This window comes from Camelus bactrianus, chromosome 7 (genome assembly GCF_048773025.1).
Source record: "Camelus bactrianus isolate YW-2024 breed Bactrian camel chromosome 7, ASM4877302v1, whole genome shotgun sequence".
NCBI lineage: Eukaryota > Metazoa > Chordata > Mammalia > Artiodactyla > Camelidae > Camelus > Camelus bactrianus.
This window is the reverse complement of record NC_133545.1, coordinates 29,736,193-29,808,281: the sequence shown is the minus strand read 5'-3', so window position 1 is coordinate 29,808,281 and position 72,089 is coordinate 29,736,193. Positions and strand designations below refer to the sequence as shown.

Here is a 72,089-nt window from a genome sequence, read left to right as displayed (position 1 = left end):
TAAGATACTTTTCCTCAGTTATGCTCACAAATCCCTTTTACATGTATATCGGAGATTATTACTTTTATTTTCACCTCACAGTTGAGAAACTGAACACTTATTATGTGTTGGGTTGTACTCTAGGTACTGGGGATGGGACATTGAATAAAATAGATAAAAATTCCTGCCCTCATGGATCCTGAATTCCGTGTGGTGCTCACATAATCAGATTATTTGAGCTGGGACTCAAACACAGCTCTTCTTATAACAACAAGGGTAACTCTCCAAACATTACATTAAGCAAAAGAAACCATACAAAAAGAGTACATGCTAATAGGATTCCATTTATATAAGGTTCAGGAGTTGGTTAAATCAATCTATGATAACAGAAATTGGACCTGTCATTTCCTCAGCAGAGGGGATTGGATGAAGATTGACTGGAAAAAAGCATAAGGGAACACTATGAAATAATAGTAAAGTTTTTAATTTTGATTGGGTAATGGTTACCTAGGTTACATTTATCAGAATCCATCAGACTTCACTCTTGAGATCTGTGCATTTTACCAATTAAAATTATAACAAAAAAAAAAAGAGAATAAACAATTTCATAAACTCCTGCCTTTACCAGTATACTTTCTCTTAATTTATTAAGGCTGCAACAGCTTCTCAGTATTTTTTTGTATTTCTCCTTGACAGATAAGACAGAAGTAGAACAGAACCTGATTGTTCAGCCTTCTCTCCAACATTGGTTAACTTGCTTATATTCCCCCAATCTAGAAGGCAGATGATTTCACTTTTGTTGGTCATCTTGCACCAAATTCAACTTTAAACCACCCCTACCCTTCACTACTTTTTGTCTCTAAACATTTTCTCAAGCTTCTTTCATTTCTCTTTAATTACATCTTTTTTGTTCCATTTAATGCAGACATGCTTGCTTAGCATCATACTTCAATGTGCAATAAACATTGGTTTATTTAGGTTCTTACTCTTTCCCCCTCCAATTGTGATATTTCATTGTGTCTAGATGTTTCCAGTCAGTTGGTCATCTCAACTTCTCCTTCCTATAATCTGCTTTCCAAGTAAACAATTTCTTTGCTTTTATGATTCCAAGATGTGCTGTTAAGGTCCCCACTACTTCCAGATTATAAGTTCTTTTTTATTAGGTCAAAATAAGACCAGAATGGTATTTTCCTCAATATGTACAATTTCTTCTCATAAATGAAAATTTCTACACATTCTGCTTCTAACAGAATAACTCTTACCAACTATCCAAACTGTTGATGCCCCTGCTTCTCAACTGTATTTTTCCTCAATGCCACTATTATTCACACCTTCCCACTGCACAAGACAGAATATACATCCTCACAAATTCACCTGCAAATTCTCTCCAAGTAGCTTCAAATAATACTCTTTAGTCTTCCCCGCCATGCTCTGTGAGAGAGCTGGCCTAATGGACTGAACTTAAGGCTCCCCTGCCTTCTGTCTTCTAGCAGGTTTGGCCAATTGGAAGCACCTGCAGTAGATCAAAGGATGGGAGAATTAATCCGGTCTTTATCAGCTCAAAACCCACCAATAGCTGTATTTATCTTCCAGAGGTCACACTGTAAGGTGGCTTCAGCTTTGTGGCCACCAGCACCTCTCCCTGCCTGTCAGACCTGTGTAGGCAATGGCCTCCACTGCTGGTGGCATCTCCTTACCTGTCTCACACCCTTGGAAATTGTCTGCCATCACGCTTTCCTTAACGACCCTACCCATTTCCTTCCAGAATTCTAACTGCAAATAGATCTTCTGTCTCCTTTCTCCATCTTGACAAATAGCTCTTCTTAACAGCTTAATTTTTCAAGAGACTGGTCCCCAGAGGGAGCAGAGCAGGGCAAGTGCCAAACCACAAGAAAGGGTCAAAGGCAGGAAAACCCCATTTTGCCACATGGAGAACCGAGTTGTATGAATGATAATCCACGTCAAACTATAAACAGAGAACTATATATGGATGGACATTGTCAGGAGTTTAAAACTGAACAAATTTGGCTTGAAAAGATGAAAATCCTACCCTCATTTAAAGGGTAAATCAAACATTATACTTACTAACTTGCAAAACTCTCATGTTTAAAGATAATCACTTTTCTGAAATTTTACCTGCTATAATTTAAACATAATTAGAGTTTTATTTTACTTAAAAATATTTTAAATGGTTTCAATATTTTGACAAAAAAAACCCTTTAAGAAATGATAAAAATCACTCTGAGGGGAAAGATCAAGGGCCTTCTCAGAAGGTCTTGAAAGCAGGCTTGGTTCAGATCACACTGGAATCACTGAGGAGCATCTTCTGGGATGACTTCCAGAAACAGAATGTACTCAGACTGGACAGCTGCTGTTATGTTTGCTCCCCTACCCTCCTCCAACACCAGATTTTTCAGATAAAAACAGGACCAAAGTTAATATAATGTAGAAAGTAAGTTACACAAAGAAGCCAGTGCAATTGGAAAGTATCCTACCTTGAATAATAGCAATGATCTTCACTTTTTTAATTTTTTGCACAATACTCCATGACCCAATGAAAAAGTGTGGAAAATGTATGCACTCCTTTATAAACTTCTAAATTGACACATAAAATATCTTTTTCACAACAGTTTAAATAGCTGCAAAGAATGTAATTTCCATAATATTATGAATACTAACATTACTGTTTTAACTATAGTCAGTGAAATGTAAGTATCATCAACTTGATGTCATCATCTATTTTATTAATAAATGAACAAATATATGACAGGTTTTTCTTTAATTGTAAAAAATCTGACTTAGTTCTTTTTCTTTTTGAAACCATTATTCCATGTGACTTCCCCTACAGCATGTACAGAATATGATTTTAAAGTAATATTTTTTATGCCCAAAAGTAATTTTGACCACCTTAGCACACTTCTTTGCTGCCAAAAAAACCCTATAAATTGAAATTAATTTTTATTGCCTGTGATTGTAAACATAACATCTAAGAATTATGTTTCCTTCTGGACTGAGATTCTGTTACAATTATTAGGAGTACATAATAATGATAAATAATAATTACTATTAAAAGTATTACTAGAAAATAACTGACCAAAACAATATAAGCATTTCATAGATTTTGGTGAGTAATTACTAAACACAAAAAGAAAAATGTATTGGAAATGTTTATCTTCATGAGATGAATTAGGGGTAGTGTTTATAGCTCCTTGATTGAAGACTTTGCTAACACCACTACTTTGAATTTGTCCCTTCCCTACTCTCTTCCCCAGAAGATTTTACAGCACTGAGCACAGCAACATTGTAAGATCAAGATGGATGAGAGGTCTGCATCTCTTTGGTATAAAATGGAGAAGGAGCAGCTTTAATAGGGGAAGTAGGAAAGGAAAATGACATATGAGTTATCAAGCAAATCAATTCTGTTTGAGTACATACAGAAGTCAAACAAATGAAAACTGACACTCTTAAAATCACTTTTGCTCACATACCCTTTGTTAAGCCTCCAAATGCCCTCCAGGAGATTCTATGGATGTGGTTTTATTTGTCCTACTGATAGTGTTGAGGAAAACTCTCCACATAACTCTATGAAACAGCAGCACAGGGCCTCTGTGCAACAACCTCACCTTCACAGGGAATCACCCCAACCCCCTCATCTTAGGGGTGATGCTTTACTTAATCATGAAATGCTGTTAAGCTATGAATTAAAAAATTAATTTGGCAAAATCCTAATTACCCAATACTTGATGAAGTTTATATTTTGTCGATATTGATCCATTTTTTTTCCTTTTTAGCTTTAAGATTTCATTTAAACTAGTAAAAATGAGCTATCAACTGAACTAGTCAATAAACAAACATTTAGTGAGCCCAAACCTCATGTTCTACCTTATATTAGGTCCAGAACAGGTCTCAAAATAAACAAGAGGCATGGACCTTAACCTCTGAGAGTTGCAGTCTTCCTAAAGAAAATGATATATTGCCCTCAGAAAAGATGTAACTAATACAATGATGCACTATAACTTAATACATCAAAATATAATTCAATTTAATGCAATATAATAAACACAGTATAATTTAATTGCCACATGACAAGTCCAAGGGAAAGACATAACTATGGAATATGAATTATATGAAATTAACAAAGAACTTTTCACAATGGAGAGAAATAAAATAAATTTTGAATAAAATTATTCAAATTTGCAACTTAAAAGTCCAATATCATCACTGAAGTGCATATATATTGGCTAAATTATGGACAAAAATTAAATCTATAATTAGCTATCAGAATATTGAAAATCACTGAATGCTATGGCTAAATATTCCCAGCCCCCTACCCAAATTAATATGTTGAAATCCTAATGCCCAATGTGATGGTATTAAGTGCAGCTTTGATAGGTGCTTAGGTCATGAGGGTGGAGCTCTCATGAACAAGAGTGCTCTTATAAAAGAGACTCCAGAGAGCTCCCTAACAAATTCCACCACACGAGGACAAAGCAAAGAGACAGCTGTCTCTGAACCAGGAAGCCCTCAATAAAACCAAGTCTGATGACACCATGATCCAGGACTTCCCAACTTCCAGAAATATAAGAAATAAATGTTTGTTGTTTATAAGCCACCCAGTCTATGATATTTCATTATAGCAACCCAATATTCCCTTATAGCAAGCAGTGAGATACTACTCATCATCCACTAGAATGACTATATTCAAAAAGATAAATAACAAGTGTTGATGAGGATGGAGAGAAACTTGGAACACTCATACACTGCTGGTGAGAATGTAAAATGGTGCAACCATTTTGGAAAACTTTGGCAGCTCCTCAAAACACCAAACATGGAGTTTCAATATGACCCAGCAATTCCACCCCCTAGGTATATATGCAAAAGAAATGAAAACCTGTTTCTACAAAAATATGTACCCAAATATTCATATCAACATTGTTCATTATTATCTAAGTTCATTATAATCTAAAAGTGGAAACAACCCAAATGTCCATCAATTGTTAAACAGATAATATTACTAAAAAGGAATATTATTCAGCAATAAAAAGAAATGAAGTACTGCTGCATGATGCAAAGTGGATAACCTTGGAAATATGCTAAATGAAGGAAGCCAGTCACAAAAGACCACACATTGTATAAATTATTTTATGTGAAATGCCCAGAATATGCAAATATACAGAGATAAAAAGGAGATAATGGTTGCCTAGGGCTAGGGAGATGGAGGGATAGGAGAATAATGGCTAATGTGTAAAGAGTTTTTGGGGGGTGATGAAAATGTTCTAAAATTGTGGTGATGGTTGCACAACTCTGTGAACATACCAAAAAACACTGAATTTTACACTTTAAATTTGTAAATTGATTGGTATGTAAATTATAGCTCAATAAAGCTATTATTTTTTCAAAGGAAACCATATGGATTCCATCTTTATTTGCACCATTCCCCCAAATCATGCAAAGTACATGTACTTCTTTCTACTCTTTTAGTTCATTGTTTTCTGAGGCACGTCAGAACTATTTGCGCTGAACCTGCAGCCATGTGGGTGGCCCCTTCCCTTGCTGTACTCCGGGTCAGCCCACCTCCCTTGGAGAAGCATGAGCCACTCCTCAGTTGGAACGTTGTCCACCTGTTTCCCCATCTTTCCTTTGTTGTTGAAGAATTACCAAAGTCTTGACTATTAAGCGCCAAAGGTTTTAGGATTAACTCTAGCTTTCTCATGCCATCAGCTGAAGAAAGTACTGGAAAATAATCCTAAACAATAGTTGGCCTATGATTTACTTTTCACTTGCCTTTGAAATAATTTATGTGCTCTATATCACAGATTGAAATTATTAATTTCATTTTAGATGTAATATGAGCACTCCCAGAGCATAACACCCTCAGTGAATAAACGGTTGATGGAAAAATATCTGAGATGTTTCTAGTATTCAGGGAAAAGCAACGGCATAATTGAACACTGTTTTAAAATAACCATAAAATGTGTAAAACGTATGCAGGTAATGAAAGGTTAGTGATCTTATCCTTTAGTTGCTTCCAGAACTATAACTAACATTTGTCTCAAGCCTGGGGACCAAAGTTAATTAATTCCTCATCTATGTACCTGAAAAAGGCAGGAAGAACCTGATATGTTAAAAAATTTTTTTAAAAAGACCTAAACCAAGATACAAGAGATTTGGGTTTATATCCTGGACCTAACATTTAATAACCATGAAAACTTTGTCTATGAGCTTCTCTGAGCCTCTGTTTCTTTGTCTCCAATGTGAGTGTAATAAAAATTGCCCTGCCTTTCTCACAGGATAGTTCTTAGGAGCAAATGTGAAAGTGTTTGGAGGAAAATATAAAAGATATATACAATATTAAGAATTATAAGTTGAGTGAGAGAATTGGACCCTCTTCAGCATGAGGTTACCTCCTCTCTCTTTGATTACCTTCTTATCTGCAAGCATTGACCCTCTTAGGAGAGTAATATGTACTGAGTTTCTTTTCTTGAAATGGCAGAGTTAAACACTTTCTCTGGCATTTTGTTTCATTCTTATGTCATTACCATTTTTCAATGAAGGATCCAAGAATAAAAGAGATTGAGTAACAAAGTTACACAGATAGTGATTTTTAGAACAAGAATTAAAACTTAACTCTAAAATTAGTTTTTTCTACTACATGACACTTTGGAGGGGGAGAACACTCCTTTACTCGGTCTCCTGAATGACCCCCATTCCTTAAGGGAACCAAATTACAATGTCCACCATACATAGCCCAGGAAATGGGAAGATAAGATGGTCTGAAGACTATTGTTAAGCTTGGATGGCAACCCCATCCAGTTTGCCCAATTTGCCCAAGATAGTCTGTCTACACTAGTTGTCCTAATGTAATTATCAATAGTATCCCTCCTTTCACTTTAAAAAATGTTTTGGTTTGGACCCCTGAAATGCTAACAGTCTTTATACCACGAAGGTTAATCAGAATCATCAATTAGATCAGAACTTCTCAACTGTCATCACTAGACATCAAAATTATGGATTTGTAAATGTGCTACAGATTTATATATTTTTAAAAGTTGTCAGAAAGAGAAAGAAAAATACCACATGATATCACTCATATGTGGAATCTAAAAAAAAAAAAAAAAAAAGACACAAATGAACTTATTTGCTGATTGAAACAGACTCACAGACATAGAAAACAAACTTACGGTTACCAGTGGGGAAAAGGAGTAGGAAGGGATAAACTGGAAGTTTGAGATTTGCAGATACGAACTACTATATATAAAAAAGATAAGCAACAAGTTTATTCTGTATAGCACAGGGAATTATATTCAATATATTGTGGTAACCTATAATGAAAAAGAATATGAAAATGAATATATGTATGTATACGTATGACTGAAACATTATGCTGTACACCAGAAACAGACATGTAAACTGACTATATTTAAATTAAAAAATAAATTAAAAAAAATTTTTTTAAAACTTGCGTGAAGCTTAGTTTCAGGGAATATATATGTCTGGGGAATATAAAAAACACATGAGCAACTAGACTGAAGAGACAATAAAAACAAGAGAAACACAGAATTCATAGACATGTAAATCAAGAATTATGACACTGTATGCATCAATATATTCAGAGAAAAATAATTCACTCACTCATAGTATTTTAAAAGACAGATTGTAATAGCAAGATATCTCCCTAATGCTTGATATTATCCCTTCCTAGGAAGCAAGTGCAGTGAGTAAGAATGTATTTCCCACTTCCCAAAGGGACATTTTAGCTAGGTTGATTATTTTGGCCCCTGTGTGTTCCTATTAGTGTATATTTTCCAGTGATCCACCCCTTGGAAAGAATATCAGCCTCAATTCAGTACTTGGTTTCCTTTCATCTACCTCCTGACTTTAAAAATAACCACAGGGATCTGTCACTTTTTACTCTTGATGTTGCCAATTTTAATATTTTCTTCTATTCTTATTGAATTATCTAATTCTTATATTGTTTTTGCTATTTAAATTCAAAGTTGTAGGTGCACATGGTGAACCTATGGAGTAACTAGAACTCTCATTTACTGCTGATGGGAGTATAAATTAGTATAATAACTTAATAAAATGGGGACGTTTCTACTATAATTGAACATACATTTATCCTCTAACTCTGTGAATCTTCCCCTAGATATAAACCCAACAGAAATTTGGTTATATCTGCAACAAAAGACATATACAGAAATGTTCATGGCAGTATTATTTATAGCACTTCCTAACAGGAAACAACCCAAATATCCATTAACATTAGAATGGATAAATAAATGTGATTTATTCATACAATGAAACAGCACACAGCAATGAAATGAGATGAATGAAAATGAAAGAACTAGTATTCCTCAATACAACATGGGTGTACTATTTCACAGTCATATTTAATGAAGTGAATTGAACTAAAAAAAGTATTATGTTTGAGTCCTTTATGCAAAATTTAAAACAGGCAAGTCTAATGCATCATGTTCAAGTTCGGTTACTTTGAGAAGACAAGGTTGGTGAGAGACACAGCAAGAGACAGATTTCTGAGGTCTGATAATGTTCTATTTCTTGATCTGGCTGGATGTTACAGGGTATGTTTTCCTTGTGATAACTCATTGAGCTGTTTATTTATGAGATATATATATATAGTTTGTAATATGTAAGTAAAATATTGCTATATACATAACATGTATATATTACACTTTTATATATATATAACACTTTAATAAGAATGTTCATTTAATTATGCATTTTTCATAATAAGTCTAATTAACATCCATTACCACACACAGCTACAAATTTTTTTTCCTGTGATGAGAACTTTTTTTTTTTGAGAAATTTTAAGATCTATTCTCTTAACAACTTTCAAATACAGTATTACTGACTATAGTCACCATGCTGTATTATATCTCTAGGACTTACTTATTTTATTACTGCAAATTTGTACCTTTTGACCCTCTTTATCCATTTCACCCACTCCCCGCCCCCTACTTCTGGCAACCACCAATCTGTTTTCTGTATCTATGAGTTCTGTTTATTTTTTTCAGATTCCACATATAGGTGAGATCATACAGTATTCATCTTTCTCTATCTAACATATTTCTCTTATAGCATAATGTCCTCAAGGCTCATCCCTGTTTTGCTAATGGCAGGATTTTCTTCTTTTTATGGTTGAATAATGTTCCATGGTATGTATTTACCACATTTTTTAATCCACTCATCTGCTGATGGGTGTTTAGGTTGTTTTCATGTCATGGCTACTAATGCTTCGGTGAACATTGAGGTGGGGTATTGATATCTCTTCGAGTTAGTGTTTTTGTTTCCTTCAAATAAATAAGTGCAATTTCTGGATCCTACAGTAGTTCTAAATTAAAAGATCCCTTGGCTGTTGTATGGAGAAAGTAATTTTGGGGAGAAGAGTGGATTCAGGCTCAAACATGAAGCTTATTAAAATGGTTCATGTGAGGTGGTTCAGGGAAGGGAAGTGAAAATGTGAAAGCATTGATTTTGAAGATGGAACTAACAGGCTTGATGAGGAAAGAAGAAGTGAGGGAAGAGAAAATAAAGCTGACTCCCAAGTTTTGAGTCTGATTAACTGTGTGATGAGAATGACCAGTGAGCTATATCTGAGGATAAACATCAAGAGCTAAATTTTTGGATATATAAAGTTTGAGATGTCAAAATTGTCAAATATTTGAAGCTTGGAAATAGGCACAGCTAGGGCAATAAATTCAGAAATTGTCAGCATATGGATGGTATTTATAGCCATTAAATTGCAATGCTTCATAATTCAGTTCTCAACCCTGCCTTATTCAACATTTTATCAGTGACTATGGATAAAAGCAAAAGCCAAATGGCAGATGAACAGTAAAGTAATATGCTGAAAGCAGTGTCAAAAATAAGAAAACAGCTTAAAACATGACACTGTTTAATAGGAATAATATAGTCATCCCCTTAGATTCAAATCATCAATTACTTCATGCTAGCACAGTGTGGCCTAACCAAAACACAAATGAATACAAAAGACTTGGAGATTTTAATATCCAATCTGATTAATTTAAATCAGCACTAGGATAGAGCAGTAAAAAATCAAACAGTCTAGAAGTCAATATAAAGAAGGTAATACAGTATTCTTGCTTCACCCTGTACTGCTAAGACCCCAGACCAAGTGCTATACTTCAAGTGTGATTTCTGAGATACAAAACAGATTCAGAGAATTTTAAAAATTGTAAGAAGCATTTAAAAACAATAACACATGAAAGCAACTGAGGGAAATAAATCTGTTTAGCTAGAAAAGGAATTCAGTAGGGAAAGATGCTGGTGTTTAGAAACTACTTTCAAACACTTCAAGGGCTGACATTTAATACTTTTTTTAACTATAAAAGGCAGAAGATGATAGAGACAGGTGGGTGAGGGGAGAGGAAAAAGAAGAAAAGAAAAAAAAGAAAGGAAGGAAGGGAGAATTTCAGGTAGATAGATGGCCTTGGCACATATAAGTAGGAATTTTATAACCATATTTGGGTTACTTTACAAAGTAATTCCCCATTACTAATTATTCCTTCCAATAGAGCCTGTAGGGCTACTTATGAAGATTTGTTGATGGGTGATCATTAGTCTAGAACCTCTAAAGTTCTTCCCAACCCTGAGTATTAATGAGTAAGACTGTGACTGACTAGGAAAAACAACATTTCGGAAAGGAAGAGAGTAAGAAAGCACAATAGAGAGAGGAAGGAAGAAGAAGAAAGGGCAGAAAAAGGGAAACAGTTCTATCATGGAAGCACTTTCTCTGGCAAGAAAAAACAAACCAGTAAGAAACACTGAAGAAACTTTGGGGAAAATAAGATCCATGGCAAGAGTGTAGGCTTCTAAAGTCAGTTTTATATCCCCAAACATCCCCCTACACCTAAAAATATTTTAATTTTTTCTAAAAGGCACTCCAACTCTGATAGATAATTAGCATCCTATAGTCATAAATAACTTAAGCCTGACAATCATTCACTTGCCACCTCTTGTTTCTTGCATTATGTTATTTTTTTTAAATGAAAAAGACTTTCAATACATACATGGTGAAATTGGATAAGCTTTTCTAAAATGGTAAAAGAATAACTCTATTTTTTGGCCCAAACATTTAGCTATTTGTGTTCTACTCCTTCAGAAAATACTTTGCTTTCATAGTAAAAGTCTTCAGAACCAAGTAATTTGAGTAGCACGCCCTTTACAACAACATTCTGCAAATTCTACTATTTCCAAATAAAGTAGTGTGCAGTTTTTCAGGACCCAGTGTTTTACTATCTAAGTTTATTTTCAGTGAATTGTTTATCCAAGAGCTTCCAATGACCATAATATTTTTTAAAGGAAAAAAGCATACTTGTTAGTAAAATGCATTATTATGTGAATGTATACACACTGATAATAAGTGACTAGCAGGATTTTATATTCATTTACTACTGTTAAGGAGGAAATAGTCATTCCACCTATTTGGTAAATAACTGTTATCATTTCTCAAAAGTGAGATGGTGACATAAATACAGATGTTAAAGGAAACTGCATGTTTCAATAAAAAGTTTGCTGTTTCTCTTGAGGTTAGCATGATGAGAAAGTTCTGAATGCTTCAAAGGATTCCTCTTTTTTAAGAAAATGGAACTGTCTACCAAGGTTGCTTTTGAAATAATACATTTAATCATTTAGCAATTATTTAACTAGAGAAGAATTACCTTATCCAGACACACAACAATATCAATAGTCCTGTTTGTAATGTACTTGACAGAGTAACATCTTAAACATCTACTTTTGATCTAATCCTCTCACTATTTTGAACAAGAAATCTAGACATAAATAAGCAGTTGGCAAACAGTAAGGGCCTAACGGGGCTTCAGTGGCCCAGAAAGAATGGATATATTCACCTAAATTGCCTAATTTATTTCATGTCTTTATGTATGTAGAAATCTTCCTTTAAGTTTCATACAACCATGGAACAGAAATAGAAAAACATTCTTTTAGTAAACTCCCTGGAGACAAAATTCTTCCCAGATATTTATTGATAGGAAAATGTAATCTAAAAATTCTTCTGCCCAGCCCCTTGGCAGCCTCCCAGCCTTCCATCTGCTCCACGCAATTGGATTCCCTTTGCTCTTAACTCCCAGATGATTCTCTCAAGCATTAAAGGTCACCTAACAGACACCAAAACAGTAATTTACAAGAACCAGGTGGAAGGCATTCTGTGTTTTTGTCCTTTATTCTTCTATTAGAAATATGCAGTAAGACTAAAATTTGTTTAAAAAAAAACTAACAAAACAAACAAAAAAACTTCCCATCCTTTTTTCTCTTGAATAATGCAGCTATATTATTTTTAAAATTGGCATTTACTCTAAATAAAAGTGGAATAACACTCATAAAAACAAGAATTACTAGAGAAAATAAAGGCTTCAAATTGAACTATAATAATTTTTTGTCCAAAATAAAACCCAAATTAAGAAAACTACCTCTAGGTCTTTTGTTTTGGTAACCAGTAATCTTACTGTGCACATTTCAGTCAGCATTTGAAAAACAGGTAACTATGCAGCTTTGCAGAAATATGTTCCCATTTGAATGCAGAGGAAGTTGTACTTATGAAGAGTTTAATTTGAAAGTTAGTGCTCATCAACATTTAATTAGTGCCTATTTCATGTTCTGGAAAGATAAAATTTAAAGTCCTGGGGAGATGTCTTATTTATACATACAGTATTCCAGAAATCAATGGGATACTCAAAAGATTAAACAGGAACATCCTTTACTTATGGAAAACAGGATAAAATAAATCTAAAATTAATTGTCATGCATTGTTTTGAATGAGAATGGAATGACCTATCCTCTCAGCTCTAATCATAAATATAGACTTTTCAGGAGTGTACTTTCTTCCTATTCTATTTCTAATAGCCAAGTATTCCCAAACAAAAGTTAATTCTGGAAATTCCTGTGTATGAAAAGAGGATTTTAGCCAGAGGAGGTGCTATTTGAAACAGCCAGAAGGTTAGGCTGGCACCAATTACAAACAAGCTACTGTGTCTGTCTTAATATTAATGAAAATTTCCTGGTTCATTGGCACAAGGTTAATTTTGCCCAAAACATGGACAAAAAGAAAGTGATAGATAAGAAAAAAATGAACACACTTTCATTAAATGCCATGTAACCCTGGCACCAGTCCACAAAAGTTGACTACTGAATAACTTCAATAACAGACGTTTTTATCTAATCTTTTAAACTATTTTGTAGGAGGCTGTCCTATGCATTGGGAAGGAGATAATTGGGGGTGGGGGGGACAGGAAAAGATACACAGTTGAAGACCTGAGTAGGGAACAGGAAGTTATGCAAGAAACAATTTATGCAAAGCCCACTATCCACAAAAAGAATGACTCGTGAAAGACATGGCAAGTGTTTCCAAATTTCTCAGGCTTTTACCTTGCTGACAGCAAGCAAGTTTGGGAAGGGATGCTTAAAGGACTAGGTAAGCAACCGCCTAGCTGTTCCACTAACAAATTCATGGACTTCTCAGCTAAGGCCACCTAAAACTTGCAAAAGCTATACAGTTGCTGAAGACTGTCAAAAATTACTAAATTTTACATTTCTAAGACGGAATCAAGAAGTCCCCAATTCTCATTTTTCCAGCTATAATTATTCAAACAGTCCTAGACTTTGTAAGGAAAATGTAGGAGGCTGCAAGGTGGACAGGGCCTAGTAGTTGCTTCTTTTTGGGGTATATGTGCATCCCTCAAATAATACCAGCTTTGTATTGAAAATCTGCAGTTTAATTGATGATAATGACTTCTGAAAAATTTACAGGGAAAACAAATACCCTTAAGTTTAATTTTTAAAAGCCGCTGGAGTTTCTAATAAATTGGTTTTACAATTCTGAGAATTGCACATGAGTGTGTAAATGGACAGCTAGAGCTTAACTTTTCCCATTCACATGAAAAACTGTTTCAAGAATATCTTACCCAATGGTTCTCAGCCCAATAAAGGAGGGAAAAGGCAATTTTGTCCCAGGAGACATTTGACAATGTCTGAAAACATCTTTGGTTGTCACAACTGGGGAGCACCATTGGTATCTAATGGGTAGAAGCCAAGGATGATATGAAACATCTTGCAGCACACAAAACAGCTCCCCACAACAAAAAAAAATGATCTAGTTCAAAATGTAAATAGTCTTGAGGTTGAGAAACTCTCATCTAATCCAAATGCTTTAAATATTTTAAACCATAATGGTAAAAAACAAAAAGTCATTATTTTCATTAATAACCAATTTGCAAAAGGTCATTTGAACAGACCTTGCCTAAAGTTGTATGCAAACTACACAGGGGGAATAAACGACACATTTGTAATTTGGAAAAAAATTAAAAACTGAAGGGAAAACAGATTTTTTATTCATAAAAGCATTCACATACAATTTTCAAGGAAATAGAAAAACAACCTTCTTTCTCTATGCTGAGAAAGGTGAAGAACCAAATAGGTATAAACTATGCTACCAATATATAATAATCTATTATCATGTTGTTATTCTTCATATATATTAATAACCATCAGAAAATCAACCTTCTTATCATGTCTTCTATGATAATAGAAAATAAACGCCACCAGTCTGGGATTTATTATGAAATTTTTTAGTTCCCTGGGTTATAGGGCAATTAAAAAAATCGAGTGTGCTCAGTCACTTAGCTCCCACCTGCCTCCTCTCTTCTCCCTTTTCTGGTAGATCTCCCCCAGTTAGTGGAGACAGGATAGTATTTGCTATGGTAATCACTCTGGTTTAAACTCCTTGAGAACAACGGTAGCTAACATTTTCTAAGCATTTAGTAATAGGATAAACAAATTCATTTTTATAGCTCATCTCAAAAAAATCTTATGTATTAAAATGGTGAAATAGACAAGAATTTCATCAAAACAGGAACCCTGAACAGACCCAGTTCATGGGGGAGGTACTCAATAAAAATTTGTAAGTGAATTGTCCTCCTTTAAGCTCCATGCTAAATACAACAAATCTAGATGGGTCTCTAGAGTTTTTTTTAACTTAGGCTTTAGAGACAGTTCTTCACAGATACCTATCACTTTACAAATGAATCTATAATCTAAGCTAGCCTGCTAAAACCATGTTAATTTCACTTTCCTTTCGGCCTCCTATCTCCACTGCCTGAAAAAATGAGCAAACTACTTGTGATAATTGCAAATGTCTTCCTAATCCCACTGGAAATGTAAATATGACCAGAGGACAAAGAATGATAAGGAAAGAAGCCCTAATGCCAGATGTTCAGTCACTGCTTAAGCCCACTGTAGCACTATGGGAATGACTTTCCTGATAATCAATATTAAGAATTTCCATAAGGATTAATGTCTTCTATTTACTTTGATAAACAGTTGTTGTGCAAAACAATTCTAGAAAAGTCCCAACTCTCAGAGTCAAGCCTGCTTTGGTGAATGGAGGAGGTAGAGAAATACAGAAAAAGCAATAAGCAGAACATCCAAGTCATCACTTTGGAATTAATTGAACATAAATAAAATTGGCAAAGAAAAGTAAGAAATGAGGGAATGGGCAAGCAGAACCAACTCTTGGAGAGCGAGGCACATGAGATTCAACCATGTAACACTACAATGTTACAATACTGCCATTCGTATGCAGCAGCAGCAGTAGGTAAACTTTCTATTTAATTATTGGAATATTGAATTTTGGCTCCAAAATATTTTTCCAGTTCAGATTCTGCTTTTTTTTTTTTTTTTTGTAATTTTTATTGTTTCAAAAATAGTATTTTCCTTTCAGAAAAAGTGATTCTTCAAATCCAGTTCACACAAGGGGATATGATATGTGTAGTGAGTTCCAGGTGCACTGTATTCAGCAATACCTACGCGAGCCTACTATGTTTCACGTTCTGAACAAGCTGCAGGCACCCCTTCAAGTCTAGGACCCATTATTTTGCTTCTGACAGATTTTCACTGAGTCCTTCCTCCTCCAAGCACATGTCTAAGTCCACCAGATCTTAACACTTTATGAATCTGCAAGCTCCTCCCTTCTGAAAGCATTTGAGTGAGTAGTCCACAGACTGGTTCATCTACTGCAGTGTGGCTTTATGAAAGGGGTTTGTTTACATGGTTCCTATAAGGCAGTTGCAGATACAACCGCATCTTAGAGATACCTAAAATCTTTTAAGAGAAACTGATTCCAAGGAAAAATAAGTTATCACTTAGAGAGAGAGAAATTAGACGTTCCCTCATAGTTTTAAGATGCAAACCCCTATGGGCAGGAGGCTCACATACACAATTCCATATCCCTCACAGTGCCTCCAGCAGACTCACATACTCTGAGGGCACTGGGATAGCTGATGGACTTGTGGGGTTCCCCTGGCCCTTGTAGGATCGCCTGGCAATCAAGTATGTTATGGCTCCTTATCTCATAGTGCAGCAGTAACAACGCTGATGGGAAACAGGACTGTGTGTAGGGACCACGGAAGAGTTTTACTTGAATTAACTTATTTAATTCTCAAGCGACAGCGCTGTGAAGCAGGTACAATTGCTCCCATTTTATAAGGAGGCAGCTGAGGTTCTGAAAGGCTCCGTACCTTGGCCCAGGGCACACAAGGGAGAGCCAGCCGGTGATGACAGACCTTCTTACTCTATACCCCACACTGTTAAGCTGACTGCCTCCAGTAAGTCCATCATCCTTGGGTCACCCCTCTCACTCTTAGGCATCCAGTTCCGGCTGTCTTGCATGTGACCCCAGAAGCCTTCCGGCCCCTCTGTGGGCGGAATGAGGGTCCTCATAACCAAGACACACTTCACCCACCTAGGCAGAGCCGAGATCTGCCTAATTGGGACATCCATGCCTCACCCGGCTCCCGGCCCGGGGCCCGACTGGGACCCGACCAGGGAGGGGAGGCGGGAGGTGCGGGGCGGGAGCCACCTCGCCGGCTGTGTCCGGACCCCGCCCCCTGGCCGGGCCGCGGGGCGGGACTCGGGTTGCGCTGGGCCCGGGAACAGGAGTCGGCAGCGGAAAGCGGCCGCCGCCCGGGCCGCGCGGGGCGAGGCGGGGCGGGGCCCGGCACGACGTGAAGGGGAAGCCGCGCGGGCCCGGAGCCGCGCCTCGCCGCGCCAGCCCGGCTGCAGCCACCGCGCACCAAACGCCGCGATGGGGCTGGAGACCGAGAAAGCGGACGTCCAGCTCTTCATGGACGACGACTCTTACAGCCACCACAGTGGCATCGATTACGCAGACCCCGAGAAGTTCGCGGACCTGGGCACCGACCGAGATCCCCATCGGCTCAACTCGCATCTCAAGGTGAAGTCCGGGACGGGTACTACCCTGGGCCTGATGAAGGCTCAAGCCCCTGCCACGGCCTGGGGGAAGGGGTCCCCTTCTACCCCTGCCCCAACCCCAACACCTTGCCGGTGGGTCAGACCCGCGGGGTCCAGAACCCGGATTCTACCCGTCGCAGAGTTCCCCTGAGCAGCCAGGAATTCTTAGCCAAATTCCTGTGCACCCACTGTGATCCTAAGAGAAGGTGGGGCACTTCAGCCAAGTCTTTCTTGCTTGCGTCTTCCACCCGGAGCTCTCCTGGTTCCTGGGGCGGCAGGTTGGGTGACAGTTCGGGATCCCTGTGTCTTGTCTCCGCAGGTGGGATTCGATGATGTGATTGCAGAGCCGGTGTCTACGCACTCCTTTGACAAAGTGTGGATCTGCAGCCATGCCCTCTTTGAAATCAGCAAATACGTGATCTACAAGTTCCTGACGGTGTTCCTGGCTATCCCCCTGGCCTTCGCTGCGGGAATTCTCTTTGCCACCCTCAGCTGTTTGCACATCTGGTGAGAATGGGGCACAGTAGGGTGAACAGGCTTTCTGAAACGTAGGAATGTTCTTTGCCACCTGCCCGCTGCCCTCCTCTTCTCCCAGGCTGGCTTGTAGGGGGAAGAATTCGCATCATCTCCGGATGCAGTAGCAGGAACTGGGAGGCCTTGAAAGGCACTGTGCTTTCTTAAGAATTGTAGATTGGGTTAGGAGTTTAAACAAAAGAAAGAATGTCCCTTTGTCCTCCAGCAGGATTTTCCTTCGAATGCTAAGGCCCAGCTGACTGTGGAGGTGGAGACCTGGAGGCCCTGCTTCCAGCAACAGACTGCTCTCTGATACGGCCCTGTTTTGACTTGTGCCTTGGTTTTGGGCAGGGCTCTTATTTCTCTCATCACCTTTAATTCAGTCACCACCTGTGCTCGAGGTAAAACAAAAGCGATCTCTGAGCAGAATGCCATTGACAGTATCATTGGGAAGGGATATCAGACCAGGCTAAGCAATGCTATGGAGGAGCTGCTCTAATCCTGCCACTGGCAAATGGCAAGGATAAGACCAGAGAAGATGAGCAGTGTATGCAATTAAGGCAAAGGGGCTTCCAGCACAAATGAATGAAAACTTAAACAGCAGGTTAATGAAATCAGAAAGCATCCAAGTTATTTTTTCACCTATGAGGCACAATTCGGAGTGGCATCTAGTTGAATGGAAAATAAATATAGAAACCTACTGAACATCAATACAATGTTTTGAGTAATTTTATTCACACACAAAATGCATCATAAAGCTTTAAAGAACATTTTTAAGCATTAAAATTTTTTAAGGAAATGTCATATTTTACCTGGAAGTTTTGTTATTGTTTTAAAAAAATATTCACTTTACTCTGAGAGGAAGAACATTCAGATCATCCCCCAAATGGCAACAACTGCCAAGCTTGTCTTTTAGGACAGTCCTGGAGAAATGTATAACCCAAGATGCCTCTATGTCTTTTTAACCACTTTATATGATATTGCCACACCCTAATACATGCTGTGTTCTGTGTTAGAAATTATGAAATCGTTCTCCATTCCCCTTTACCATCTGAATCAGTTTCTTTAGTTGGTTAGCTAGCTATTTAGTTCAACCAAGAAAATTTATTGAGTGCTTAGTGTGTGCTGGGCACTGGGCCCAGAATGAAAAAGATGCAAGACCTGCCTTCAGCTTACTCACAGCACATCATGGCAGCTGGCTAGGTACAGAGATGGTAAACTCAGTTAAATCTGTGGAGGAGGAAAGAACTGGGAAGGATCTGTAAAGAAAAAAGAGTCTACAAAGGCTTTTAAAGGAAAAATTAAAACCCATCCAATAATCAAAGGATAAACAATAGACATCAATTTAATTTGATCACTAAAAACTGTATTGAAAGTGCCAAAAGACTGCCAGAGGAATGAAAATCTTTGCCTTTATACATGAGCAGATCCACAAAGGCCAATAGCTTATATTCTGACATTAGCACAAGAGTTTTTAAAAAGATGCCCATCGGTGCGTAAAGTTTTGGATTCCTAATGAAATAAAAACACTCAACTAACCTCTTTGTCCATTTTCTCACTTTCAAAAATGTGAAAAACACAGTATATTGTGAAATACACAGTATATTGTGAAATGTTGGCCATGAAGGTATCTGGATATATTGAGTGCCATATTTATAGTCAACAAAGCTAGGCTTTCCTAAAGCACTTGTGGAATAACTGACAACAAAAAAGTTTTCATTTACTAAATGGTGCAAAGATATAAGTAAAACTACAGTTTACCAAATGATTCTTCACTCCACCTGGCTCTCCTGAGAAGAGGAGATGTTTTTTGTGTAGTGCCTCTAACAGTGAATCATCAAACCACTTCTTTTTCAGCCACAGAAAATGTATTATTTAACTTCAGCTTGCTTTTCAAATTACATTCATGTGGAACATTAATATTTAACTATCAAATTTGTCATCAGGCAGCTGTGATTGCAAGTAGGGAAAGAACTTCAAACAAAAATGTTTAAAAATTAGTTTATACCTTGATAAAATAGATTTATCATTAATGGATTATATTCCAATGACACAGTAAGACCAGATCAAGAAGAGGCCTTATAAAAGAGCAAACTCATCTGAATAAACTCTTTTTTTGCTTTTTTCACTTTTTTCTTTCCTTCTCTTTCTTACTTTTATCCTTTCTTTCTTTCCCTTTTTTTTGGAGGAGGGGAGGTGAGGACAGGGGTTGGAGGTTATTTATTGTTTTACCAAAAGGTTGATGGTCACAGCTATGAAAATATGCAGTAATAAGATTTTTGAACCACATTGCATGGTCACAATGGATACCATTTTAGATTCTTTAAACAAACAACAACAAGATACCCAGAACTCAGTCTGATGATAACTGAATCCTAGGCCAGAAATACAGGTCGTTGGGGACCAGTGAATTGGTTTGAGTCCATACCATTGTGAGACTGAGGTATCTGACATTTGGTGACCACAGATAATTGATCACAAGTGGATTATACCAAAGAAATGTGGCTTAAGCTCCTCTACCTCTACTTTTGCTGTAATGCAATTCAAACAGATGGCCCAAACTGTTGGAAATGCAATAGTAGCAGTCTCACTTCCCAGAAGACTTTTTAATATGACAAATTGCTGTGACGAGGCCATCTGCATGACACTAATAGTTAATACAAAGCTAAACAAAAGTCTCAGTTCTAATGGCTTTATTATCCCATGCATGATAATTAAAGATTTATTTAAATGTTTAGTTGGTGACACTGAGCCTCAACCAAGTTTTGGGTTACCCAAATTGCCTGGCGTTTCAGAAAGGAAAATATGTGGGATGTTGAGAACACAATTTAATTTTGTTATCAGAGGATCCTCTGATCCAAAGGGAGAGAACAAAAACTTGAAGAAAATTAAATTAAAATGAGTTCACTACATCCTATGAATTGAGTCCTCAAATGTGGGGAACTGCACTTTGCTGAACTGAAAAATCCACTTTTTTCCTGTGCTTAATTCCCTCTTAGGACATGGAGATCTAAGGAGTTATGGGGAAAGAAAATTCCTCAGCCCAAAAAGAATGGAAAGTGCATTGTATTTTGAATGAAGTGGTTTTGGTTAAAAAACTTTCCAACCTAAACTTAAGTCTTGTATTATGTCAATTTGGCATTATTTTGTCATAACTGTTTTCATTATCTATTCTGACTTCAAAATAGTTCTGTTTATTATTCATTATAATGAGAACATCATATGGACATGTCAAGGATGTACAGTAACTGTTAATCCTGATAGCTGGTCTGTAAGATTTCCTGCTCTTTAATTTGTAGTGATTTGCCCATGGCCACACATCAAGTAAGAAACATAATTGGGATAAGAAGTCAAATGTTGCCGTCATTCAGATTTCTACTCAACTGTTTAGCTCTGAAATGCCTAGTAATTAATTTTCTTTAAAAAATTGCTTGAAGTCTTTAGCACTTGGAACAAAACACAAGATAAATACAATCTGTGTAGACAGTCAATATGAATAATTCAGTATTCCAAAAATACCTCAATCAGACAAATGCCTGATCTTCTTTTCACTTTGGGCTAAATACAACAGACCTTTATTTAAGTCACATTTTAATGACAAACCAAGAAAATCAACCTTACTTCCTTGTGTCCACTGAAGTAAAAATAAAAATTCTATTAAAGTTCTCCAGCAATGCCTGAGAGTTCACAAATGCTTTTGTGCCCAAAGAGCAGTACTATAATAAAGGAAATTATTCAAAGGATTACAGAAAAAATTAACCAGCCTGGGGTATATGAAAATATATAGTTATCTTAAGGCATACAGAAAAAATAAATACAGAATAGTCTGGTTTTTCTTGTCTAAGAGTTCTGATGTAATTGCAGGGCTCTTTTAACTATACCACACAACCCCCTTCAGTGTGTGTAATTACTGTAAAAAATTAATAACATAAAGCATAAGAGAATGGTAATTCACCTCAGTTCAGGTATTTACTAAGGGTCAAGGATGTCCTCACTTAAAAAGCTTACATTCTAATAGGAGAGACAGAAATATAAGCATCCATTTATGATATTGTTCAGTAAACTTGAGGATTAAGAAGTTTGTTTCCATACTTTACAAGCACAAAAAAGGAGTATCCAACCCAGCCTAGTCCAACGGGGAGGGAAGTGGGATGAGACAAGAGGAAAAGCTACTAGGAAATGGAACCTCAGAGAAACAGGAAGGTTAAGGCAGGTTAGTGCTTAGAGGCAGAGATCAGGTAAATAAATTTACCATTTTGTTTATTTTTTGCTTTACTGTTTCAGGTCACCTGCTACTAATAGAAAGAATATTGGTGTTTATCATGTACATGCCTGTTTATTTTTTAAGCAATTTATCTTCTGTGCATCTTATCACAATGTGGGTCACTGTTCATTTGTTCCAAATCCTCAACTCAATTTAGGTGAATTGGGTCATTGTTATATCTTTCCCTGCATTTGCAAGAGTCAGTAGCCTTATTTGGTAATACCAATAATCCTTACTCCTCTCTCTTCCTCCATTCCAGGATCATAATGCCTTTTGTAAAGACCTGCCTAATGGTCCTGCCTTCAGTGCAGACAATATGGAAGAGTGTGACAGATGTTGTCATTGCCCCATTGTGTACAAGCGTAGGACGCAGCTTCTCTTCTGTCAGCCTGCAACTGAGCCACGACTGAATACTTAGACCCCAGGTCTGGAGATTTGGATACTGTAATACTTCTTTGTTGTTCTAACATAAAAGCACTACTGTTCTGTTCATTCCCCAACTGTTCAAATTAAGAAAGTTAATAAGATGGGCAACCCATCTAGAAATGCTTTTTGGCAGATCTTTTCATATAATGCTTTTCTAATTAAAAGCCAAGGATTTCATATCTAACTTTATAACTAGGATTATACAGTAGGTTGGCAATACTTAATTTTAAAAGACAGTTTTTGCTTTAGTCAAAGTATACATTTTATAACGACAAATCTATAATGATCAAGGGACATTTCTCTCAAATGCTACAATAGTTTTGTGCACAGCTGCTCATAAAAATATGGGATTTCTTATTTTTTTTACTCTGAAAGTAGTACTTTTTAAATTACCTTTGCAGATAAAGTCATAAGGATACTTAGAGATAAAATAATACAAAGATCCCAGAAATTACAGTAACAAAAGCATACAGTGATGACAGGGGCTATTAAATACAGTAAAACAAATGTGCAAATAGATTCATGAAGATGTGTTCCTTTTTAAATAGAGTATTGTTAACCCACAGACATATTTAACAAGATGTTTCAATTTACTGTATATTTTGTACTTATTGTAAATGTTGCTCTAATCAGATTGCTTTAAAGCAATGTTATCATATTTGTTATCTTGTTGAGCTAATATATAGAAAGAGTAAATGTATCTTCCACAAGGAACTTTATTGGTGATATTGCACTGTCTTGATTATATAAGCATATGCATCTTTTTTGGTAATAGAATATAAAAGAGAGACATACAAGGCTTTTCTTTCTAACTTTTCCAGGCAAAATCCTGATATGTTTTATGACTGATGTTTATCTGACTGTGATCTTAATCCAAATCTAATTGATATTTCACTTAGGAGATGCTTTCTGTCTTGTACTTAGAAATTAAACCTGTTTTCTGCATTTCTATTAATGTTTCACTTTACCTTTAAGTAATACTGGTGCTATTTAATATCATATTACAATAAAGGCTATGTGTGACACTTAAGTACAATTTCAACTACAGTAATTCACATAGAGAGACTTTCAGAAGAGTTGTCAATTTATTGAGTCCATGCTACTGAGTTATATATATAAATTAAAAACTAACAGCTACAAACTTTCAAGATGTTATCTAGTATGAGTTTTGTTACACAGTATAAAATTATTCTTATCATTTTTTAACTGTAGAGTCCTATTTCAGTGTTATGAGTCACTGCTGTTTTAAAAAGCTCTATTCCAAAATGATAGGCATGTACAAAATATCTCTATGATGTGAGTAGTTACTACAATTTACACATCTTAAGACAGTGTAAATGGTCAAATTTCAGAATTACTTCTAGAACCCAGAAAATATTCCTTTGAATATCTTCACAGGTGGACAGCTCCTCATTCAATGAAGGTTAATTTTATTTTCCTAAAGTTCTAAGACTGGTGAATATAAAAGATAATTGAACTGGAATAATATTCAGGACCAAAGCAAATCAATGATTAAGTTATGAAACTCATATCCTTTTAAAGGTAGCTACAAAAGAGACTTTTCAAAACTGCCTTAGGCCATTATAGCATCCTTAGAAAACACTCATGATCATTAACTTAAAGCGTTACTACTCCTTTGACTAAATAGATGTTATGTTAGTTAAAAAGATCAATCAGTCTCATGACTTTATAGTTAAACTTGATTTAAGGTGTTTTAAAAAATATTTGGATATGTTGGTTGGGCAAAAGCATTTGATTAATAAAATACCTGTTTAAATAAATCATGAGTTTCTACCTTTTCAAAAAGCTGTTGGCAAGTTTTAAAGTCAAAACCTATTAACTTTTAACAAGTGGAATATGATTTCCTTATTTCTGAATCACACTGATCATTTTCAAAAAAAGTTTTATTGTTATTTGACATTAATTACTTTATTTAAGACTGAAATTTTGTACCAAGTGGATCCAGGTTTCATATGCAAATATGTTGGTTCTTTTATTTTGGGGGAAGAGGTTGGTGATGATGGGACTTTCCCAGTATCCATAATAAACTTTCTAAAAACTCATAAAATGTTTTTATTGCTTTTATTATATATCAAACTAATCAATAAAGAACCTTTTCAAACTAATTTTTCCTTAGTAAAAACTCGTAATAGTTTAAAATACATGAGTTATTGCTTATTCAGGAATTTGTGAAAAAATTAGATTGGTAATTTAATTTTGTTTTCCAAGCATTTAAAGAGATTCCCAATAAACTTTTCTATCTTTTGATGAGTAGTATGGAATAGCTTGTTCATAAACCCACTATACTTCATATTATTCATAAAATAAAGTCTCTTGCTAATCCTAAATAAACTCATATTTCTGTTTTCAATTTTTTAAATAAGAAAGTAAAACAATATAAATCACATGTACTTGGATACCAGTACCATGAAGCCAGATCAGAGTCCAAAATTATTTTTGGAAAGTCAGTATGTGAAGAGTAGTTGCTGATATTGGCGTAGATTTTCTTTTTGTTAATCTGGAAAAATGACCAATCTCCAATAATAAAGCATGTGTTTTGCTTTTTAAAATGCTGTTTAAAGTTTTGAAGAATGTAAAAGGCCCTCTCTTCAATAGTTTTGTGCATCCTGTGAATTTATTTAGATGCCTTTCTTGGGAAGCTTGGACTTTAGTGGAAAAAGCCCTGCCCTCCAGGTCAGGCATCTGGATTCCTGTCTCAGCACTGCTATTACTGAAGTGTGTCATCTCCTGCAAATGGCTTAATCTCAGTGTCTCAGTTTTCTTATCTTTAATGAGAGGATTGGACTAAAGGAGCTCTCAGGAGCTTCCCATCTCAATGTTTTCTATGACTTCTGAGGATGAAGACTTGGCTAGGTATATGTAAACTGTTCTTGCTGTTCAGTCCAGGAATTTTTAAAAATCATGACTTTTCTATCAGTTAAAGGGCTGGTGTGCTATAAATACAGGAGTGAATGCATTCACTTTTTACTCTTCAGCTGATTATGAGACTGTATGTGTGGCTTTGATTCTTCATGACAGGGATTCCTAGATTTAAAACAATGCTGTCTATTATTATGACTGTTTCTCCCCAAATAATATGTTACTCTATAATTTGAATTAGTTACAATTAATTTTCTTCGTAGATTTTCCCACCAAAATCACTGGTATACCACCATAATCACTGCCATCTTCATTTTTTGCCCACCTAGTTGCCACAGTCTCCTAACTGGCCTCACTTCTAGATTCAGTATGATCTTTTCCAATCCATCTTCCCTTTCAAAAAAAAAAAAAAAAGTGATCTCATCAAGACTTCCATGTCATTCCCCTGCTTACACTGTCAATTAAATTTGATTGCTCTTAGAATAAAATCCAGACTCTACAGCAGCATTCACAAGGCTTTCACCATCAACCCATTGCTATTTTCAGTGACTCCCCTGCATCTCACTGAAGTGCCCACACTGCTCCTGTGTGCCCAGCTCTCTCCTGCCCCCATGGCAGCATCACTCTTTCCCTCATGGCCTAACCCCTCCTGTTTCCAAAACTTCTCCATTTTAAGTGCCTCTTCTTTGTCTTCATATAAAACCTTGTGCAAACTCCTGTTACCACTTACCACATGGTAAAACTAACCCAGGTAACTAACCCAACAAGACTGCAGGTTAGCTCTTTGAGAACCAAAAACATGACTTCATCTTTGTTTTCTGGGATTCTGAAAGGGTGCCAAGCACTTAGTGAGGTCAATAGATATTTTTCTGAATGAACAACTACATGGATAAATAATTGAAGAAAATTTAGGATGATTGCAGAGCTGGAGTGGGAATCACATGTTAACACTATAGTTTTCTTCATTTGCAGGAGGGGTTTGAAAAGTACTGACTCTAATAAGATTTTCCTTCTAACAGTTTTCTCACTCATGAATTATTACGTTGGGAAAACCAAAATGTATGTAAAGTATATCAGTGTATTTCATCTTTTGGGGTAATGCCTGTCTTTACTCTCTATTCTCTTATCTGAAATTTATTTTTACATCTTTAGGGGTAGGAAACACTAGTACTTAGAAACCAGTTTGGAAACATTCTCTCTGGCATTTTAGAATGTTGTTATTTCTTTTACTGTCCTATTTCCCATTTTGAAATTTATAGTACTAAAACATTGTTTTTGCAGAGCTTTACATTTTAGAAAACACAGTCCCATACATTATCTTATTTGAATACAGGACAAGCTAAATAGCATAGTGGAGAAATCATATAAATAATGGCTCAGTTTCTTTAGCTTGCAACTTTGTCATTTTTGAATGTTTACTTAAGAAAACAAGAGCTTTAAGAATTTTTACAAGGTTACATATTACTTTAAGATAAAAAAGTAGGTAGTGCTGCAATGAAAAATTATCACCACTAATGCAATTTACCATAAGTCAAGATTTTGTATATGTCCTTCATTCAAGGGATATATGTGTGTAGGGAGGACGAAAGAAGGAACTGAAGGAGGGAAGAGTAGAGGATAAGGATATACTAGATATTCATGTTATAGTTTTTAGGAATAAAAATAACTTGGGCTTCTGTATCTAAGCATCCCAATTTCTTCTCCCTATTTACCCGCAAAGAACCAAATGAACCAAAGAAGGCACTTTGTTGTATTTTTAAATCATTTTTGTACACACTTCTCAGCTTTTTTCTTCAGACGATACCTGACCTGCCGCCACTGGAACCTCACACTTTGATGATTATTAGGTGAAATATATCTGTGGGTGGGGTAACATATGCATCTATTAGCAGGCATCCATTACTTCAATGTGAATGGATGATCAGAGAAGGGGATACTGAAAACTATGTAAGGGACCAGAACGCGAGAGCCTTGAGCTGAGCGCCACTTGAAAGCATCCTACACTGACTAAAAGACAAGCCACCAAGAGAAAGTCAGGACAGAAAAGGGAAAACAGAGGCTCCAATGGCACAATCTTCACCCTTCACAGTTTCACTTTTGGACACCTCTGCCTAAATCCCTAGTGAAAAAGGGAATGGAAATTGAATGGGGGTGGAGGGATTTGAGGTCAGCTAAGACCATAAAGGAAAATTCCTTATATCTTATAGAATGAAAAGGGCCCTTGGAGGTGCTTAAGGGCCCTGCTAGAACCCTATGTCCTAAAGACAATGATAGAAGAGCAAAAGTTAAAATGAAAATTGTACTACCACTTGTGATCATCTGTCTCTCTCCTACCTCATCTCTCTGTGCTGTTGACTGCTGCAGTGTATCTGTAGCAAAGAAAGAAGACTATGCAGCAGTCAGAGAAATCAGAGGACACCACTTCAACAATTATCCAAAAATAGGACAGACACCTATCTGCCTGTTCTTGGACATGTTAGGTCATTCAGCTTAGCTGAACAGCTGGAGAAGTTGTTTTGCCATTATAGGAAAAGGTAGGGGTGGAGAATGATGAGAGGAAGGAAGAGACATGACTCAGAGTGGGAAATAGCACGTAACCAAGCACAAATATTTCTCCCAGACACAAATGGATCAGGAAGAGACAGGAACAACAGGTCATCTTTGGAGCATTCTTTTCTCTCCCCACTTCTGAGTAGCTTGTCATCGAGCACCTACCCGTAACAAAAGGGGAGAGAAGGGCAGGAGGCAGGACCTGCCTCTCTAACTGAATGGCACACCGGTTCCAGACAACTGCTGGCTCAGCTAACTGGGACAGTGAAACAAGGAGTCATTTGGAAAGTTGTAGGGATAAACACACCATTTACCAGAGAGGGAGGTGGCAAGGATAACATGTTTCTTTTACTGAGAAGGAAATTGGTTAGAATCCTTCATGCATTATAACAGTGGGAGAATTCTGATCTCTGGTACAAATAATAACATTTCCATTTGTTGAGCATTTATTACTTGCTGGCATTTATTTAATCTGCGCAATAACCCTATGATGTGGGTTCTATTATCATCTTCATTTTTCAGATAAGGAAACTGATGCCCTGAAGTTGAATTTTCCCAAGATCACATAAGATTCAGGATTTAAGCCAAGAGAATCTGACACCAGAGTTCAGGCTCTTAATCTTTTTAGAGAGTATCTGCTATTTCTAGTCTTGAGCATGACTGTTCTAATGATTTGTTCTCCCTTCAACTGAAATCTTTTTCATTCATCATTCAGCCATGTCACCTTTCCTGCTCTGAGAAGCACCTTTTTTTTTTTTCCTTTCTCCCATAAATAAAGTCAGTTTAAAGTCCTCAGTGTTGAGAGCTTCCCACAAGATTGTATTTAGGCTCCGTGTACCTCCTCCTTCTAATCCTTGAGCCTTCCCCCAGCCCTATTCCCTACTTTGCTGAGCACATCCTTTCCCTGTATGATCTTTGCCCTAGGCCCGAACATTCCAGCTAATGTCAGAAAAATATTTTTCAAATGCCATTATTCCCATGTAAGTATCATAAAATTGTACTACCTTTAACAAAGACTGTCTTAATATGCATAAAAAACACAATGATGATCTTTCTCCTCAATGCTAAACACTTAGATATATAAAATATTAATAATTACAGTAATAATTTATATTTATACTAAGCTTATACCTTTCTAGATAGGGGCCATATTTTATATCTCTCTTCATTTGGTTGGAAATTTCTTCAGTTTGTATATGTTTTAATATGCTATCCAATCCTACCATCAGTTGTTTTACCTTGGAAATCTCAGGGGAAACCACATATAAATTTGTTTCTCTCCTATAGGAGACTTGCTTATGACGAGTTTTCAAAAGCAGAAAGACTAGATTGGAGCATACATTCATACCAGTGGCTTGGTTGTATACTGTCATACTGCTTTTCAGTAGGTTTGTACAATTTATAATTGCTATTCATTATCAGCATTTGTGCATATATATGCATGTCAATAAAATCATACATATATGCATTTGTTACTAAGGTACTAGGTGGTGTTATTGAATAATATTACAGTATTCCATTTTGCAAATATAAAAATTTAACAAACATTTTTCTACAGTGATAATGAGTATTGTGATACCCACACTCATTTTTTTCCCCTAATTTTTCATTCACCTCTAATATAGTAGTCTGTGCTTTGCAATAACCGTTATGCTGGACCCCTATAGGCATAGCGTTTATACTTCCCAGTACCGGCAATGGTGAGCAAAGAGCCATCCACCCTTCGCTTCCTTCCCTCTTTCTCCTCCCTGCTCTCATCCTCCAGTGAACTGAATATTTAGATGACTTTGAAGGGTGAAGGTTTACAACGTTTTGCTATAAGACAAAGAAAAACTCAATGGATCACACAGTCTGCAAAGGCGAACATTTTTACGTACGTATTTTCTCACAAAGCGGTAGCAGTAAGTTAATCACTATCAGAATAGGAGCAATATTGAAAATGAGAAATCATGACACTGGAATACATAAAAAGAAGCATAAGATGCAGCTAAGCTTTTCTCCCTAGTTTATATATGACCTTGCTGAGGCAGTCACAAGAACAGCACACATTATTTAGGGATGAGTAATATAAACAAGGTGAAAATCTCCACAGTATCTAGCATATTCAATCAGTTTCATGGAATCTTCCATGTGTAGGAGCCAAGTGGGTAGAAGGGGCGGACAAGGGCCATGATTAATGCATTGGAAACAAAAGAACCAAAAAAATCACTTGTTACCATGTAAAAGAAACAAGTGAGCAATCAACTGAATTATTTATATATGTTTTATTTAGACAAGAGTAAGATCCTATGATGATAGAAAATTTGAAAATAGACCCCTGAAAGAGTCAGAATTGCTGATGTTATTTGTTCTAAAGGTGACTAAAGGGCCATATAAAACATGAAAAATATTGTACAGAGAATGATTTTATTAAAATTTTTTTTTTTCAGAGAGAGAGAACGCCTAAGAGCAGTTATCTTAAGTGAAAAAAGTGAATTAGAGTAGACACACACAAAAAGAATTGTGGTCATAAACATACTCAAACAGGGGAAATGGCAAAAAGAAGACTGTAAAGTATTTTTCCTGGAAGAACTCTGGGAATGATGAGACAGATCAGATGCAGGCAGTCTTCATGCCACATGATGAATTAGGGGTTCATTTAAAGATTTCCATGATTTTTTGATTCTTAGAGTTGAAGAAATATTCAGAATTGGAAAGGAAAATCCTTCTAGTCTTAAAACCTTCAATTAAGTCAGCAAAGCATGACATGCTCATAGCATGATATGCAGGATGGATATGGGCTACTTTGAAGCTGTCCTTAAGAAGCTGCTTTGTCTTCTTGTAAAGTTAATAGGGCATTTGTTGCCTCAGCTCTTGCTACAGCCAATACCTTTTGGGTATGGCTAATGGGAGATTTCAATACAGCTCAATTCCTTTTGTAGCAAAAACAAACACAAAAACAAATTAAAAAAAAAAAAAAAAGACCATCTTGGCTGCTGCCCAGTTTGTATTCTTGATTTCATATTCTAAAAAGCCTTCAGTTTATAGAAAAAGAAAGAACTGCCAGTTCCCTGCAAGCAACTTGTCCAACTTAGCCTGTAGGGTTCCCCCTTAAGTGATGCTTCCTTCAATTTGCTTACAGATATTTTTTAAGAGTACGTTACTTCCTTTTCAGAGTTGGGATTCCCTGTAAGTCATCCAAGCAGCCATTCTACTGCTCTTCCCATGATGATGTGGTATGTACAGGCTCTTTTATGCATGTATTTGTGGAGGTTTTTTTTTCATTCGTGGTTCTTATATAGGAGAGGGTTTTCTTTTTTTCTTTTTTTAACTTTTGTTTGCTGGCATAACTTCTGCCTTTTAAAATGCCTTCAAAGAATACGCATTTTCAAGGTTCTCCTTTATGGCTGCTTTTCAGAGTTTAATATGCATACAAATAACCTGGAGATCTTGTTAAAATTCAGTTTCTGATCCAGTAAGTTTAGAATTGGGCCTGAGATTCTGATTTACAACAAGCTCCCAGCTGATGCTAATGATGATGCTAATGATGATGCTGCAGATCTCTTGACCACACTTTGAGTAGCAAGGCCTTAGTAATTAGCTTGAATAAGACATGGAGATAGGTGAAAATGAAGTAGCTGCAGACAGAGAAAAGAAGAAACTGACAGGGATTATTTGTTTGGCCCTCTGAAAAGATTCTGCAGTCTGTCCCATAACTATAATCTTCCACACTTGTCTTTAAAACATATTCACATTCCCTCTGAAGTTAAGCTCAGTTGATTGACAGCAAAGCCGGCAGTGCAAAATTAAACCCATCCTCCAGTATGTACAAAAGCTGATGTTACAGTCACAGATTTCCCCTGGAATTAGTTAAAAAAAAAAACAAACTCAACATATAATTGTAAGAAAGTAAAGTTTTCTATTAAAAACCAGGCCACTTAATAAATGGTCAAAATGAACTTATATTTACTTTTTGGAGAGTGAAACACTTTGTGATTAAGCATCCTTGCCTCAAAGGAAGTGGTTGTAAAGAAAAATTTCTCCCAGGTAAAAGCAACTCCTGGTAAATAGTTTATTTACTAGGGAAAGGGCCAAAAGGAAAGAGAGTTTCCTCTGTTTAATAATGGAGCTCTGACAAAGCCAGATGGATTGATTACAAAACAAAGGGCTTTTGTAAAGGACTCCTCCCAAATATTTACATTACCTTAAGAAAAACATGGAAGTTTTATATCTCCTTATAATTTCATGGTAGAATTCAGGGGCTAAGACTATTTTTATTCTTTACCATTTCATTATAGTTAAAATAGAATTTTTAAATTAATTATTTGTTAAAGTAAAATATGGAGTGTTCCTTTTTTCATTTTTTAAATATATTTTACTGAAGTATATAGTGTTCTAATATGCTGTTTTAACACTCTATTAGTATACTATAAATGGTAAATATCTCAGATATATATTATATTATATCATATCATATCATACCATATCATATCATATTGCATTTATATATATTGCATTTTGTTGTTCTCTTAGGTTTTCTGAGAGTTAGTCACATTTTGGATAAGATTTATGGAGTTTCCATATTTCTAAAGGGTGGTCATAATTTTGTTTCACTTGAATAGGAGGAAATGTAGTCATTGTCCACATATCTAAATATTCTACTTCTCTCAACTAGATGTAATTTAGTAATCTGGCTCAAAACTTGACTCCAATTTTTCTGAAAAACAGCTATGTCCAAGCCTGATACTAAACATTTTCAGTCTTACATTAGCTAGGGCTATAATTAGCATTACTTTTATTATTGATATAAATCCACCTAGATGAAAAAAATGAGCCAAACATTTTACCTCTCATTTCATGCTTTCTGAATACATTATCCCTTGATTATATTCATGTTTGGACTAAGACTTCCTATTACATACTTCACCAATTTTAGTTAGGATACAGACAAGAATTGTACTTTTCTACACAGGATTTGCTACTCAAATCTTTCCCCAAAATTAAACTTATTTCATTAACACAAATTAACTAATCAGACTGATTTGGTCTTGAACAAAGATCTGATAAGAAAATTATATAGTAAACTGATATAGTAAAAGCTAAAGGTTAAAGATATTATTCCACTATTAATATTTTGAGCTAATTAGAAGGATGGAAGCCTTAACATAAGGCTATTGATGAAATATACATATCGGAAGAAGTTCTAAAATTATATATTTGGAATTTGAATGTGAAAGTTTGTTATAATTCAGAAATACCAGGTAGATTTTAAGGGATATTACTGGCAAAATCTTACCAGGATTATTTTTCTTTCAGTTTTATTGAGATATAATTGACATACAGTACTGTATAAGTTTAAGGTATATACCATAATGATTTGACTTACATACATCATGAAATGATTATCCCAATAAGTTTAGTGAACACTCATCATTTCATACAGATACAAAATTAAAGAAATATAAAAAAATTTTCCTTGTGATGAGAACTGTTTGGATTTACTCTCTAAACAACTTTCACATATAACATACATCAGTGTTAATTATATTTATCATGTTGTTTATTTTATCCCTATTACTCATTTATCTTATAACTGTAAGTTTGTATCTTTTGACTACCTTCATCTAATTCCCAAGGGAAAGAGGAAAATAGTGAATGATGACACTTTTGAAATGTTTACTGATGTTCTCTTCTGGATGCCCATGAAGACTTCCCCTACCCCACCCACCACCATACCTAGGGAAGGATTATTACAGCAGAAGAGCAGAGATAAGGAGAGTTAAGGCTTCTCTTAATTCCAAAAGCTTTGGTCCTGAGGGGATTCAGGGCATTAAAAATGGTTGGATGATATATGAGCACGGCTTCCTGCTCAAGGGAGAGGAAATTGGGGAAATAAGCAAAATGATTTTTGACACATATGCATCCCTAGCACGGGCCCAGCTAAGTTTTAAGGGAGGATCTAAGAGCAGAGGTACTTGTTTCTCCCGTTCATTGATAAGGCTCATGGAGATAGCAACCTTTAAGAGTTCCTCTGCACCACGGCAGGACATTTATTCTGTTCTTTACACCACATTTGCCATGGGAGGCTCTGTTGTGCTGCATCAGATCTGCCCCATCAGATTCATCAGACTTGCACAGAGCCCCAAGAAAAGGACAGAAGTAGCAAAAAGTGTCTCTAGCCCTAAGGGTCATACTGAATGAAGAGATTGTAGCAGTGTCCTGAATGGACCGATGACTGAGAACAGACAGGATGATGTACCTATCAGCAGATCCAAATGTACAACTAAGGAAGAGACTCTCCTCCACAGATCCACACCAAGATTCCTTGGCAGTAAGCCCCTTGAATTCAGATGCAATAAAACCTCAAAAAAATGGAAGAAACTAGAAATTAATTGAGATAAAGTTTCTGCCACCTGAAGGAATGGGGGTTTAGAAAAGAAATTAAATAGAAGAAGTTACATCTCACAAGGGACTTCAATAGTATCCATGTTTTCTACTTAAAAATTTTTGATGCAAACCAGACAAAACAAAATTATTTGATTGAGCTGATGGTAGGTGTTCATTGCACTATTTGGTATATCTTAAATGTTTGAACTATTTTACAATAAAAATACTGTAAAAGACAATACATTTATTCCAATCCTGAATCTGCAGATTGACATTTACTTCCTTTATCCTTGCATCTGTTATGATTTAGGCAGTATCCTCTGTGCCTTATATGCATCATCTCATTGAATGGTCACAGCACCCCTCTTAGATAGATGCCAATTGTATTTTTCATTTTACAAAGAAAGAAAGTAAAGTTAATTTAAAGAAACGGTATGAAAAGAATATTTCCTTAGCCACCTTGGTCAGAAAGATTTTTAAGACTTAGAAATAGTTGTTTGTCTTTTTTTAAAGAAAATAAATAGAAAAAAAATCATTTAAGAGAGTCAAAATGAAAAGACCTAAACTGAGAAAAATTCCAGTGAGGACTTTAAGCTAGAAAAGGGACAGGAAGGGACTGGGTGATAGGCAAAGTTTTCCTCTAGAAAGCCATTTCTTTCCTTGTATAAAATGGGAGGTATAGAAGAAGATATGGGCAGGTATGGGAGGAAGGCCTGAATGGGATCTGGAGGATGGGGGCGATTAGCAGAAAGTATGCAAGGTAGTGGTGGTGAAAACAGGGTAAATACTCAGCTGAAGCATAGACCGTAAAAATACTGACATTTATGTACTTTTATATAAATAGTCACTGCTCTAAAATGCACTCCCTCCCCTCTTGTCCTTCTCCCAGGAGCCCCTAACCTCCCAATAAGCCAGCAGCTAGCCAGCAGAATTCTAAGGCACAGCTCCAGAGTTGTGACCCAAACCTGGAATGACTCTGACTGCTTGGTGGTTCTGCCATACTGGTTATTAAATTGTTTTTCTTTTTTAATTTATGTATATATTTTTATTGAAGTAGAGTCATTTTACAATGTTATGTAAATTGTATTTATATCACACCTAATAATAACATCTATTATAATCCAACATATACTTCCTTTTTTGAACTTGTCTACAAAACTTGGCAAATTTGAGCAGTCTCAACCTTCTGAGTGCTGGGAAAGCTGGGAAAGATGACAGATGCTAAAAACTCTCATATCATTATAAGTTGTCAAACCTTAGACTCCTAATCCTGGAGTAAGATTTAGATGAAGCCAACTGAGAGTATGAAGAGAACCTAGGGTGGTGGGGATGGGAAGATGAAGCTATGCTGGGGGTCAAGGAGCCTAGAGAAGGAGATGAGATGCAAAAGGCAATGAACTTCACAGTCTTGCCTTGAGCAGGCCCTCACTACACTACTACACTACTTAAGAATCCCATGCCCCATAAGTTAACAGGTGCTATAGTTATTTATCAACTTTAAAATGTTTCATTGCCCTATAAAACTCCTTAAAAACAAACCATTTTCATGTATTTAAACTTCAGTTGACTTATTTCAAAGATGGCTGGTCTGATGATCTGTGTCCCTTTTAGCTCTATATTTTTAGTAACATATAATACATGAGCTGATCTTTAAGGCTGCTTCTTTAAAAAAAAAAAAAGAAAGAAAATAGAGGGCAAATGAGTTGCCATCTACCCTTTAGTAAATGATTTGGAGAAGTTATTAACTTGCCTCTAAACCTAAACCTAAAGTTATCTGTGTGGGCATCAAAGAAAAAATATATATATATATTTTATATCATCTATTAATTTCAAAATTTGTACTCTACTAACAATGTTCTACTTCATCTTTTCTTTATATCTTAGAAAGCTGGATGGAGCCTCTTAACCAAATCAGCTATTATAACCAGAATAAGATCTGTTTCTCTTTGTTACCAGCTTCTTGTTGGGGCAGGTTAATGAAGAGTTTGTGGTTTTTCCTCTCATTAGAAATCCATTTTGGCATTGACAACACTTCACTGATCATTATGATTCTGGGTGCTGCCACTGACTTTGGGGTGGACTTCCCCAGTGAGGCTGCTTTCCCTCCTTTGAGTGCTAGTTAAGCATTCACTCACAGGCCTCCCCACAAAGTCCATTCCTTGCTGGAATGCAGGACATGCTGTCTCCCTGTTCCTGTTGACTTTTTTTCACAGTCAAGATTACTCATCGCAGCTGAAGACTGAATAACAATAGATGGGAAACAGCTTCCACATTTTTCCATAGAACATAACCCAACTGCTTTGCAGCCAACATTTATGAAGGAAGTGTTAGAGAAGAGGCAATCTTTCAGCAATCATCAGAGGTAGACTAGGCACTACACACACATTAAGCCTGACACCACCCTTTTTGAGAATATCGTGTTTGTTAACATGCAATCTGTTCAAAACATTTAGAAATGCAATTTACCAAAAGTAAAATTAAGAAAACCCAACTTTGGTAAGATCTTTAGTATTCTAACAATGACTATCCAGCATAATTAAAGCTATGTCAACATTTGTAACCTTTTCCCTGCCATATAATTGAAATTGATCTTTACTTCAAAAATTGTATTGCCTTTTTGCTGTCAACAAATACAAAAGCCTGTGCTTTGTCATTCTCTTATATGTCTTGTCTTATCTCCACCTAGATAATCAATTCTAAGAGTTTTATCCTCTGTTTCCTTCTCCTCTTCCTTTTGTAGCCATCCCCATGTTCCCTTAGACAGCCAGTATTTTTAATGTATCCTGTGCCCTTTCAGGTATATTCCCAGCTTTTTAAAGTCATAATTTGACTTTTGATTGCACTTGGTACCTAATATAAAATGCCCTTTCCATTTTTGGATAGTGAATTTCCTTATCATTGCCCCAAAGTAAAATGACAGATAATTGCTCAATTCATCTTGTGAATTTGCTTATGAGCTTAGTTTATAATAAGATAAAGAGAGAAGCCCCCAATTTAGGAATGGATAAAATATTTTAATTGCTAATAACTTTTAAAAAATTCTAATCAATTACTAGAAAAACTAAGTCTCCTCTAATTCCCAGCTGAGCATATTTTTTAAAATGAATCTTCTCTGGTAACCTTGAAACTCCAATTAACTATTTGTACAATTGTAAATTTTTTACATATTTTGTAAATATGGCATAACCTGTTGACACAAATTTCCTTTGTTCCAGAAAAAAATCAGTAATAAAATTACAGAAAAGTTAAACACTTGTATTTTTTATTTCAAAGCATTTGAGAGACATTTCAGGAGCAGCTGGGAAACGTTAAATTCTGCATGCCTGCTTACCTAAGTTTCCATCCACACAGACTAGATGTAAACCAGTGTCACCAAAAGCACACTACACTCAGGCAACCACAGATTCTTTCCGTGCGTATAGATTTGAAATGCACCTAAAGGTTTCCGGTCATTTTTCATCCCTTCCTCTGTGAAACAGAGAGATATCTGTGCCTTAGGCAGCTATCGAAAGTAGGCGATGGGAAGAAACGGCTTAGAATGGGGCAGAATTCTTTCTGAAGCTCGGATGCCCATACTGGGCATCTCTGCAGGCGCGTCGATTCCCTACACTCCCAACCCTGGTGGGATGATGCACTACGAAAACATTCGCTCTCCCCAGGACGCCTCATAGTGGCTTATAGCTGGGAAAATGTTGCCCCAGGTTTAAAATATCTGCCTAAGCGGCCCAGCGCGGGTGAAATGCTTTCTCATTGCTCTTTGCTCCCTGCGGGCGCTCCCCGCCCTCTGCTGCCAGAACCTTGGGGATGTGCCTAGACCCGGCACAGCGCACATCCCGGCCAACCGCGAGCAGAACAAACCCTTGGCGGACAGCCAGGAGGCTCCCTCCCAGCCGCCGCCCCCCCACCCCCGCCACCCTACCCCCGCCAAAGCCTTTTTTTTCCCCCTTCATACAATACAAGATCTTCCTTCCTCAGTTCCCTTAAATCACAGCCCAGGGAAATCTCCTCAGAGCCTTCATCCAGCCACGGGCCAGAATGTCGGGGGGCAAATACGTAGACTCAGAGGTAGGCTTGGGTGAATGCGCTCGGGGCTCAGGGGTGCTCAAGGAGTGCTGCTTCTGCTATCTCCCACTCCAAATATTCCGAGTGCTTTGCTTGCCCCAACCCTCTCTCGACTCGGAGCACCCCTCTCGAGCTGGCACTGCTGAGTGGGCCTGGGCGGGGAGGGATGTGTGTACTGGGCGGGGATGGGGGGCGGCTATGAAGAGAAGGCAGGAATGTTTTCTATTTTCCTATTAGGAAGAGGGCCAAGGGAGCCCCTAAGCTAGAGCGGCGGGAAAGGTGGTCGTCGTGATAACGAAGTTGGGTATGCCGGACCGTTTCTGAATGGCTCAGGGGTGCTGCCTTATTGCGGGACCCCCACCGTCAGGCCCCTGCCTGCTAGGAGGCGGAGAGCCAGAGCGCAGGGAGGGAGCTCATTCACTCGCAGTCCTGGGGACAGTCCCCATGACTCCCCGACAGGCGCCTGGACCCGCTGGCTGGAGCGGCGGCGCGCGTCATGTTTGCACTTTCCAAAGCTCTTGGGCCACCTCAAGAACTCTCTTGCATATCGGCGCCTGGCAGGGCTGTTTTGAGAGGGGCGGACTTCCCCTCCCCCTAGTTACCACCACCACCACCCCTCCCAACCACCTCCCGGCGCTCGGGCTCCGCCTGGGTGTGGAGACCTCGTTTTCCCAAACGCAGCCGCCGTTCAGCGACCGGCCGGCAGCCTGGGAGTGACCTGAGTGTGGGTCGGGGGAGTTGTGCAGGTAAGATACCGTTCTAGAGAGTTTAGGGGGTCTGACACTTGGCTCGGCCCAAAGATGGAGGATGCAGGACTGGAGCTGTGGAGGGACAGAGAGGCCAGAGGGAGGGTAGGGTACGCGGGCAGGTGAAGGAAGATGCGACCAGGAAGCAATGAAAATGGGGACACTTCATGGGTTGGCGTGTTCAAGCTGGATCTTAAGGATGAAGCTAGAAGTGATTATGAAGAGAAAGAAAATGGGAGCCAGGATGGAAGCAGGTAACGCGATCGGGGCAAGGGTGCCGTGGCAGAAAGACGCGCTAGAGAGAAGTCAGAAGTTGGGTCCCCTTTCCTGCGGGGGTCTCCGCGGGGTGCCGCGGGCTGGGAGTGCACGGGGCTGGGGCCAGGGCGGACCGCGCAGCGGGGTTTGCCCTGACCCCTGGCGGCGGCGGGCGGGGGAGGCAGGGGCTCCCTGCCTGGTACCGAGGGGTGTGGTGTCCTCTCCTCGATTCTCTTAAAAAGCTTGCGGCGCCTAGGAGTTTACTGTGCGCGGAGCCACCGCTTCCGAAGCGGTTAGTTCGATTTTGAGCCTTGTGGTTTGCCCCGCTGCCAGGCTGACTTTTCTGATTTTTCTTTTTTAAATTTTCTTCCCACTGCTGGTTCCACCCTCCCCCTCCTGGCCGTCCGCCTTCCCCAGGGACATCTCTACACTGTTCCCATCCGGGAACAGGGCAACATCTACAAGCCCAACAACAAGGCCATGGCAGACGAGATGAACGAGGAGAAGCAAGTGTACGACGCGCACACCAAGGAGATTGACCTGGTCAACCGCGACCCCAAGCATCTCAACGACGACGTGGTCAAGGTAAGATGAGGTGGCCAGCAAGGAAGGCATGTGCCTCGAGGAGACGCTGTCAGGGCGGGAACAGCTCTCTGTCTGGCCAGCTGCCTGTGTATCTTTCTCTATCTTTGCCACACATCATTTTCTAGGCTTGATATCAAGTGCGGGGAAACTCCCGTGGTTGTCAGAAATGTCACATCTCCCCTCCGACCTCCTGCCAGTTAGTTTAGCTGGAATTTAGCTAACTTGAGTTTTGTAGGAATTCATATAACTGCGCCTTCTCCTGGCAAATGAACTTACAGATCTCAGCAACAGACCCGCACTCCTAGGGAGAGTGAGATGTTTACGCGCAAGGTCACCCTCTCTCCGTTTTCACCCTCTCTCCATCTAGCGAAGGGTGGTGCCCCACTGAACACAGAATTAAAGCAGTGAGATCATTTTGTAACGTCTTAGGCCAAAAGTGGCAACCAGAATACCAAGTGGGCAGGTTCCCCCAGCTAAAATGAAGATATTCTGAAATGATTTTGTTAAAAATAATAAAGTGGGTGTAAATGCTTCTGACTAAAAATGAAATATATGTGTATATAACAGAATATAACATTTAATTTTATGTGAAGGGTATTTTAACTGGAAAAGCATGGCACTTGATGTACACAGCTAAGCATATTTACACAACCACAAATAATATGTGCCTCTTGACTTCTCCTATAGACCTTTAGTTAGGTGTGGGAAGTTGCTTCTTTAGTGACTAACTGGGTCAGCCTTCCCTGAGCTAATGGGATATTCAGGTTGGAGTTCCTTTTTATACTTTCAGGATATGCTTGGTGAGATTAAAAACAATAACCCATTAATTGAATGGGTTATTGGCTAAACGTAGATCTGACTGGGTGGTCAGTTTTTTAATTATCATTATATTATTCAACTTTGACCCTTATAGCAAATCTCATCAAAAGAATGTGTTGTTTGAACCCATCTTGATTGGGAAATCATAGGCCTGAGCCAATTTTAGCCGAGAGTTTTCTTTCAGGAACCAGGAAGGCCAAGGGAATTCCTAGTTTGGAAGATTACAGTGTAAAGACCCCCCCAGAGCAGCCAATGGGGTGGATGAACAGTTTCCACCCACCCAGCCTTCTATCTGGGATGGGAAGGGCTATAGTTCAGAGACTGTTCACATTTGAATAATTGCATAGTATATTTCAAAGAGGGGAACAGCTTAATCTGTAACTGGAAGGAAAATGTAACTGTCAGAATTGACTTTCTTGGCTTACTGGTGGAAGAAAAAGGAAAACTGGGGCATTAGGAAGCTTTTCTACTAGCCAGATTATGGAATATTTAAAAGCAGAAGCAAAAACAAAAGTAGCTTATAAAGTAGAAATTAGAATTGCTAAAAACTATTTACTAAAAACATTACAGAAGGAAAGGGCATTTTTGCTTTTTTCCTCTTCTCATGTAGCCTTGGACAAGAAGGAGAGGTGCCAGGAAAAGAGGCAGATTTCAGAAAGGCCTAGCTTCATTGGAGCCTCCCTGTTGTTCCACTGCAGTGTGAGTGGGATTCCTGGAGCAAGCGAACCTCCTGAAATGAGTCAGAGAGGCCGGCAGTGTGGATGTGGGTCTCCACACAGAGCATGACTAAGTTAAGAAAGAAAGGCCTCACTGGGAAAAGAGACTTCAACACAGTTGGAAAAAAGGCATAACAGGCTTAGTGGAAATAGCAGTTTACAAAATAGCATTTCAAAGAGCAAGTGTGGGGAGCCTCATATTAGAGAAATTAAAAGGAAGAGTTAGAGCAAGCTCCTGCTGGCCTAGAGAAAGCAAACCCCACCCACTTGCTCATAGAAATAACTGTGAGCAAAACAAGACAGTTAGAGAGAAAAATCCACATTGAGAAGAGTTTGGTAGGCCCATTTACTCAGATGTCTCACCTAGGAAGGCCTTCAAAGAATGCCCTGCAGAGAGAGACTGAAAGAACACCATCTACCAGTAGGGCCAGGAAAAGAGGCCTAGACCCAATCAAGTGTACACTCCTATTTTATTTTATTCTTTTTCCTATTAATTTTTTTTCCTTTGAGTCTAAGCTCAAACATAATGATAAAAACAAGGATGATCTCTATGATCTCTCCATGTTACCATGACAGTAAATAAATTTCACTAAATTTTACTTTTGACAACATAGACTTCTTAAAATCATAAAGACATCCAAAGCTTCACTGTCAAGGCATGGTAGCTTAAAACTTAATAAAGAAGCAGTGGCCAACTGAATCTACTGCTAAAGGTACCAAATCAGGTAAAGAAAGGTCTGTTCAAAAACTAAGCAGCTCTGTAAAAGCTGCCAATTCTGTCCAAGTCTATATATAGTTACTAGCCATTTGTGGCTATTTCAATTTAAATTCCAAGGAATTAACATTAAATACAATTTAAAACACAATTCCTTGGTCATACTACATTTTGAGTTCCCAACACATAAGGCTAGTAGCTATCGTATTGGACAGCATAGATATGGAACATTTCCACCATCACAGAAGTTAACATTGGACAGCGCCAGACTGAGTGTTCATTCTCTTCATATTAAAAAGTCCCCATACCAAATTTAGAAATTTGTAGATGGGGAAGAAATGAAACACTGATGTAAGTGTGAGGAGCAGCATCGTGTATCTGCACAGTATCCTTTTAGTCCCTTAAAACAGCTATTTAGGGTGGGAAAGAAAACTTAGAAGCTGAATGTGCCACGAATTTATATTTCAAGAAAATGGAGTATTATCACATATTCCACTAGTGATAATGACATAAATTAGACTATACGATTTAGTTCCAATAAAGTTGGTTTCCTATTTTACTGAAAGTTTGCTGTACCATACTATGAGATGTCTGTATAGACATTTATCCAAAAAAAGAGTAGGTTATGAATGCTTTTTAAAATTTCCTCTAATTAAAATGGTCATAACTTCAGACTTTTCGTTCTTCCTCTGAGATTTCTGTTTTCTTCTTATGTTCACATTTTCATTCATATGTTTATGTACCATTTGGATTTTTTAAATAAAGAAAATGGCTTCTAATTTATTATTCTGATATCACATTAGCCATCAATTTATTTATTAAACTCTTATTATATGCTAGACTAGACATTGTGCTATGTACTACAAAGGATAATTCCTAAAATAAGCCCTAGCAAACACACAGATTAGAGTTAGTGCAGACACGATGCATAAAGATTAAAAGTTTTTAAAATATGCACACACATAATATCCCAACAGTAAGTCGCAGCCAAATGGTAACCAATCGGTCCTTTTTTGCTTTGACTGCCAGGTAACATATAACTACATTTTTATAAGTTTCATTAACCCATGTTACTTATTCTTTCCCACATATGTTTTGAGTTTTCACTTTCTTTTTCAATTGGCATGCTATTTTATGTTGTCTCTATTGTAAGCCTTCTAATTATCATTCTGAGAATAGGCCGAATATATACCATAATAAAAGTAAGTAGTATTGCATATTGTTTCATAAAAAGATTTTTAAAGTGAGTCATATTAATTATCTTGATTTTGGTAATCATTCTATAATATGGATATATATCAAGTCACCACATTATACACTTTCAATATTATATTCATCAATTATTCCTCAAAAGACTTTTTAAAAAAATGAATGGTACTACGTAAGTAAGAAAATGAACAAATTTATCACTACTAAATTTCTTTCTGCCCCTGTGTCATCTCTCTCCCCTTCTTTCCATCCCCAGGCAAACACTGATATTAGAAGTTACTAAGAATTTTATATAAATAAAAGTGTATTCTTAAAAAAAAAAAAGTGAATGATAATGATAGTAAGTGTTAGGAAGACCCTGCTGTGAATAGGCAATAGGATGAGAGAAGAAGAATGCTTTATAAATTGGAGAAGGGCATAAAGGAGCTGCAATCTGAATTGGGTCATAATGGACATATGGAATGCAAATTACTCAGAAAAGTACAGGAGGACATTCTAAATGAGCAAGGCATGGAGATGTGAATGTCTCACACAGGGCATAAGTCTGGAAAGTTTAGTAGCCCATTTTGATTGAAATTAGGGTTCATGTGGCAGAGTGGTAGAACATAAACATGAAAAGACTGATCATGGCCAGATGATAGAGTGCTGAATCCAATACTCTTGGTAAGTTTGGACTTTATCATGTCAGTAGTGAGAAGCCAGGAAGACTTCAATCTTGGCATGACATGATGGAGGTGGGCTTTTTGGAAGATGACTGGTTAAGGTACAGGATGTAATAAAAGGTAGCCAGTCCGGATGAGCAGCAAACAGTTAACAATGTAATTGCAATATGGTCCAGATATGAAATGAGGACAGTATATAGCGGCCATATAAACACAAAATGACAGAATTTCAGAATTGGAAGGAAATGGAATGGTTACCAGGCTAAATTCAAATTCCTCTTTTTTAATATTAAGAGAAGTTTAAAGTTTAAATTTTTATCCAAGTTTTCACATGTTTACTGTCCAAAACAGGTATTTTGAAATATATCATAAGGTAAGAATAGACAAGATTTTCACATACTATTGTCATGAGAGGAGAAATGAGACGGTTCTGAGGTTAGCTCTGAGACAAATCAGGACATCTGAGAGGAGAGCTTTATTGAAAATAAAAATATGCATTTGTAATTTTATTTTCTAAAAGTTGAATGTAATGATTCTTAAATACACACAAATACAAAATTTTCTTTAGTGTCTTTAGTGGTTAAGAAAATGGCATGCACATGAAATCAAATCAGTTTTGGTTTCAAAATAACAGCCTAATGTTGCCATGATCCCTCTCAATTATAAAGCATTCTAGAGCAGTTAGTGATTAATATCAATATAATAGTGATTTTAAATTTTATGTTTGCCTGATATACTTACAATTAAAGCATAGGAATTAAAAGATCAGATTATCCCAAAGTACTAAGCACCACGTTAATATTTCTTTCTGTTGGAATTGGTATTGATTTTGCTTGGTTAGGAGACAACGTCACAAGACTGTGATTGATATTCTGCCACGAGATCATGCATGGAATTTAGAATCCCCAGGTTGTAAAAGAGCACTAGGGTCATGTTTGGTGGGAAATTATTCTCACATTACTGAGCAAATAACAATATTAAAATGGGGACATTATTCATTCTTAAGTGTCTGAAACACTTTCAAGTTCAGTCAACAATGATATACATTTTAAATGCTTATTAAAAGAAGATGTTTTGTTTTTCTCCATCTCCTAATCGTGATCAAGAAATATTGACGAATTAGCTCAACTTTGGTTCTAACTGAATAAAATTTCATATTACTTATTAAAATTTAAGATGACATATAGCAAATTTTCTTAAATTATGAAAACGTTCATGATGCGGGTTATTCCTCTAATTAACAGCAGTATTGGCTACATTTTAAAGGGGCTTAAAGAACAGCTGCAACAGTAAATGGCATCTGGAAAGTCCAATAATTTCAAAAACCACCTGCTAATGCATCCTGCCCACTCAAGTCCATAAAATAACAGACAATTTCACATTCCCAATGAAACTGCTTTTTAGTTTGCCCTCCTTTTACATAAGCAATTCTCTATGATGAAATGTCCACAGAGAGCTGGCCCCTAGGAAAACAGGGCTGTGTGCATTGACCTATGGGGTTCTGGGCCCATTCATGATCCTCTTGGCCATGTTTGCAATGGGGAAAGGGAGGATTGCTATTTTCATACAAAGATGGTTTAGGCCGAGAAACACACACTCTTCTTCCATGCTCTGGACCTTGTGTATATATTTTCCAAGTTACTGTACACTAAGGCCCTGGAGAAAAAGATTTGCATACTATACTTATTTAAAAGAAGTTTTCTGAAAAAGAAACCCTCAGCCCCTGGAAATGTGCTTAGCCACAGATGCTCAGACGCACCCTGACGGAGTGGAAGGAATGTTGTCCAAGAAAAGAAATTTTTACAAGTTTTGTAACTTTATTTTTTAAAACTTGAGATTCTTAAATATATTGACACAAAATTATTTTCCTTTAAAAATCAAGAAAAGACATGCACACAGTAATCAGACCCATTTTGGTTTCAACATAAAGACCTAATGCTTTCATGATCTCTTTCAACTGCAAAGTATCTAGTCCCAATAGTGTGAGACTGGACACAAGGCAAGGAGAGAGAAGGATGTCAGGGCAACAGAGTTCTCTTCCTCAGTAGTCCCTGAGAGTGGGGCTTATAATATAAACAAGGAGCAAACTCGTTTGGCTAATAAAAGCTAATAAACACTAGCCCTAAAAATATTTTGGGCAAGCTATTTCATATTTCTGTATTTCAGTTTCTCTAACTATAAAGAAAAGAATGAGAGTCACTCTCATATAATAGTATTCCTTTATGCAAGTTCATTCATCTTTCAGTTAATGACTATTATGTCTACTATCATGTGTTGGCCACTGCTATATGGAACACGATACATATTATGAGCACTGCTCACACAGAATTTATGGCTATCTCCTTACCTCTCTTCATGCAGTTTCCTTCAAAAATTTTTGCTGATTAAAGCCTTCACCTCATCTATAATGCCTTAAATTGTTCCTGAGCCAGTAAATAAGGTTTGGGGAAAATAAGGTGCATATATATTTTTAAACAATTTGCTCCTGTTTTGGTCCTATAAAAATTATAGTTAACTTATGGAAAATACTTCAGCTCTTTGCTAATATTCTCTCTTCCAATATTAGTGCTCAACTTTTAATCTTCCTATTGAAAATTTAAAATCAGCAAACTTTTTAAAACCTCATGGCCTCTTTACAAACCCAGGAGTGCTCTCATATTCACCTGGGCATCAGAATCATCAGAGGAATTTTTAAAAATACACATGCCTAAGCCCACTACAGATGTATTAAATTAGATTATCTAGGAATGGGGCCTAATCTAGGGCCTCAAAGCTCCCTAGATTGTGAAGTCAGGTTTAGAAATGATTGTATGCAAGGTTGACTTAAACCTGGATGGTTCTACCCCAAGAGAACAGGTGAGTCACATGTGTAGTTCTAGATGTTCTTCCTGCCAGAAGAATACTTGAAGGTCAGGCCAGTTTAAACTCTGCCACAGTTTTGAAACACCATAGAAGGTTCCCAAATCAACCTTCTTCATTGGTCCTTCATCCCTTGAGGCCACTTGGACTAACAGTCAACTGCAAGCTTAGAGCCTCAGGGTGACCTAGGAGTGGGGTGGTCATATATTCCAGGTTGTCCCATATGAACCAGTTAATGCTGGTCAGTGCTAACTATTACTAGTGTCCCTTTCATGCTCAGAAGTGTCCCACTTTGGAGGAAAATTTTATGGTTACAAATGGATTGACAATTTCCTTTCACTGATTCCTATACGCGGAATATATAGGAAGTCCCTACTTGCACTATTTTTTTTTATTAGCAAAATGGGCAAAATTTTCACATTCTAGGAATGTCATTCTTTTCTTTCCTTTCCAGTCTCCAGTGTCACCTCTCTCCTGCCCTTCATTGGGCCATCACGCTGCACTATAACTTGCAGGAGGTGCTCTTAAGTGTCAATCTACTCTACCCTCAGACCTTAGTTTCTTTCCTTACAATACAAGGTTAATGAAACTGACATCCCTCCATCACATATTTTGTTAACTACTCAATCAAAAATTAAAGTGTTTAAAATAGTTTTAACTATTTTTCAGTTAATCCAGGAAACATAAAATGGCATACTTTCACATAAGCCATTGTTTAGGGTGGGAGAAGTGTTTTTAATTTTGTCTTAAAGGAAATCTGCATGATCCATGTGCTGTGCAACTACCAAGGGAATTTAATTGGTGGAACAGATTTACAACTGCACAGAATACATATTTCCTGCCTCTCCTACACTGATATTTCAGATATAAAATACATTTTGTTTTCTTTATTGAACCTTGAGAAGATGCCTCTTGTTCATCATTCTTTCATGGCAGGGGAAGTACATATTCCTAAAGACACAACAGAGCTTCCCCTTAGCCATTGTTAGCCATTTATGTAAATTAAGAGCCAGGCATTTTTAATTTTGAGGAGGCTTAAATCAGTTTTGATGGTGTATATATGTGCTAAATATTTTATCTCATAACAATTTAAAATTAAAAATTTTTAAAAGTGTATTCAATATATAAACCTTTCTTGAGCCCAGCAAAATCATTTTAATACAGATGGACATTGATGGATTCTATGTAAAAAGATAAATTGTGTCTAGAGATTGCATTGAGTCATCTCACTGTTTGATGCAGGCATCAAACACAATTACATTTTCTCGTTTATAATGAATAACTGAAAAAGATGCTGATTTCTGAACCCAAGTGTTGAGAAAGTAGGAGACTGAGAGGAAAAGAAGCAAAGATAAAGAAAGAACCACAAGTCCCTTCTTTCTGCCCTGCCATCTACTCTGTGTTGGACAGGGCCTTTGGCACATGCCATCTCAGAGATCCCTATATCCATTGCTTAGCACAGTGCTGCCATGTTTGATGATATGATCAGGTTCAGGCAGTGCCTGAGTATTAACTTACAACTCCTGCCCCCAAGGGTTTAGAGTTTATCAGGAAAGCACACATGTAAACAATTCTGAGTGAGGTCATGTCACTTAGGGATGGGCCACAGGTGAGCACAAGGCAGAGAGTTCTCAATACTCTCCAAAGCTGAACACCATGCAGGTGCAGCAGGAAAGGGGTACCAGTAGAGGAAGCAACAGGAGCTAAGGTCCAGAAACCTGAGGGCACCTAGCCTGTTCTGCACAAGCAATAGATCAGTGTAGCCAGAGCAAGGGACACAAGCAAGGACCAGATCACCAGGGCCTTCTGTGCCCAGCCAAAACATTCATCCCTTTGTCGGCCACAGCAAACTACAGAGGTGTTTTTAGGCCAGGAAGTGACCTGATGAGGTATGACCTCTACTAAAAGAAAGGACTAACTTCAGTGTAAAGGAGCAAACCCAGGGGTGCCAGATGTGCGAGTGGGAGTGAAATAGGAAATGGAAGGCTTCCTCTAGCACTTTCTATATGCTAGCTCGACGGTACAGATTGTTTTATTTATTCCTCCAATGGCCCTTTGAGGAGGCTGCTATTATTCTCAATTATGTTCATTTGGCAGATAAGGAAATTCAGACCCATCCATTTGCTCAGGATTTCATAGGTAGGAAGTGGTAGAGTCAGAATTTGAACCCAGACAGTGATTCCTCAGGACCACGGTTCTTAACCATTGTGCTCTAGTGCCTCTCTGAAACAGACCATGATCCAAGCAGACAGTGTTGTCACCATAGTGAGGAAAGAGATGACTGTGTTCCCACAGTGAGTGGGCAGCATTTGGCCAGGGGGTTCCATGTGGTCTGTTTTGGGAGTGACAGGCTCGCAGTTCTAAAGTCAGACTTTAGATCCTGGTAGGTGGGTTGGGAAAAAAGGAGGAAGGACCAACGTAAAGACTAAGAAAAACACCTCAAGAAATATGCATGCTGGCTGAGCTCCCAACAAGGCAAGGAAAGTCAAATGTCAAAGATCAAAAGTCGGGTACACAGTGGGGATGTGTCCCGGTGATTACAAGTGAAACACACACTCAGAACCAGACAAGTTGCAATGCTGGCTTGTATTGGATCATGTGAGTCTTTAAAGAACCCTGACTGCCCAGGTTGGCCACAGCACCTGGGGCATGGCTGATCCTGCCTGGATGTGCGGGGAGGGGCAGGTGTGAGAAAATGAAGCAGGTCCTGACAGGCACTTTGCATTTAATAGCTTCATTTAAGGTTCTCAATTTGCCTGTTTGATTTCTACAGATATTCATGCCATTACAGCAATACGCTGTAAAAACAGGAAACAATTGAGAAAAATCCTAGTTTTGTGCTAGTGGAAAAAATGCATATTTAATACTCAAAGGAGTTTCTCTGAGACTTCCTCCCTAATAATTACATATTTGTTCTCAAAAACAAATACCAGAAGTAAGGAAAAGACTTGATAGTGCATTTTACAAGTCACCATTAATCTCTCAGAAGAACAACTAAAATGTTCCATCATCATGGTTCACTGTTTGCCTTTTCTATAATATTAGCAATAATAATATATGGCTGGAAATGGGCATACCAAAACATGCCAAGGAAATGGAACTGCATTCATTGGATTTCATCACCAATTATTTTGGATAGGTCAACAGAGCCCTCTTTCTCACTTGTTTTTGCATGTCACGATTTTTAGTAGGGAGAGAAATTGTTTGTCTAAAACAGTTAACAACCATCAGTTCACCAAGACATTTTGGGTAAACAGCTCTATTACTCTAGTTATAAAGGTAGAAATGAGAGTCATTCTCAGATAAGGTGCTTCACAGAAGGGCCATTTAGCAAATATTATTTAGCACTTACTCTGCATGAGGCAAAGAGCTGGGCATGCATCCTGGTGCACCAGAGCCTGCCTGAAAGAACCACAGCCATCTGCCTAGGCTCACCTTAGATATCTGGGCCTCTGTTAGCCTTCTCTGACTGGCCTCATCAGAATTGGTCGTCTCTTCTCTCAGTTCCCATCACATTTTGTTTCTGTTTCTATTTTAGCATGTCTCAAAGCCCTAAGTATTTTGCTTCTCTATCTCCCTGTCTCTCCCTGCCCTTCTCTTCCCACATCATGTGTGAGACCTTCAGATCAGAACAGTGGCCCCTGGTGGCCCCAGAATTGTGGCTACCCAGTGCCCCCCAGGACTCCACACTGAGTCTGTCGTCAGAAAATAAGTGCCAAGGTGAATCTGCTGAAAAGAATCTGAAATTTCGTTTTTAAGTAATTGAATGTCTTCAGTGAGTGAAAAGACAGTAGGATTACATCACTGAGTGTCTTCCTTTGCTCCTTTCCTGTACATTAGCCACTTTAAAACCTTGTAAGGAAAAACGTATCCAAATAACTAATAAAGGAATCCAAAAATATTCACTCTGTTTACTAAGGTAAAGAGAAAACTTTTTCTAATTTGTATATACTTATTATTTAGAATTTTTTAAATCTCCGGTTTCAAGAGAACACAAATACAGCTCTTCTGAGCCTTCCAGTAAGCAGGCTGAGGCACCTGGATGATCTCCCAGGGTCTGCAGGATAAGGCTAATCTCCTAAGTATCTGGCAGGCAGGGCAGGCAAATTCCCAGAATGCCAAGAAATGCCATCGCTGCCACTTGGCATTGCCCCCTGGGGCCAGAAGCATGAAGGCTGAGAGTTGGGTCCCAGGCCACATGAGAACTCCCCTGCCAAGAGAGGGGTAGAAGGACTCCCTGTCAGACTCACAGTATACCTCTGGACAATTGCAAACGTCAGAGGAATAACTATGTCAGGAGATAGCCCTGAAGAAAAATTCAAAACCTGAAGAAAAAGCCAAAGCCTGCGGGAGACAACAACTTTCAGAAACCCAAGACTTTTCTTCCTTCTCTTTGTCTTTATTACTTCTAGATATTAAGTACACAGAGCTCTGAGATTTTACTAGCTGGGAGGTGGTAACTGTTAATCCACTATTTCAACAGCACAGAAGTTTCTTTGTACCTCATAGGTGATCTCTTAGAGATCTCAGATCTCAGGAAAAAAAAAAAAAAGAAGCACAACACTTAGATATTTCTAGAAGGGGTCAGATATCATTCATTTCATTATTGATGTCCGTGTCAAGTGAAATGAATGTTAGCTCCTTTTCTAGATATGCTTCTTTTTCTCATCTCCTGTGATTTACTATAAGACTTGTCTATGTGACTCCAAGTAATTTCTCTGTCAACAAGCTAAGTATAGGAAATCAGGATTGTTATTTTAGTTAAGCATCGGTAAGACTAGGAAGTAGCCATTAAAAAAGGGTGATGAAGTGTAATGTGAATTTTAGGTATGACTGTTATCTAATAAACAGCTAGGACCACAGTCCTTGCACATTTAATATTTTATCAATGACTGGAATGAACAAGTTAAGAGGATTCATCTTACAAATGACACCAATTACAATGACCTTGTTAACATCTATGATAAAAATAACATCAAAGTGAATTTGGCAAATTGCAAATAGCCCATAAAAATAAGATAAAAACCAATACAACGTGAGATGATGTTAAACAACTAGGAATGAAACGTACAGACATTAAGTTGGAAACAAATAGATAAATATATGAAAAATAAGAAAATACCAGGATAGGGCTGTCATATCTGTGGGAACTTGTAATGTGTAAAATCAAGATGCTTGGTGAATACAATGGATATGGAAGCCCCTTGTAATAATTCACAGCCCCCAAGGGACCAAGATTTCCTGAGTGAGAACCACTATTGTAAACAAACTCTTAAATGAGTCACCATGCGCCATACCCCTTGGGCAATAGGGAAGCCAAACTAAGTCCATCAATTGTTCCTGAACATTAAACATCTCAATAATTTAATGATATTTTAAAGAAAGCATAATGAATGGAATCAAAAGGAGAGTTCAATAAAAAATAAATAAAAGTCATAGGCAAGATTCTCTACTTTATTTGCTGTTGGTCATATTTACTAAGAATGGGTTCTGTTTTGATCTTATGAGGGAGGCAGAGATGTTAGAAAGATCCTAGGGAAGAGCAAAAGGAAGGTGATAAAGGATGAATAGAAATTCCCTGGTAGAGTTGGGGAGGGACTGTTTGGTGATATGTTAGAAGAGTTGAAAGGAGAACATAAAACGACAACTGCCTTTAGTTATTGCCAGGTTCTTATGAGACTTACAAGGAAAATACTGCTTAGATACAATTACCATTCAGAACAAGGAAAAAGGAGGAAGGTGTTAGTTTAAAAAAAAAAAAAAAAGGTTTCAAGGGAGAAGAAATTCCAAGAGTGGTTAATCCCAGGAATGTGTCACAAGAGGTTGTCTTGTGATAGTTGTGGGTTAAACCCCTTACTTGTCTATGTATTTTCTTAACTCCTACCTCTACAATTATAATATGGTATATAAGAACACTGACACACAGTTCCATAATTAAGCATAGACATATGTATGAACACTTTCCTCTGTTCCTGCAGGATACCTGGTTTGTTTGAGGGCAAAGAGGAGTTGATGTGGCATTGTTTTAGCAGTGGTTGAGAATGCAAGTGGTAAACATCTGAAAGTAGAACACTGCAAAATGCATGCATTGTATGTACCAAAAGGTCAGTATGAAACATTATAGTTATGGCAAGCCTGCCCATTCACTTCCTCCTACACATTGCATATTCATGCAGTTTTGCAGCTTGTATAAACCTCTATTGTGATTTAAACTCATGAGAGAGTGTGGCTTCTGCAAAGGCTGTTTTGTGACTTTAGACCAGTGGTTCTTCTTCCTGGCTGCAAATCATCTGGGGAACATTTAAAAATACTGCTGTACCTGCTCTGTCCCTAGAAATTCTGATTGAATTGGTCTAAGATGGGACCCAGGCCTATGTATTCTTTTTTTTTTTTTTTTTTGAAAGCTCCCCAGGTGATGCTAGTGTACAGCCAGAATTGAGACTGGTTCCAACTCTCAGAATTTCTTAATAATAAAATTATGTATCATGACAAAACTTTCAGGACTGTAAGGGCCACAGTGGGGGAAATTATTACTTCTCTGGGCCCTCATCTTGTAGAGTCCTTAGCATTTTTAGTGGACCATGATATTTGTCACTCAAATTACTATAACAAAAAAAAAAAAAACTTTCGGGAACTCAACTATAGCAACTGCATAAGAAAGACTTTGTATATGGGATAAATTTCATGTCGTTTATGTAATCCAGTCCTGTTGTTTTTCCCTTTCCTTTACTCGTTCTTTCTATTCTCCCCAAGAAGAATATCAGCTGGTTAGAGTGTCAGATCATCCTCCCCATCCCTCTTGTATACTTGAGTTCATGGTTCAGGCATATTAGGAATGAAGCTGACAACATGCACTGGTTTGTCTCCTAATGGTGCAGAGGCCACAGGACCTGGGGATGGCAGGTGGCCTACATTTCTCCAGTGCCTGGCACAGAGAAGAGACCCCAAGTCACTGAGAAGTGCTTTACTGATGCCAATAACTCCCCAGAGCAGATGGGGAAACTGAGCTGCAGAGGAAGCCTGAATTCCAGCCCTCTGGTGGACACTGACCTCAAGTGTTGGAAAAGTCACTTGGACCCTTTGGACAGAAGTTTCTTAGTCTATAGCATCAAGAAATTGAACTAGAAGATCATGAAGTCACTTTTATTTTTAAAATTCTGTGATTCCAGTTAACCAGTATTCATAAAAGTGTGGAAGGCTCTACAAATGCATGAAAGTCCATGCAGAGAGAATGGTGGAGGATCCCTCATCAATACTAGTTTTATTAACTTCTTCCTAGATTTTACCAATTGTCATTCTCATTCTTAATATTAAGGCTATGAGATTTAATTAAATCATCTTTAAAATACTGAGCTATCAACAGGTGGCATGTTGAATGCAAATATACCACAAATAAACATTTGGTCCTGAAGAAGATCAAGAGCTAGAGTTCATTTCCACTTCTCGTCTGGGCTCAGAACTCTGTGGTCTTCCTTTTTATTGCCTTTGCCTCCAAATTGGCTGTTTGTGTTCCAAGAGGTATAGAAAGTATCAGTTCCAAAGTTGGTTACAAACTTTCAGCAATTTTTATTTTTTCATTTTTTTATAACCAGCCAATTCCTCTTAGTTCACATAACAGAGAAGTGTATAATCCCTTGCAACCTTAGTTAGAGCAATGGTCTTAAAAAGGTCTAGCTACATAGAAAATGCTCAAACTTTTTGAGTGCTGACAGTTGTCAAATTCACCTAGTTCAAATGGCCACATTTCTGAAGTTCTTTTAACAGCCCATCTGTGAGCAGTAGGATCAGATGACTAAGAACTACAGGGCAGAAGCACTATTACTTTGAATCAGATTTTCCCATTACCCAGCCATAAAGTTTTTTCTCTCTGACTCATATAGAGTTCAGCACTTAGGACCCTATATGATTTTAATCCCATCACTTAGCACCCTAGCTGTATGACTCTGAAGGCAAACATGAAGTTGTCTGAATTTCAGACCACTTGAACATTCTCAGGGAACTTATCAGCTACCTAAGCTAAACTGTGTCTAAATCTGAAGGTTTAAACCCAAATTTCATGATAAACAAAAACTGAATAAATCTGTCTTCCCTGTCATTACTCATCTTTTGATCACTCTTTTACAAAAATTACTATGACTGGGTTAGAATAAATGACTGCAATCAATAAATGCAAAATCACTAACCTCTGGCCAGATAGTAACACATTCAGAAATTTCTTTCCTAAAGATTTTATCAGGTTGGTATGCTTATAAATATGAGAGAGAAATATAATTTAGCAAATGGAAGCATTCACTAATTCATTCATTTATTCAACAAATATTAATTTAGTACCTATTATACTCCAGGTAGCTTACATTCTAGTAGAAGAAATAATCTCATACACACACATACAAAATTAAGCTATTAAATAAGTGTAGGATAGGCTAGATGAAAATAATGGTCTGGCCTAAATTCAAGAGGTTAGTGATGTGGGGAGGGGCAAGAAAGTGACTTCCCTTACTACCTTAAAGGTTAAGGACTGTATCACAGAAAGACATCACCCCTCCTTGATAATGACTCCTGAGCAAGCTTGAACAGCCAGAGGCCACTCTCTATTTTATTTGCACTGTCCCCTTTTCAATGACCCGTAGCCAGCTCATTGACCCTATGTTGCCTCTGTTTCCTCATTTCACTTATTCCACCCTCAGAAATAGGTACTTCAAACTACTAAATGAATGAATGAACTCACAAGGCTACAATACTGTAAACCAAAATGCCTGCAATGAATATGCAAGCATTCTAAGCTATAAATATCCCTAAAGTTAGACTTTTGTCTCATCATTATCTGATTTTCTAGAGCAGCAGTTTTCAACCAGGGCTAATTTTCACTCCCCCTTCCAGGGGACATTTAGCAATGTTTGATGACATTTTTAGTTGTCACAGTTTAGGAGGGTGCTACTAGCATCTAGTGGGTAGAGGACAGGGTAGTTGATAATCACTGCTACGGTGCCCAGGCAGCACCCCAACCCTCACCCCAATAATAAAGAATTATCTGGCCCAAAATTCCAAGAGTGCCCAGATGGAGAAACCTTGTGGTAGAGGTTGGGGACTATGTCTTGCAAGCCACATAGTGGACTGTGAATACCCTTGTTTAGACCTTAACAAGGACCCTAGTGCAGATCCCTTTCCTCCCTAGCCAAGCAATGTTCAAACCTGCAGAGATTTATTTCATTCATTTTCTATTTGTTTAATAAACAGACTTGAAGCACTGGAGAGAAAAATATTCCAGCCATGAGGTAAGGCGAAAGCTATTAGTAACCCTAGTTTGACTTAACTGAATGGTAGGAAACAACCTCTGCCATCAGGAAGTGAGTTGTAGAAACTGAAAAGAAGTTAAGGGTGTTTAAAAAGCTCGGTTCAAACAAATGTCTATGTGAACCAATGGGTAGCTTGAAAACGGTAAAGACATTTCCGTTTCTTATGTCTTTGATAGAATGGAAAGAGCTTTTATTTTCTTTAGTGTAGTCATCATTCATATTTGTCCCACGACACGCCCAGAAGTTTAAAGAATAACAAACTCCCAAGTATAAACACAGCATTTTCGTGAGCGAGTGAGGCCTCTGGATAAATCCTTTTGATTGCATGTTTGGATAAAATAAGATTTCCAGGCATTAAACAAACCTTTCTATTTGAGAAGTGACCTTCCAACACTTTGAAGGACTGTAGTTATTTCTCTTCAAGGAAGACAAACATAAGTGCCCCCAAGGTATGACTCCTGCCTTTTCAAGTTCAGTGCTCCAGTTGCAGTGTTCCTATCACTGGCCCTTGCTTGGCCTATTTTTACACTGTTCACTGTTCCACGTCCCTTGTTTGCTAACACTCAACATCATCAAATGCCACCAAATCAATACCAGATGCTTGCAGATTAAAAGAAAGGAATCAAAAGATATGCAGCCTGCTTTACTAAGCCACCCAGAATTAGGCACTTTTCATAATAATGAAAATGTGAAGCCCTGCGAACAGGAGAGATGGTTCCAGATTCCTGAAGAAGGCTCACGGCCAGCTGGTCTTAGATGTACCAAGCATGGTTTTAGGTTCCTGTCTGGGATCCGCAGAAGAAAGGATGAACAGCCTACTTGAGGAGGTATGAAAATGCTCTGGAATGCCCATATCATCTCATCATCGAGGACAGTTTTAAGCAATTTCAAAAGGATGTATATTTGTTTCCAAGGAAATGACTTCAAAAGTATCACAAACTAGGTGATTTCAAGCAATAGAAATTTATAGTCTCATGGTTCTGGAGGCTAGATGTCCAAAATAAAGTTGTCAGCAGGGCCATGCTGCCTCTGAAACCTGCAGGGGAATTCTTCCTTGTCTCTCCCTATAGCTTCTGCGGGGTTTTCTGGCAATCTTTGGCATTCCTTGGCTTGCAGCTGCAAAACTACAATCACATGGACTTCTTCCTGTGTCTTCACATTTCCATCTTTTAAGAATGCCAGCCATTTCAGATAGGGAGCCCACTCTATATCACTGTGACCTCATCCTAATTACATCTACAAGCCCCTATCTCCAAATAAGGTTACATTCTGAAGTACTGGGGATTACAAAATCAACATACATTTTTGAGGGGAACACAACTCAATGCGTAATAGGATGTAAATTAGAAATGTGTATTTTTGTTATCAAAACAGGGAAATGTAACTTAAATTTTCAAAGTGTATTACAAACCCAAGGGTATTTCATACCCTCTCCTAAGAAAAGCAAAAGATGGAGAAAACTCCCAGTTGCCTTCAGGCAAAAGGAAAGGAAAAAAAGAATTAATCTAAAGCAAAGAGAGCCCTGTCTACTTGGTGTTGGTGCCACTTTTGGACACACCTAAGGCACTGAGTCAGTTGGGGCATCTTCTCCCCCAGTGCATATTTGGTTGCTGTATGCCTCATGTTTATAATAAACTCCAGAAGGCTGATGCACATGCTAGTGATGAGCTAATCCTTCTTGTTTGCTTAATGACAGAACGCAAAATAAGTATCCACCTGCACAAAGCGATTTCAGGAATGCCAAGAGGTTCTCCTCTTCCAAAATAGCTCCTCCATTCTCCCAATACTGTTACTGAAATCCCTGACACTTCTGCACTTCTCTTGGTCTGGGTGCTTGGACCAGAAGCTCCTGATGTACTATTACTGCCCATTGCTCCAGGAACCATCCTAAACATTTTGTATAAGTTAAGTCATTTGAAGTAGGTACTATTATACCTACATTTTACAGGTAAGAAACTAAGGCACAGAGAGGTTTAGAATCTTATGTGAGATAACACAGCAAAGCTGAGATTCAGAGCAGCCCCTATGCTATCAACCAGGGTACCATACTGCCTTTCAAAAGTAGGGAACAACACAGTAATTGACTTACTGTCATGCCCATTCAGATCAGAGTGTCAGATTTTTCAGATCCTCTCACCTAGCAGATACAGCGGAGATAGCCTAAGACAGCTTTTATTTCTCAAAGCATCTTCCCTACACCACTTGCATCAAAATGAGGGAGAAGGTACAGATGCCTGGACCCTACCCTCAGACCACTGATTCAGAATCTCAGGGCCTAGAAATCTGCATTTTAACAAATATCCCCAGGAGATTCTCGAGTGTACTAATGTTTGAGAACCACTGGCCTTATAGGAATGAAATAGAAAAAGGTACAACATTATGGTAAACCAGGAAAAGCCACAGAGAGGTGACATGGCAATGAGGACCCTGGTAACCAATGGTCAAATGACGCAGGGGGTCCTGACCACAAAGGAGCTTGGTTGCTGGGGAGTGAGGGTAATGCTGAATGTGAAGGTTTGACAGCAGGAAGCTAGCCACATCCTCTGGCTTGGGTTACATGCCCTGTCTTGGTGGAAATGGTTATTTGCTAAGTCAGGGCAGTATTTTCTGTTGGTTTGGATGGGAAGTATGGGTGCAGGCAAGGGAGAGCGACGAGAGCATGTGAATTAAGAATCCCTATGTGACTCTGTCTGAATGAGCTGGGTTGCACAAATGTAACAAGGATTTTGGTGTGGAGTTAAAGAGAATGGTGTGATGGAGGATCCAAGAGACCTAAGTCCTGCGTTTGGTCCAGTCACTGATTACAACCTCCGTGAGGCTCAGTCTCCTAGTCTGTAATGGGGGAAATAATAATACCTGGATACAGGATGTGATGAATCCATTGAGGCACATAGTGCTTTATAACTTAAAGTCATTGCTATTCCAAGGCCTCTATAAATGTCTCCTGCCTCAGAATACATCTGCCACACTCATACTCAAGGTCCATTAAATATGCAATAAAGGGCAATTGCCAATGATGCTCTGCCTTGCTCTGTACATGCCCCTAGACCCCTGCCAGAAAATAAAAAACAGTCATCTAAATTCATTCTGAAGTACAGATTACTTGTGGGCCTCCTGCACTGGGAAAACACACACACACACACACAAACACACACACACACAAACACGGGGAAAATTGGAGGCTAGAGACACCAAAGAACAAATTCTCTCTCCTCATCCTATCTCTTCCTCACTGGTGTGCTCTGCTGATCCCCCAAAATGCTGGGCCAGGCTGCTGCTTCTTCTACCCTTCTCCCTCTCCTTAACATACTCCCATATGTACCCCCTGTTTTGGGGCCAGATCTACACAATTACAGTTATTCAGATAATTGGGGCAAAACCCAACCAAGAAACAACATGTTTAATCAATATTTTCTAAATCATTTTTCCTTAAGTGTAAAGACTTCTGAGTTTGAATTGCCCCTCTGGGCTTTGCATGCTTTCCAGGTAATCTAAATGATAACCAACCCTCTACTTCATTTTGATCAGATCACGATATTATAAAGCTATGATGAAAAAGAACATCATTTTGAATGAAATGGGATACCAAAAAAAAAAAAAATCAATAAATAACAGTGCACTTGTGATATCAGGTAAAGAATTCATAGTAGATCATATGATGGTTAGTATACACATGCCTACATCCTTTCACTTAACATTTATAGTTCCTTTAAAATATACATATTGAAGAAATATTTGCTAATTACTGTGTGCATAGTACTACTAGGTATTGTGGAGGATACCACGATGAGTGCAACAGACACAGACCTGCCCTAAGTACTGGTTTGGTCCAGTCATTTATTAAGTGACCTTTCTTTATCAGGGAAATAAAAGACTGTTTTCCAATCCTTTTTTTTTAATTGAAGTATAGTCACTTATAATGTGTCAATTTCTGGTGCACAGCACAATGTCCCAGTTATATATATATATATGTTTTCATATTGTTTTTCATTAAAGGTTATTACAAGATATTGAATATAGTTCCCTGTGCTATACAGAAGAAATCTTATTATCTATTTTTATTTACAGTGGCTAACATTTGCAAATCTCAAACTCCCAAATTTATCTCTTCCCACTCCCTTTTCCCTAGTAACAATAAGAGTCTGTTTCTGTTTTGTAGATGAGTTCATTAGTGTCTTCTTTTTTTAGATTCCATATATGAATGATAATGCTATTTTTCTTTCTCTTTCTCGCTTACTTCACTTAGAATGACTATCTCTAGGTCCATCCATGTTGCTACAGATGGCATTATTTTATTATTTTTTATGGCTGAGTAGTATTCTGTTGTATAAATATACACAACTTCTTTATCCAGTCATCTGAGAACCCTCCTACAATGCTGGTAAGAATGTAGTTTGGTGCAGCCATTATGAAAAGCAGTACGGAGATTCCTCTAAAAACTAAAATTACCATATGATCCAGCAATCCCACCCCTGGGCATATATCCAGAGGGAACTCTAATTTGAAAAGATACATGCACCCCAATGTTCATAGCAGCACTATATACAATAGCCAAGATAGGGAAGCATGCTAAATGTCCATTCTTCTTATAAAGATAACCCAGAACTTCACCATTTTTTAAAAGAAGCAGATGAGTGAAATAGGACACTATAAATATCATTATTCTGAGGCCTCTATAATGTCTGAGAAGCAGCAACAGGTAGGTCAGTCCAAAGGAAGAGACTCAAGGGTCCTAGCTAGAGGCCCAGAACAAGGAATGCAGGTCCCCTCCACATCCCTCTCTCTATACCCAGCCCTCTTTTCTCACTCACAGAGGTAGATAAATACCCAACTTTCTATCTTATCCTCTTCCAAATTCAAACCCTAATTAGTAATGCAGCCTTCTCCCTTCAGGCACGGAGGCAATCCTGTGCTCTCCCAGAGGTGAAGTTGCCTAGGCCCTGTAATCTCAAGGCAGCCCAAGAACATGTCAATGTTCCCACCCTGGGTTTATGTTTTTCCTAGGGCTGTGTGTAGAACCTCTGGAAATGCAAGAAATCACAAACATTAACAATACAATCCAGGCCTCCTGTTTTAGGTCAGGGCTGCAAGAACACTGCAGCTCTTTCTCCTGCAATGGTGCCAGTTCAGCCCAGTAAACAAATGGGTATTTGCCCTTGCCCATGAGAAAACACATGGGCATTAGAACATAGTTCCTGTGTTCTGGTAACATTTAACTGTGTTAGTTCTAAACCCTCTCTACACCCACACACTCATGCAAAACATTTATTCCATTGACTTCAAAGGCTGCTCGACATGTTGGAAATATGTGTGAGAACAGTGAAGGGTGTTTGAAATTAGTGTCAACCCTTTTTCTGTATGTCTATGTTTGGTTCATGTGTTAGCATTTTAGAAGTATGTATTTGATTTTTTAAAACATGAATTTGCTTATACTTGGTTTAGAATCATGAAAAATAAATCAGGATTTCTTTTGTCAGTTTTTGTGTTTTTCATAATAAATAACAGTCATTCATCCTTATCCAATAATAAATATTTATAGGTTTAAATTAGGAAAAGCTTTTCAAGAGAATTTCCATTCATTCATTATCCACCAACTTCCAGATGCCAGCCGGCACATGAGGAACTCACAGAAATAAGCAGGAAGCAGACTAGGGTTTCCAGGCACAGAAGGGAAAGAGTGTCAGGGACAAAAAGAAGCTGTCACTAAATCCAAAAGGATTTAGCATTTTCTAATTTCATCTTGTGCTTAAGATTCCCACTCCGGAGAGTATGACCTGGGTCTGAAATGGGCCTGAGCATCTGCATTTTAACAAGCATTTTCCCTCCAGTTGATGCCTTTGCCACATTGCCCTTGCTGAAAATGCCAGGGGACTAAGGACCCCTGTGTAGCATTCAGGACATTATATTCAAAAGTCCAGATATGGTGGTAGATCTTCTAGATAGAGCTGATGCTTAGTCTTTCATGCATATCTGGGTATAAATCCAAGCACTTAAGGGATACGGAGCTGATAGCTCTATCAATAGCCTAAAACTTGTCTAATATTCACTTTGATATGAATTGTAGGAAGTTGAAAATGCTGTATTTCCTTCTCATATATTTCTGGACTTTCCTCTAGGACCAAATTCCAGGATATTTATATACTTTCATTGTATACATTTTTCTGTAAGCATGAAAACTGAATTATCTAACAGAAAAAGAGCAATATAATGGAAAATAAGAAATGATAATCAAAATGAAGGTGGTTTGTTTTGAAACTGTGTTTGTTATCTACAGCTGCATAACCAATAACCCCAAACTTTAGTGGCTTAAAACAACAAGTTATCTATCATTCTACAGTGTGTCAGAAATCCATGTGTGACTCAACTGAGTGGTTCATGCCCAGGGCCTCTCACAGGCTGCAATCCAGGTGTCAAGGCTGGAGTCATCTCAAGTTCCAAATGGGAGAAGACCTACTTCCAAGCTCATTCACGTGACCAATGGTGGGATTCAGTTCTCCTAGGCTGTTGGATTGAGGACTTAATGTCTCCAGGGCTGTTGGCCAGAGTCCTCCCTCAGTTCCTTCCACATAGATCTCCTCATAGGACAACTCACAATATGGCAGCTGGCTTCCAGCAGAGCAAGCAAACAAGAAGCAAGAAAGAAAGAAAGATGGTGTCATGGTCTTTTGTAACTTAATCTTGGAAGTGACCACACTATCACTTTTGCCATGTTTTACTATTTAGAAGCAAATCAGTAAGTCTAGACCACACTCAAAGGGAGGGTGTTACACAAAGACATGAATACAGAGAAATGGGGGAAGAGGAATCACTGGGGGCCACCTTAGATGTGCTGTCCACCACAGAATGCATCAATTTGGTTTTTTTTCATAGTCAATTTATCAACCTACTTATGTTTTGTAAAACTAAATGTTAATGTAAAGCAAACATTTTCTGATACAGCTTAGGGAGCATATTCTGGAAATAGTCTAGTAGTGTTGGCAAGATATGGTGAGGTTATTAACTGAACAGATTTCTAAATGAGGAGTTGTATACCTACTATGCCAACCAACAGAAAAAGAGTGTTAGTTACTGTATCACTTAAGAACACATTCTGCTATAGGTAACTGAAAATCTGAACAGCTGTGGCTTCTATATATGTGTGTTACATAGAAGTCTAGAGGCAGAGAGCTCCTGGCATTGTTTCAGTAGTTTGGTAATAGCAAAAGCAGCATCTTCTATTCTCTTGGCCTTTTAATTATGCATGTCATCTTATGGTCACAAGATGACTTCTCTACATTAAGGCAACACAACATATTCTAAGTAGAATGAAAGGAGCAAAGGGCCACACCATAAGCTTCTGTTTCTTTTCATAAGGAAACTAAGGTTTTCCTGGAAGTCCTGCCCAGCAGACTTCTACTTAGATCTCATTGGCCAGAACTGGGTCACATGTCTGCTCTAAACCAGTCACTCATCAAGGAGACTAAGATTACCATGACTAGTCTAAACCAACTATAACTTATTTCTGAGATAGAAGGATTATTTCCATGACCTGAATAAATGAAGAGTCTGTTGGCAGAGAAGTGGAGCCGTGGATGTCGGACAGGCAACACACAAGTCTTCTGTAAACATCTTCTTTGTTATTGTTTATGTGTTCCATATATCTGATACAATCACAATTTCACAATTTTGTTTCAGTTTTCACAAAAATCTAAAAAGGTATTTTCCCATATAAACAGAATATGTAAGCATCATTGTTTATTAAATCCCAAATATACTTAAAGTTTCCTTCTTGAAAATTTCTTATTCAGAAATAAAATGTCCAGATTTTGAGACAAAAAATGACCCATTTTTTAAAATCCTGTTTACATATAAAATGTTTTTAAATATTGCCATAACATACATTTAACAATATGAAATCTGATATTTACTGCTTTAGCCAACTATCAAAACACAAGACAGATTGCTTTTCTTGACATCTGCTGCTAGATTTTTGTCAACTTATGTTTCCAAAATTATAGCATCATAAGTCAATGTTGCACAAAAGTATTTAATGCCATTTACAAAAATCTAGTAATATAAACTGTTGACTCCTTATAAAGCATCTATTACGGCACAGAAATATCACTGAAGCATATTTATGCCTTTGATCTTGACATCTGCATAATGATTCTTGCCAGAAGGGCAACTTGTTCCATAGATTACAGACCAGAAAATCAATTCTTTGGAGGAGCAGCTCATCCTCATCCGAGGCATCCCATTCTAAGAAACTAAATGGCACCTGCATGTCTTGGTTTCTGTGTTCATTTAAAAGCAAATCTCTAATTCCTATTCTGCTCCAAATCTAAGTGAGCAGATAAAGTTCTGCTCTGAGCAAGACCTGCCCACCTATGGAGGGGTAAGAGGACTGTGTCCCAGAGGAAATGGGACTCCAGAATGACAGCTTTGATGAGGGATAAATCAAACCAATGATACATTTGAACGATGAGCACACTGGGGATCATCAGAAACAGGCATTATCATTCATTCAATGATGTTCAAATACACGTACAAGTCTTTTGCATTGGCTACAGAATGTAGCATCCAGATGATTGAGGATATGTGGTGGTAGCAGACAGTAGTGGAAGAGACTGGGAGAGTTTCTAAGCCTGGATTCCCATCCTATGCCTGCCATTAAGTGGGAAAATATCCTTAATCCAGTCATTCAACAGCTTTGCCCATCAATTTCTCTATCTCAAATGGGACTTCCTTTCTTTAAGGACCCCTTCAGCTTTAAGTATCTATGAATCTGCTACAGCAACGATTTAATTGATGGAATTGTGAACTGCCTTTAAATGGAATGACTGATTACTCGCAGAACTTTGTTAGGTTCAGTGCATTAATGTATACATGTCAAAGTGTACAATGAGGATATTTTTCAAAATATTCCCTCCAATTTTCTCTACCCTAGATAGATGTACAGCAACGTCTATTGCCATGTTGAGAAAAGGACATTTCCCCTAATCTCACACAGAGAAACATTTCAAGTCTATGTCTTAGAAGATAACTAGAGACTTAACAGGAGACCTAGAGATATGAATGGGGTGGGTAGAGAAGATGTAAATTCCTAGGGAAAGAGTGTGGAGTGCAGGGCTAGACCCACGCCTGGGAACCAGGAAGCTAGAGTTCTAATTTCAGCTTTTCTACTGATTCACTTGGGACCTTGAGAATGTCTGGTCCATTTAAGTCGTGCCTCAGTTTCCTTATCTGCCAATTAGAGAGACAGTCCTTGGCTAGGTGCCCAGGATTGTGAGAACATACTGTGCAGGGCCATGAAAATACAATCAGTACCCAAAAATGCAAAACATCCTAGTTACTAGATGTCCTTACTTAAAATGGAAACATTAACAAGAGTAATTCCTTTAATAATCAACATGTGAATGTTTTAGGAAGCACATCTATCTGGGTGAAAAGCAAATAAAACTCTTAGAAGGGCTTGTGTCCCGGGGATCCATAAGCAAAAAGAAGTCAGATTTGAAGTAGGACAAGTTTCAGCATTACCACTTAGAATCTGTGTCACTTTGGGTAATTTCTAACCTCCCACAGTAGCCTCATATGTAAAATGAAAATAATAACATGCATCTCAGAGGGTTGTGGTAAAGATGATTACCAAGTCCATTCCTTTGAAGCACTGCTGGGGTTTGAATTCATAGCCACCATATACTTTGCAACTGATAGTTTCTCTTATTGCAGTTGCCTATTAAAAAGCTCAATCGCCCAGAGCAAGGAATTTTTAAATGTTGTTTATTGAGCATTCACTATATTGCAATGTTCTATACACATGCTAAGCACCACTTTGCATAAATTTTCTCATGTACTCCTCACAGAAACCTATTACTATTACTGTTGCAGAAATGGAGTTAGAGAGAAATTAAACATTATTTCTGGCTTCATTGTGTTTCCTTAACCTGCCTTACTTTCTTTTTCTCAGCTGCATCTAATTGGCTCTACTTTTAATATTCTTTTAAGCCACATTAAATTTTCAAGACTTAAGCAGCAATTAACTGAATATATTTACATACATGTTATTTTTGTCATGTTGCTGTCCACCCCTGGAGACTTGCTTCTAAATTCATTTGGATATTTGAGGACAAATTATGCTCATTGCAGTTTCTGGAAAGTACTGAAAAAGCAGCCACTCTGAAAATTTCTAAGCGACTTAAAATAAAGCTTAAGAATTTCTAATATGTTCATTGAAAAAAAATTTATATTTATGTTTAGAAAAATTAAGTTATTATCAAGAAATCTCACACACATGGATATGTTCATAGATCTTCACTATGGACCAACTCTTTACATGATGTGTATGACCTTATCACAACACTCAGAGACCATGCTGTGGGAATTCTTATTGTTGCTCAGAGAGTTAAATGTAGTAAACTCTTTTTTTGTTAATGTGCCTTTTAATTATGAAATACTACAACTGTCTTAGAGAAAATTTGAAAAATATTTTTTAACCAATGTGGTGCTGAAGAGTCAATATCTTTCAAACTAGATTGGAACTTCAAATTCACCTCTTATTTTACCTGGACAACTTATTAAGATTTTTAAACCTCACATTTTTCCTATGAAATGGGAATAATAAATTACAGAGTTGCTGTGAGTCAAATAAGAACAGTGTTTGATCATTATGATCAAATAGCCAGTCAACAAATGTTAGTAACCATCCCTTCCCTTGGAAAAGAATCCCTAGGCAGACATGCTTAAAGTCTGTTCTATAACGAGATACGAATCCACTGCTCCCATAAAGTGCTTACCAACCTCCTTTGTTAATAGGTTCTTTATTTTCTAATAAAAGTGATGGATTCTTTCCTATTGTACACTCAAAGTATATGTACCCATTTCAGGGCATTCATGGACCGCCTTTGCCCATTCTTTGACCATCCTTTGACCAAGATTAAGAATATTTGCTCTAGTGCATTCATTCTGACTTCACCAAATCCTCTTTCAAAATAAGGTCATCTTTAAAAAATAAAATTCTTTGGGTATCTTTCAGTTGAATGAAGGAAAACCACAGCCCTTTTTAAAAAAAGGTTTTGGGAAAATGCAGTATCAGAGCAAAACCCCACAGTAGACAAGTAAATTGCACAGAAACTTCATTAAAAGATTGATCTGATTGGCCAAACAAGTTGCTGACTGCTAGCAGCAATCCAGCCAAGTTCAGGATTAGGGAATGAGAACTTGGGTGATTCTACGGAGCCTCTCAGTGCCGAAGAGCCACTTCTGATTCAACACAATAAAACTTCTTTTGGAAAAAGTACATGATGCTCACCATAGTTAAGACTTATTTTATAGAACATTCTGCTTTTCTAATTTATTGTCCAATGTCCTAAGAATATGTAATATATAAAAATAGTATGTCCACAATTATCTAAATGAAGTTAAATTTATTGTTCTAATTTTTTCTTTGCCTATTTAGATCTAGACTCAGGAGAAAACATTTACTTATGTGTTTTAAAAGGTTGTACTAGCGGTATCCAAGACCTGTGGATTCTTCCTTTAACATCCCTGAAATTCATTCTTTTCTTTTCTTTTTTCTTTTTCATGGCCACTATTCCAGTTTTGGCCCTATAATCTCAAATTAGGGATACAACAAGATTCTCTCTGCCTTGAGTCTCTTTTTTCTTTCCCCAGCCTGCACACTGCTTTCAAATTCATGTTGATAAATGACTGCATTGATCGTGGCTACATTCCTCTGCTCTAGCATTTTCAATAGACACCCACTGTATGTAAAATAAAATTTAGCCTCGCCTCAACCTATCTTTCCCACAGTGGCCAGACAGGTCTATCTGCCTGTGACATTCATTATATCATCCTTTCTTTTTCCTGGGGCCTTGCTCACAGCCTTTCCAAGGTCCCTTCTTCCTTCCTTTCCAAATCATATCCCATTTTCCATGCTCAAGTCCCATCACCCCATGAAGACTTCTTGAATCCTCAGAGCTCACAATGATCTAATTCCTGAAGACATTCTATCAGTTGATTGTTTAAAGAGTCGATAATCAATTATGAACTGATGAACTGACTACCCCTTAACATTGTACGGTTGTCTTGGAGTGCAATTAAGTTAGGTGATTTGCATTTTACTGAGTGCCTTTGTATGCTGCTGCCAGGTTTTACTTGAAGGCAGGAATTTTATCATATCCATTTGGTTTCCCCTAGAGCAGCAGTTCTCAACCTTTCATGTGGAAAAGCAACACCTGGAGAACATATCAGAAATTCCCTTTGATTCCACCCCTAGAGATGGAATAAAGTCTGGGTGGGGCCCAAATCTCTGCATTTTCCACAAGTTTGAAGGGATGTTAATGCTGCTGGGTGTCTTTAAGCATCTCACACAGAACCTGTACATAAAAGCTAATACATATTTATGTATACTCAGTATTTTTTTTTGCTTTTTCTTCTATTTCAAGATCATGTTCTGTCACTTCTTTTTAGATTGATTTTGAAGATGTGATTGCGGAACCAGAAGGGACACACAGTTTCGATGGCATCTGGAAGGCCAGCTTCACCACCTTCACTGTGACGAAGTACTGGTTTTACCGTTTGCTGTCTGCCCTCTTTGGCATCCCAATGGCACTCATCTGGGGCATTTACTTCGCCATTCTCTCTTTCTTGCACATCTGGGCGGTTGTACCGTGCATTAAGAGTTTCCTGATTGAGATTCAGTGCATCAGCCGTGTCTATTCCATCTACGTCCACACCTTCTGTGACCCACTCTTTGAGGCTATCGGCAAAATATTCAGCAATATCCGCATCAACATGCAGAAAGAAATATAAGTGACATTTCAAAGATAGAAGTATAATGATTCTTTTTTTTTCCCCTTTTAACTTTCTTGGTGCCAATTTCAAGTTTCAAGTTGTTAGTACAGCAACAATATATGAATGAATTTTCTTGGTTCAGAACAAAGAAATCACTCTCAGTTTTTATAATAATTATTTGTCTCTTCTGAGCTATTTCATCTATTTTTTTTGTGGTCTGAATTTTTAAAACCCTTTTAAAATATTTTCCTGATATTTGTATTTGCATTTGGATCATTGTTTTATTGGCTGAGATATGAACCTATTGTTGAAAAACTATTTGAGGGAAATATGAAGAACTGAGAAGGAAAAAAGAGAGCTAACAACCTCAACTGCCTAGTCCAAAATGTTGATCATTTTATGGTAAGGGAAGAATTTCAGGCTATGGTCATTGAGTGTACAGGTATATGGGCAGTTTTAAGCAAATTTCTTCTTTCTGAATTGCTGCCATTCACTTTAATGGTCCAATGGAATCTAATGATATTTACCAAGTTGGAAAATATAGTCTGCACATGATCCAACTAATGCCTTACCCTCTTGAAATTTTAACCTGTGATACTTTCTATGCCTGAATATTTTTTATATAGATGATGACACCTAAGTGCCTTCCTATTCAAGTTTTCCTTTTCGATTAGGGACCAATTTGTCAACCTTCATTAGGTCAGCATCCTCCCTGAAGACCAAAATTAGGAAAATCGATTACCTAGCTCTTCACACTTGTTTCTGACTCTGAGATACAGAATCAGATGAAGTTCATGTCTGCACTTGATCACACAACATCTTTATCAAAATCGAGTATGGTCCACATCAGCCCCATGGAAAGAATTAAGGTGGATAAATGGGGCCAAGCCCTCTCTGGGCTGGCAGGAGTGGAAGCCAACTTTCCCTGCCTCTCACCATCTGAATGAGGTCAGCATGTCTATTCAGCTTCGTTTATTTTCAAGAATAATCACGCTTTCCTGACTCCAAACTAATCCATCACTGAGTTGGTTTAGTGGCTGAACATTGTGTTCCCTTTTCAGCTGATCAGTGGGCCTCTGGGGAAGGGCTCATAAAATGGAGGCCATTGTGTGAGACTGTCAGAGTTGTTGCAAATGTGACCCCTTCAAAGTAAAGCACTTGCAACTGTCTGTTATGCTGTGACACATGGCCCCTCCCCCTGCCAGGAGCTTTGGACCTAATTCAAGCATCACTTTGCTCAGAGAGAAGATGGGGGAGGAGGCAGTAATAAAAGATTGAGGTAATTTTGCTGGAATAAATTCAAATTCTTCTTCTGCATTCAAACTGAGGAATTTTACCTGTAAACCTGAGTCATACAGAAAGCTGCCTGGTACATTCAAAAGCTTTTTATTTCTCCTGCTCATACTAAGATTCTTCCCTAGAGGACTTTATTTTTAACCTTCAGTTATGCTTTTATTTTTATTTTCATACACCTGTTGAAAATCTGCTTTTTTTCTTTTTTGCCTCTTCCAGTTTTCTTTACACTTTAATTGCCAACCTGTTACCTACTTAGATTTTTTTGCATTTAAAACAGACACTGGCATGGACATAGTTTGACTTTTAAACTGTGTACATAACTGAAAATGTACTATACTGCATAACTTTTAAGTGTAAAGATATTTTTATCTTTATATGAGGAAAATCACTTGGGAAATTGCTTTGTGATTCAATCTGTAAACTGTGTATCCCAAGACATGTCTGTTCTATATAGATGCTTAGTCCCTTGTGCAAATCAAGTGCTGGTCCAAAAGATTGCTCAAATTTTATATGCTTACTGATATATTTTACACTTTTTTATCCTGCATGTCCTGTAAAGTTATAAGTCTGCACAATAAAAATGTTTAACAGTTCAATAGGCTGCTTTATTATTTTTTCCCAAAACAAGTATGTACATGTTGATTTCTGTGTTTGTGTGTGTGTGTGTGTGTGTGAGCATATACATAGTGTGTGTTCATATTTGTAGTGTGTTTTGGGGAGTGGTGGTCTTTCACTTTTCAACTATCACAAAGTCATTTAGGTGGTGTCTTTCTTCTAAGGCCATTCATGAGTAATGTCTGATAAAAGTTATAATTAAGAAATATTTGTTTAGCAGTTTACCCAATGTTTTATTATATGTAATCTAATTTGAGCCCTCAACAGCTTTGTGTGATAGATATTAACTTTCTCTGTTGGTATATGACACATTCAGAGTTAATGCAGCGAATTTTTGCCATTTCTTAACTGGAATTATTCTAAGAAGCACCTTTCAGATATTTATTTTGGCCTTGGCTAAGTTTACATTCAGAGCTTCTGTATTAGTCACTGTTCTTCAGAGAAGCAGAACCAATAGGAAATATATATATGAAATATATATATAAAAATATATGAGAGAGTTATTATAAGAAATTGATTCATACAATTTAAGAAGGCTAACAAGTCTCAAGGTCTGCAGGTTAAGTCAACAAGCCAGAGACCCAGGAGAGCCAATGGTGTAGGTTCTAGTCCAAAAGCTGGTAGGCTTGAGACCCAGGAAAAGCTGATGTTTCAGTTTGAGTTCAAAGGCAGGACAAAACCAGTGTTTCAGTTCAAAAGAAGTCAGATAGGAGGAATTTTCTCTTACTGAGGAAAGGATCAGCCTTTTTGTTCTATTCAGTCCTTCAACTGATTGGATGAGGCCCACACACATCAGATAGGGCAAGTCTATCAATTTAAATGTTAACTCTCATCTGAGACCATCCTCATGGAAACACTCAAAATAATGTTTGACCAAATATCTGGGCACCCTAGTGAAGTTGCCACATAGAACTAACCATCACAGCTTCCAAACAAAATTTTTGCAAAAAAGATCTTCTAATTTCTCTCACCCTGAAATTCCTTTCATGTAGTTTACAGAGTCCTCTCTTCCCTGGGCTCTCAAGCAAGCACTGAGGCTGCTTATTTAGTAACCCAGTCTTGTATTTGTGTTTACCCAGCAAATCCATTTCTAGAACACAGTGTGAAAACATGCCTTGACCATGGCAGCATGTGAGGTCCTGGCCAATGTTATGCACCTAATTCAAACAGAATCAGTGAAGTGACTTTAACAAAG

The 72,089-nt window shown here is 37.8% G+C and overlaps 2 protein-coding genes across 6 annotated transcripts; both read left to right on the top strand.

The window, feature by feature from the left end:
* The first annotated feature begins 16,945 nt into the window (after positions 1 to 16,945).
* Positions 16,946 to 24,560, top strand: CAV2 (caveolin 2). 2 transcript variants are annotated; one of them, XM_074367176.1, is made up of 3 exons: positions 16,946 to 17,272; positions 17,609 to 17,796; positions 18,029 to 19,930. In XM_074367176.1, exons 1-3 carry the CDS (start codon positions 17,123 to 17,125, stop codon positions 18,060 to 18,062), a joined length of 372 nt encoding a protein of 123 aa, XP_074223277.1. In that variant the 5' UTR covers positions 16,946 to 17,122; the 3' UTR covers positions 18,063 to 19,930. The 2 variants fall into 2 exon arrangements, with proteins under 2 accessions (XP_074223277.1, XP_010945935.1); XM_010947633.3 differs by lacking the exon at positions 18,029 to 19,930 and adding an exon at positions 22,326 to 24,560 and having other exon boundaries at positions 16,968 to 17,272.
* A 13,635-nt stretch (positions 24,561 to 38,195) lies between these two features.
* On the top strand, positions 38,196 to 70,875 carry CAV1 (caveolin 1). Of its 4 annotated transcripts, none has more exons than XM_010947628.3 (3): positions 38,196 to 38,353; positions 39,769 to 39,936; positions 68,660 to 70,875. In XM_010947628.3, exons 1-3 carry the CDS (start codon positions 38,324 to 38,326, stop codon positions 68,999 to 69,001), a joined length of 540 nt encoding a protein of 179 aa, XP_010945930.1. In that variant the 5' UTR covers positions 38,196 to 38,323; the 3' UTR covers positions 69,002 to 70,875. The 4 variants fall into 4 exon arrangements, with proteins under 4 accessions (XP_010945930.1, XP_010945932.1, XP_010945933.1 ...); XM_010947630.3 differs by lacking the exon at positions 68,660 to 70,875 and adding an exon at positions 62,550 to 63,971; XM_010947631.3 differs by lacking the exon at positions 38,196 to 38,353 and adding an exon at positions 38,555 to 39,096.
* The last annotated feature ends 1,214 nt before the right edge of the window (positions 70,876 to 72,089 follow it).

Bases quoted from the DNA above. Each gene is read 5' to 3' on its own strand.
- CAV2 (XM_010947633.3), top strand. From the start codon at position 17,123: ATGGGGCTGGAGACCGAGAAAGCGGACGTCCAGCTCTTCATGGACGAC. The intron at 17,273-17,608 runs GTGAAGTCCGGG...TTGTCTCCGCAG, and splicing joins GGCTCAACTCGCATCTCAAG to GTGGGATTCGATGATGTGAT. The intron at 17,797-22,325 runs GTGAGAATGGGG...CCTCCATTCCAG, and splicing joins CTCAGCTGTTTGCACATCTG to GATCATAATGCCTTTTGTAA.
- CAV1 (XM_010947628.3), top strand. From the start codon at position 38,324: ATGTCGGGGGGCAAATACGTAGACTCAGAG. The intron at 38,354-39,768 runs GTAGGCTTGGGT...CGCCTTCCCCAG, and splicing joins GCAAATACGTAGACTCAGAG to GGACATCTCTACACTGTTCC. The intron at 39,937-68,659 runs GTAAGATGAGGT...ACTTCTTTTTAG, and splicing joins TCAACGACGACGTGGTCAAG to ATTGATTTTGAAGATGTGAT.